This window comes from Phocoena phocoena, chromosome 20 (assembly GCF_963924675.1).
Source record: "Phocoena phocoena chromosome 20, mPhoPho1.1, whole genome shotgun sequence".
NCBI classification, from domain to species: domain Eukaryota; kingdom Metazoa; phylum Chordata; class Mammalia; order Artiodactyla; family Phocoenidae; genus Phocoena; species Phocoena phocoena.
The window spans coordinates 31,328,800-31,397,926 of NC_089238.1; the positions used below are offsets into that span (position 1 = coordinate 31,328,800).

The 69,127-nt window shown below is 43.1% G+C and overlaps 1 protein-coding gene and 1 pseudogene across 1 annotated transcript; one reads left to right on the forward strand and one right to left on the reverse strand.

Moving 5' to 3' along the window:
• Positions 1 to 22,296: 22,296 nt before the first annotated feature.
• Positions 22,297 to 49,624, forward strand: CES5A (carboxylesterase 5A). Its single transcript, XM_065898365.1, is given in 11 exon segments — positions 22,297 to 22,446; positions 23,900 to 24,033; positions 27,451 to 27,604; positions 28,062 to 28,166; positions 29,817 to 29,921; positions 31,265 to 31,405; positions 34,136 to 34,204; positions 37,168 to 37,315; positions 47,169 to 47,318; positions 49,235 to 49,318; positions 49,362 to 49,624. Coding segments are annotated over 10 exon segments (1,350 nt in total). The 5' UTR covers positions 22,297 to 22,446; positions 23,900 to 23,902.
• A 6,902-nt stretch (positions 49,625 to 56,526) lies between these two features.
• On the reverse strand, positions 56,527 to 57,012 carry LOC136141043 (large ribosomal subunit protein eL21-like; annotated as a pseudogene).
• Between the last annotated feature and the right edge of the window lie 12,115 nt (positions 57,013 to 69,127).

The window sequence follows — 69,127 nt, forward strand, 5'->3', positions numbered from 1 at the left end:
TTCCCTCATCCCAGCTCAGCCTTAGGACAGAGCAGGGTTACCCCTACCCATCACTTATTGCCAGATCCTGAGGGGGAGGAGAGCTGGGCTAATAAGCTGGCCAGGGCAAAACCCCAGGGAAGCCCTGCTTGGAGAGGAGAGGAAATAACTTTTATCTGTCAGTCACAGATGTATATATGTTTTCTCATTTAATCTGCAAAATAACCCCTATAAGTAGATACTATTTTTCCCATTGTATAGATGAGAAAACTTAACACTAGTGATATTCAGTGTAGGGTTGCCAGGTATAGCACATAAAATTATAGGAGGCCCAGTTAAAGTTGAACCTCAGATAATACAATACCGGCGACACACTAATCTTAAAAAATAATTATTGTTCATCTGAAATTCATATTTAACTGGGTCCCCTGTATTTTATCTTGCAACCCTAGTGATATGCTTTGGTTGCAGAGCTGGTAAGTAGGCCTCGACCCAAATCTGCCTCGATGTCTGTAGCATGGCATACCCTGTGCCTACCTGCTCAGTGCCAACCTCACCTGCTGGACCACAAGCAACAGGAGGTGGGGACCATGTGTATGGGTCCCCTGCTGTATCTACAGGGCTTGGCACAATATGGCAGTAAGTGCTTAATAAATATTTGTTGAATTAATGAATGCACAAATGCACTTACTACTACTTTCTTTTGTACAAAAGAAAGCTGCAGGTGATGGTGATTAAATGGAAAGGCTGAGCTGGTGAGGGGTGGTGTGACAAACTTGCCAACAGGAATGCAAGAGGAGTTCGAGGGTCCGAGGTCTCATGTCCACACCTGGGAACCCCAGCCCTTGCACCCTGAGCAAGGGCAAAGAGCCAACTCTTCTCATTTCAATCTCTCAGGGCCTCTGCCTTCCCAACTGGGAAATGGGATTGGGTCCCTTGCAGCGCTAAGCTTCTGTGATTCTATGGTTTTTCTTCCTAACTCCACCCTCCTGAGTAGGGAAAGAATATGACCAAATTACAGGGTTTGCTCTCAACTATGGTATCTACCTCCCACACCACTATTTCCTCGTGCTCCTCTTCTTCCTCTCCCTCATCCTCCTCCATGACAATTTTCTAAGCACCCCTGTGGTGCCTGGCCTTGAGTTCCTTTCCTAGAATACTCCCTTCCACACCGTCAGACCAAATCAGAAGCCCAGAGAGACCCAGCACAGCACAGTTCTTTGCAGACAAGGGAAGATGTTGGGAGCACATTGTATCTTTTAAAATAGACCCGTTGTCGTCGGAATGTATTTTTAGCTGTGGGAGAGATTGGCATGCTCTCAGTGCCACCATCTGCCAAAGGCAGTTGCTAGGCAACTGATACTGACGACAGCAAGGGGATGACTTCATGGAGGATCTGGGGACCCTTATGGCCCAATCCCTCTCCACTGTCTAATTCCTGCATGCCGACAGCGAGACCCAAGGGAACCAGCATCCCTCTCCTTCTGGGAGAGGGCAGGGAGCTGGTTTAAGGCCTGTGAGTTGAGCACAGAGGATGCTGTTCATGTAACAAGGGATACTGGGCCATCACTGCCACCTTGATTGGTAAATTTTCTATTTAGAAACTTTAGATACTACTGTGGTTTAAGGCTGGGCTCTGGACTCAGTGAGTCCAAAGGATACACATCCCTCTCCCCAGCAGCCCCATAGGCACTGGTCTGAATCAGAGCAGGAGCTGTTTGGAAGTTGCCAGCCCAGAGCAGACTCTATGGATAAGGCAGCCAGCTGGTAGCCAGGACCCCTTGGTTCTGGCTCAATTCTGCTTTTTGCTCTTTAGGTGATTTGTGGTGAGTCTCTGCCTTTTTCTGGCCCCCAATTTTGTCACCTTCAAAGTAAGGATATGGAACCAAATAAAATGCATTTACAGGGATAAAAAGCAGAATAAACACAGAGGAGAAAAAAGCCAGTCAGACCTGGGTTCAGACCCTGACTTTGCCCCTTACTGCTCCTGTGTGACTTCAGGTAAGATACTGAACTCCTCAATTTCTCAATCTGTAAATGACAGCAGTGACACTCATTGTATTGTACAGATTCAACAAAGCAGCACATGGAAGATAAGCAGAGCACCTTTATTTTGGAGTCCAGTAAATGGTTAGGTATTTTTTCATTTCTGTAGCAGAGACTATATAAGGTGCCCACTGCAACCATTTCTCCTATCCAGAGTAATATTTTAAGCTGGGCACATTTCCAGCCTCCCTTGCAGCTAAGTTGTCACTAAGGACACATGAAAAGAAGGGATGGGTACAACTTCTACCTCACTCACTTGTAGCAAATTGCTTCCCTGGTTGTCCTCTCTTTTCCTTCCTACAAGCCAGGGCATGTATATGCCCGTGACACCTCTTTGACTATGCAGAGCAGGACAACATGCTGGGGTTGGGGAGGGGTGGCAGAACAACAAATTGGAAGGAACCTGGATCCCTGTGTTAAGAATAGGACTGAATGCATGTGGTTTGCTTCGGAGGGCTCAGAGCACTGCAGGTGAGTAGGGAGGTGACAAAGGGAAGAGAAGGCAGCCAATAAAGGCCAACTACCACAGTGGATGACCAGGGCTTAATTCCATGGAGAAGTTCTGAAAAACAGTGTAAAACTCAGCCTTCAGAGCTAGCCAAGCGTAAGGGAACTGGGCAATGTTTATCCCCACACCCATCAGTCTCAGGGTGGTGGAGAGGGGGGGATTAGTTCCCAGGCGCTTCCCAGTCTTCTCTGTGTTGGTGGGTAGAGTGAATGTCAGTAGGCCGAAAGCAGCCCTCTGTGAAAGATGCAGGTGCTGGCATTGGAAGCCAAGCTGGTGGGCATGGGCCCCGTAAGGGGACCCGAGGGAATGTGAGCCCAGCACCAGCAGCATCAGCTATGGTTCTTCAGAAAGAGAAATAAACTCCTGTGTTCTTCAAGTCACTATATATTGAGGATTCTTTTGCAGCATAACTTTCACCCTAATTTAATTTCCGAATGCTATGTATATGGGAAGTTTTGGTTTTATGTAATCTCTCCAAGCTCCTGGACTCCATGTGACACTCATGGAGGTTATGTCATGGTTGAGGAAACAAGGTTCATGCTAAGGAGCAGACATGTCTCGACAGAGCATAATACATCACTTGGTATTTCTGGGGCTCAGGTACTACATGGTGTAGGCCCTCAGAGAAGGGACAGATGAGTGTGGACAGGCATAGTCAGAGAAGCTGAAACTTTACCTGCCAGACGACTTGGAGAGATGAGGTGGAGGGCTTCCTCACTGAGGCATGGGGTAGCTCCTCTGGCAGGTGTGGGGTAAGCAGGTACCTTGGCTCACGTGACTGTAGTGTGTGGTCTTGGGCTGGTAGATGTTGGATTTAGTTGCATTGTGCATTTAGAGGAGTGGGCTGCAGGGTGCCTTTTAGCTGAGAGTGACTTGGTAGAGGGGGCCCAGCTGCAGGGCACATGGCTATTGCTCCCTGTATTCTGAGGTGGGGAAGCTGGTGGCAGGTGCCCCCCATCCCACGCCTGATGCCACTGCTGTCCAGCTGGTGTGTCAGAGCTCACTGAGGCTGTGGCCTGCCCACAGTGAGGGAGCAGAGGTGAGGGTCCTGTAGTGCACTGGGTGACCAGCGGAGGCTGGGCACTAATGTGGGCAGCGTGTCCCACCATCTCAGCACACAGCAAGCCCTCAAACTGTCTTGGAAGGCAGAGCTGGGGGCCCCTTAGAGATCATCTATTCTAGCCTCTCATTTTGAGGATGATGGCGCTGAGCCCAGAGAAGGGAATGAACTTCCAAGACCAGCAGAGTAACCTGAATCCAGATTTCTTGACTTCCCAGGATGGGGGAATGCAGCTGACATAAAGATAGGGGGTGCATGCCTCAAATCTGCTGCCAGCCACCTCTGAGCCATTTGCTCCACCTGTAAGACCCTTTTACTTATTCATGAATCTCAGAACTAGAAGAGAACTCAAGAGATGATCAGATCAGGTCCCTCAGTCTCCAGGCATGTGTGCATCCTCAGCTATAGCAGCTGGCTTGAGGTCACCTTTCTCTGCCCTTCAGACACCAGAGCTCCTCTCTGCCACCTCTGTGTGTTCCACCACAGTGGTCTGCCAGTTCTCCCTGGTGTCTTACTGCAGTCATTCCTGTTTCACATTTGGTTTGATTTATTTTAACCTCTAGATACAGGTTGGCTTTGCTGCATTATGCATTATGACGGTGAGGAGTGGGTTGGAATCAGTGAATTCGCCCTCATTCTCTGTCCTATCTCTATGGGAAAGGGGGTGGAGGGAAGGCTCCAGCCCTCCACCCCCCACCCCCATGGATTGAGGACAAGTACATGATGAGAATGAGGCTGTCCACCCAGGTTCCCCAAGTCCTAGTCAACCCCAAGGCTCTGGAGGGAAGAGTGAATGCAGTGTCCTTCAGAGGGCAGTGAGCTATACAGCCTTGACCCAAACCCAGGCAAATGAAAGTCACCCTTTGCTGCTTTGTTACAAATCCCATCACCTTTCCTCCCTCCTCATATCTATAAATGTGGAACATTTTTTTCCCTGTTCTAGATTCTCTTTGCATTTCATTCGCTTTGAAAATATGAGCATCTTTCTTTGTTCTCTTTGAGCAGTTTGTGTCTGGAATGGAGAGAAGGAGAAGAACGGGTGTAGCCTTCGTCCCTCAAGGGAGAAGGGGAATCTCTCTGTAGCCAGTGCTAAGTGCCTGTGCCCCATGCGGGTGGGGAGGTGGAGAGGCCTCTGTGGGGCACCCTGTCGATTTGGGGAAATCAGACTTCAAGTCAAGGTGCTTATGGCCAATACAAGATATAAGATGGAATAAACGGTGTGTGTGTGTATGGGAGGGCATCCTGAATATACACATAGCAAGAAGGGAAAGATCAGTGTGGACTCTAGTAGTTAGAGAGGGCATTATTGGAACAAGAAGTCTCCAATGGGAGGCTGACAGATAGGATTTGGGCAAGATGAGAAGAGAAGCAGGAACGGGAAGCGCCAGTGTTCAGGGGGAAAGGGGAAGAAAGCAGGGGCCCCGTGCTTGAAGGAGTAGGAACGAGGTTGGAGAGTTAGGGTAATTTCAGGGGTAGATGTACAAGGGCTGTGGGAGGGGGCAAACTGGCAAAGAACCAGGCAGGGCAGGGTGAAGGAGGGACATTTATCCAAAGCCAAGTCCAGACAGGAGGCCAGCTAGTCAGCACCAGACCTCTGATGGCCTGGGAAGGTTTCATGGGACAGTGGAACATCCGTGTCCATTTTCCAAGAGCTGTTCTGGGATGGTGGGTGGGGATGCTCAGTGAGTGGAGCAGAAAGAGGGAGGAGGGGCAGTTCTTGTGGAGTGTGATGTATCTCAAACCCCAGGAGGCCTGGAGATGTCCTCACAAATCCCGCAGACCTTCTACACAGCACATCCATGAAGAACAGGGCTAGATGGCAGGGGCAGGGAGGGAGGCTTGTCGTGTCATCTCTCCCCCTGCCCCCACCCCAGGAATCCATGGGATGAATGAGCCAGCCTTGCCACACTCCGGGGGAGTGTCCTTGTCAAAGCGATGGCAGCCTCACCTGAAAGTAACAATTGTGAAAGCACTTTGTGCAGAAATCGTCTGTCTCCTGCAGTTTCATTCTGAAACAGGAGAATTACCTCTTGCCCACGGGATGAAATTCTCCATTCCTTCCCATAGCATTTGAAGCTCTCAATAACTTGGCCCTGACCTAATATCCTATTCTCATTTCTCATCATTGTTCTGTATCATCATTGTTGTCATCATCACATGAGTAATTAAAATTAACTAGCTTTTATTAAGCATCTATATGTGCCAGGAGTTCTTCTAGGCATTAAAAATGTAATAACATTTCATCTTTTCCACAACCATCTGGGTAGAAACTATTATTCTGTCCATCTCACAGAAGAGGCAGATGAGGCACAAAGAAATGACTTGGCCTAAGGTCTCTCCACCAGCATGTGGCTGGACAGTGGAGGCATCAGACACTGAACTTCTTGTGTTCCATGCTTGCCCATGCCCAGCAGCCTTTCCCCAGGCTGTCCCCCCCCACCCTGTCTGGACTGCCTCCCAACCCCTCAGCTTCTCTGCAACTGATGGACAGCCACACAAGACCTACCTGCAAGACCTAGCTTAAAAGTCACCTCTGTGGAAACTCTTCTCCAGCTCCCTGGGGAGCAACTTTCTCTAGGCCTCCCCAGCACACCCTGATTATGATGTCAATCAAATCATGCTTCTGGTTTTTGTTCATGTGCCTGTTATTTCCCTCAAAGGAAGAGACTACTCTTTTTAAAAATGTTTGCATTTTTAAGGAAACATTTAATTGACATACAGAGGAACTAAAGGAAATACATTTTGTTCAACTTCATGCCTTTCCTCTTCCTCCCCTCCCACCCCGCCAGGTCTGGTATGGAGCAGAGGTGCAATTAATATTCATTAAATGGAGATGTCTTTCTGGCCCCACTCAGCCTTTTTCCGGACCACCCACTTCCCGACTCTTTGCTGTGTGGGAGAATCCAGACATCTTGTACAGCTGCAGCTCGGTGTGTCCCATTTTGGCTGGAATTCAAGGAGCAATTATAGACAAATAAGTATTATTACAACTGCATCAATCAACATCTCTCTCCTCAAATGCTCTCACAAGGAAACAAGAATGATCTCAGTAAGACGCTGTCTTGTTTAAGCCCAAGTGTCTTTTTTGGTGCCTAGGGAGTGTGTGATCCTTGGAGGGACCCCACCATTTACCATCTATAACAGAGTCTGTATAGTCTGAGGCTGCACGCCCCTAGAGGCAGACAGTCCTGAATTCATATCCAGACTGTCACTTCTTCTCTCTGTGAACTTGGACAAGGGTCTTAACTTCACTGAATTTCAATGTTCTCATAGGTCACATGGAATCAATAATACTTCTCGGGGGTGTTGTTGCAATGATTAAATGAAATAGCACATTTAAAGTGTCAAAAGATTTCCCAGGCAGTTAATATATAAAAACTTCCCTTTCCTCTTACTTCTCAATTAATTGTTGTGTTCTCTCCTCTGTGTTGAGGGTATGGTTTGTAATCACAAAGCTTTGTATCAGCAGCTAGATGGTAAATCCCAACCTTACCTACAGTTTGAAGCCTCTTGCAGAGCACAGAGGAACCAGTATAGAGAAGCTTTCCTGGAGAATCGAGGCTTGGTCTGGGCACAGGAGGAAGAATCACATTTAACATCAGATTTTCAGATCTTTTGTGGGGCACTAAGGTATCCTGGAGAAAAGGAAAACTGGGAATTAGAAGACCCCAACTACAAAACTCCCCTTGCTTTATTTATGACACCACCTTGGGAACCATCCATGATTTGTCTGCAGGGGAAGTTGCCTGTGTGATGGAGGCCTGGATGCGGGGCTTGGGGACTGCCATGCATGGGCAGGGCAGAACTTTGCTGCTGTAGTAAGAAGAACTTCTTGTCCAGGGCAACTGGCTCATTTGGCAAACTGTTTAGAAAGAAAGCTTATGAAACTTCAGACTCAAGTGACCAGGTGCCTCCATTTGCGTGGAGCTTAGGTATGATAGAATTTGGCGTTTTTGGCCAGTCCATTCAATTCAGTTTAATAAAATATCCTGATACCCTCTTTAAGTCAGACATAGCGGTAGCAGTGGGGATCCAGGGAAGGACAAGATAAATTGCCACTCTTGCAGTGCTCACTGTTTCTAGAATGATGTATAGGGAGGTATGAACTAGAAACATGGGGTGCTAACTTCTGCTTAGGACCAAAGGGAGGCCTGACTTGAGACTTGAAGGATGAGGGATTTGTTGCTATTATGTTGTGTCAGGTGAGTATTTTCACTTTAACAGCCAAGAAAGTGTCATGTAATGGTTAAGGACAGTCAGAGATACCTGGGTTCAATCCCAACTCTGTCACTTATTAGCTGTGTTACTGTAGGAAAGTCACTGAATTTTTCTGAGCCTCAGTTTCCTTTTCTGTATAATAGGAATAGTGATAAAAACTTCTACTTGAAATGGTTTTTTGTGAAGATTAAGAGAGACAATGCATATAGCACACTTACACAGTGCCTGTGTAATCATCTAGTAGCTGTTGGTGGTGATAGCCTAATTAATTTACTCTAAGAGGCCTGGGAATGGAGGAGTTATCTTAGAGTGAATATACACTTGGTGCTTTAGGATCCTCGTCTCTTGGCCTTCTCACATTTTCTACAAAGCTCATAAATTCCCTCCCCACTCTGCCATCAGGAAAGACTGGTTCTACCAGACTTCAATTCAGTTCTTCACTCATCCTGGTGCCCTTCCTCTTCCAGAACTGGTAGGCAATAGGTTAACAGAGAGAAAAGACAAGCACAGCCACATTTCATTGCTAGCTTGGACTTTGGCTTCAAATTCCGATGAAACCACAGTGAGTTGGATTGGACCCTTCTCATGATCAAGTCAATCCTTCATCTCCATAGAGAAATTAAAGACCGAAACCTCCTATTCTTCAGGGTTTGTTTTGTTTTGTTTTGTTTTTTTAATTCTCCTCAGTCTCAGCCATGAAAGGCCTCACTCTGGGGTGAGTGAGTCTGGGTTCCTTATTTAGCAGGTGCTGTGTTCAAATCATCTCACTATGAGTATAGATTTTTCAATTTCCCCATAGTTTTCTATCAGAAAACTTGTTTCCCCCTGATTTTTCTGTCAGGTTGTACTTTATATATTTTGAAGCTATGTTATTGGGTATGTACAAGTTCATAGTTACATTAACTTCTTGCTGGATTTTTTAATCATAGAGTGTCCATCCTTATCCCTTTCATGTTTTTCAGCATAAATACCATATTTCTCTACACTTTTATTTTCATTCTTTTAAAATTTTGTTTCAGGTATGTCTTTTATAAACTACATATAGCTAGATTTAAGTCCAATCTGATAACCCCCAACTTTTAATAAGTGGGTTTAAGCCATTTCCATTTATTAAGATTACTGTTAAATTGGTTTTATTTCTGCAGTCTTGTTTTATATTTCCTACTTTACATGCTTTTCCTTTTTCCCCCTCTTTTGCTGCCTTTGGTTTGATTGTCAGTGTTTTCTTTGTTCTCCCCTTCTTCCTTCTTCTGTTAATATGTATTCTCAGATTTGTTGAGGTTGTTGGCTACCTTTCTGTGATGCTGTTTGTGTGTGTGTGAGTTTTTGGTTTTTTTCTCTCTGTGCTCATCACTCTTTAGTTGGCGTGTGTCTGTGTATGTGCGTATGTGCTGCTTTTATTCAGCTCCCTGGGCCCCCAGTTCATATCCAGACCTTATGTTTGTCTGTGTCTGTGTGAAGTTTCATTCTGTATGGATATTGCAAATTTAAGTGACTGAGTTAGCAGATCACAAGTCCTGGTTGCCAGAGTGTCCTGTGCCTGTCCAGACCCATCTCAGATAAGCAGTTCAGGATGGGCCACAGCCCCAGACAGGAGAACAGTTTTCCTTAGCTCCGATTCAGGTCTGGGAGCCTGACTTTGGTCTCCTACCTGCATGAGGAGTTCACTGACCCTCCTAGGCTTCAGGAGTTGAACTTGGTTCTTGCTTCAGGTCTGAAAGTACGGTAGGTCTGCAACTTCTCTGTGTACGTTTAAAACAGGTCCTGGTCTAGGGCTCTGTGTCCTAAGGGGTCTCAGTTCAGACTGATGACTAGATAGATGTAAAATGACCCTTCCCCAGGCTGACCCTGTCATAATTGTGAAAGAGGCAGAGTTAGTCTTTGTTGCATTCTCTTCCTTATCTTTCTTTCATCGCTCCTCTCCCATCTTTCCCTCTCCTCCCGCTACTTCCATCTTGACCTGGATTCTTCTGGTCTGAAAAACCTGTCTCCTCATCTGAGGGTCTTGAGCTTTACCACCCCTTACCCTCTCTGGCACATTTGTGTTGTAGAGAAGGAATCACCAAGGGTGGCATTTCAGGAACAGGTAAAGATGGAGTTTTGGATGATGCCCTCTATGTTTTCCTGTAAATCAGAGGGTGTGAGGTTGTATCTGGCAAGGACCACACTTTTTTATCCTGAGTTCCCTTCAAACCCCACTGAGTCCAAGCCTCTGACATCTGTGGATGGTGCCTCTGATAACCCCGCTCCATTGTGAATATCTTCTCAGGAAGGTTTAAATTAACAATGATTTCATAGGATGTTAGTCAGAACTAAGAGGTAAAACCAAAGTGATCTCTTCTTTCATTTGCCTTCATGTGTCCTATGGAAAGGTCCTCAGGAGGTCAGTTCTGATGGCCAGTGAAGTTGTGCCATCACTTCCCACCTGAGGGTGGAAGACAGCCCTCCTGGGGACTTGGCCAAACTGGACAGAAGGCAGCATGTAAGAAAATTTTCTACTGCCCATTCCATGTCCCGTTGATCCTCACCTCCCAAAGTGTCCAGTCACCATTGTAGAGCTCACATTTCTCATTCCCTGCCACTGGTGCCCTGGCCTGCCAGGTGATGAAGCTTCTGTTTCATTCTAAATAGAGCAGAGGGTGTTGAAAATCTTCCATGGCTTCTGGCAGGTGAAGGATCAAAGTGGTGCTTGGCAGCCATAGGCACAATCAAAAAGGTTAAGATCAAAGGGGATGGACTCCATTTGAAAGTGAACTTTCCTGTTCCTCATTACAGTCCTCACCAAGGCTCCTATCGTCCTCTGCTGCAAGGAACAAGGATGAGGAATTTGGGCTGCGGCTGGCTGCTGAAGCCACGTGCTGACAGACAATCCCGGAACAGCTGCAATGTCATTGTAAGCCTTGAAATTAAAATAAAATCCATTGATTTATAAGAGGAAAACAGGGTCAACACTAGTGGGGTCAGAAGAACCAATTCCGAAAGCCCTTGGGTTGGCCTAAATCCTACATATAAAATGGGTGGTGGAAGTGTTTGCCATGGAAACCATCAGAGGGAAGCGGAGGGAATCCAGGTCTTGGCAGGTGATTGCAGCCGTTGTTGCTGGCACACAGCACACCGGGGGAAATAACTGAGGCCTCAGTAAATAGGAAATCTGGAGAGGCCAGAGCCTAGGCTCAATGTATTTTGTAAGGGGAAGGCTTCCTCACTGAGGATGGGGAATCTGCTTTCCAAACTGTATGGTCAGCAACTTTGTGTATTTTGTGTCTGTAGGAGTTTATTTTAGCTCTGTGGTGAAGCTTTTTTTTTTTTTTTTTTTAACAAAACTTTGAATAGGGTGCCCACAAGGTATTTGCTTGCTGGCTTTATTTCCCTCCCTGCCTGGGTATGGAGAGGTGAGCAGCACTTCCCCTGACTCAAGCAAACCCCTTCCTCTCTTGGTGCCTCAATTTCCCCATCACACAATGAGGATGCGAGATTAAATGAGCACTTCCCAGATGCACTTTTTAGAGAAGTGTTTGAACAAAACTTGGTGAGGTATTGGGCGGATGAGATTTAAGTGTCCTAGTACTAAGATGACTGTGTGCAGGTTAAATTCAAGTTGGCGTGCAAACTGCCTCGGCTTTTGGCTGCAGAGTGAGGGCAAGCTTGACTCCTGGTCCTCACCCCAAATCTGTACAACTTGGCTTGCTTCTTCCCCCCTGGATGATCTCCAAGGTTCTTCCCAGCTCTGACAAGGAGAGCGCTGCTGTAGGCTATGTGTCCTCAACCCTCAGAGGTAGCTGTGGCATTGCAATTTCATTTTTCCTGGAGGACAAGTTCCCCTGGACTATTGCAGACCGCTGCACAGGCTTTATTATGGAATGGCGCTGGGCTCCTTCTTTCAGAGTGAAAGCCTCCTTGTCCATCTGAGGCAACGTTCTTATTCCTTGAGAGCAAAGCCTTGTCCCTCCCAATGTGCTTCGTATCCGCCTTTTCTCTCTTGATCAATGTGAGTGAGTATTAATCTCACTTAATTCCCTGCAGCTGGCCTTACTTTGCATGGCTGTTTGGGAATAAGGCTCTTTTTTTTTATTTTTTAAATAGATCTTTATTGGAGTATAATTGCTTCACAATACTGTGTTTCTGTTGTGCACCAAAGCGAATCAGCCATGTGCATACATGTGTCCCCATATCCCCTCCCTCTTGCGCCTCCCTCCCACCCTCCCTATCCCACCCCTCTAGGTGGTCACAAAGCACCGAGCTGATCTCCCTGTGCTATGCTGCTGCTTCCCACTAGCTATTTTACTTTCGGTAGTGTATATATGTTGATGCTATTCTCACTTCTCCCCAGCTTCCCCCTCCCACCCTGTGTCCTCAAGTCCATTCTCTATGTCTGCATCTTTATTCCTGCCCTGCAACTAGGTGCATCAGTACCTTTTTTTTTTTTTTTTTAGATTCCATATATATGCGTTAGCATACGGTATTTGTTTTTCTCTTTCTGACCTACTTCACTCTGTATGACAGACTCTAGGTCCATCCACCTCACTACAGATAACTCAATATCGTTTCTTGTTATGGCCGAGTAGTATTCCACTGTATATATGTGCCACATCTTCTTTATCCATTCATCTGTCAATGGACATTTAGGTTGGTAATAAGGTTATTTTTTTCCCCCTTTTCTTTCTTTTTAAGCAAACAGATTTTCTTTTGAGTTCTGGATGAATGTCATTCCAAGTTTTCGGTGGGAAGCAGCTCTCTCTAAAACATTCTCCTGGAGCAGGGCATTAGAGCAGTAAATAGGAAAGAAGCCATTTCCTGTGGTTGGAGAAATGAGTCTGGTTGGAGGCTTCTGTGTTGACAGGAAAGGTTATAGGGACGCAGGGGGTCTGTGTTTCAGGTCTGGATCCATGCTTACTTGCTGTGTGACCTTGGAAAATCCCCTTATCCTCTCTGGGCCACATTCTTGCCATCTGTGCAATCAGGAGTTTGGATTTGATTAATGATTTGCAATACTTAAGAATACTTTGGAATTCTCTCTTAAATTTAAATCTATAGAAACCCAATATGAATCATGTGAAATCGCTATAGGCTATATCATGTGGTTTGGTTCAGGCTTTCTCAACCTCCACACTATTGACCTTGGGGGAGGATAATTGTGTGAGGCTGTCTTGCAGGTTGGATAGCAGCATCCCTGGCCTCTACTCACCGGATGCCGGTAGCACTCCTCAAGTTGTGACCACCAAAAACCTCTTCAGATATTTTCACATGTCCCCTGGGGAGAGGGGCAGAATTGCCCCTGGTTGAGACCCACTGCTTTAATCTAATAAAACAATTAAAAAGTGAGAGTCTCTGTTGAAGGGGAATGGGAGGGAGTGTGACATAGATCCATTCTCTGTGGCCCCAGAGGCTCTTCTGACACACCAGTGTTTCAGGAAACACAGTTTAAAAACTTACAGACTCAGAGTCCTGATTGTCTCTTAGCTCAAAACCACTATGTGAGTCCAGGGTCCCCTTTCCAAGTTAGATTTTTAATTGGAAAGGCAGAGGAGGGGGCTAGTCAGCAACTTTCTCAGTGCTCCCAGCTCCCGTTTCATAAGGATGTGTAGCAGTACAAGCTGCTTTTTCTAGGCATCCTCATTTGGACACCTTCTCCAGGAAACCTTCCATCATAATGCCAACGAAAGAACATACTCTCAACTCCTGTATCTGTTCTGAAAAGGACCTGTCTATTCTGTTCCGCCTAACTGAGCTGTCTTTTCCCTACAACAGGCTCAGGCGCTCAGGCTCTTTGAGATGCTGGCGTCTGGACCTAGGGCGGGTACTTGAGTATGAGGATCTTCAGAATGGCAGGCCAAGCCTGTTCTGTGCTTGACCAGCCTTGGGGCTTGGCAGGAAGTAAATCTGGTGTATTTGGATCCACACTGAGTCATATGAGGTGCCTCCAAGGCCCTCACCACAGAACCTCCGTCTCAGCCTTCAGCTGGTTCTGTCACACCGGTTATGGGACCTTGGTCAAACCTCTACTTCCTCATTTACAAAATGCAGCCATTAAGATGTCCTTATAGGATGGCTGAGAAGAGGAAATTAGATTACCTACTTAAGTACCTACACAGCGCCAGGTGCACAGTGTTCTCTTAGAACGTGGTTATGAGTGTGATGATTTCAATGTTGGCACCCCGCCCCCAGTCTCCTTGCTCAGACCCTCTTCCCAGGAAGCCCCCAGCCTCTCCCATGGTGGTGGAGACCTGGCTAGACTGGGGCAGGGGCTCCTGGGCCCTGGGTACCCCCCAAGGACATATCTCATTATAAGGGTAAAACCTTTCCTCCATAATTAGAGATGAGGCTTCAGAGAACTTCTCACTGAATTTCAATTTGCTGGTCTATTGAAACAACCTCCTGGGGTTATACATTCATTCCACTGATTTTTTTTTTTTTTGAGTGTTTACCATGAGCCATTATACTTTATTTGGAGGCTTCTTCCTTTATTCTCAAGTGTTATTTGCCATTATTTTGCTTCAATTATGTCTTTCCCCAAATAAAAATAACCATTTTTTTCTGATTATAAAAATACTACCTGCTCATTACAAATAAAGTTTCAAACAATACAGAAAAGTATGAATAAAAACTACTCCAATTCCTGTTTTGAAGATCTACCCACTTTCAACATCTTGTGGCCCACCTTTCAGAGTTCCTGGATGTATCTACACATGATTTTACATGCATGTACTCAGGAAATATCCACTATTTGCTTTTACATTTTTATTGAAGTATAACCTATAACATGTATGTGGAAAAGTGCACAAATCCTAAGTATACAAATCAAACTTTGACAAGTTTTTGCTCATGCAACCACATCACACAGATCAAAATATAGAGCATCCCTAGCACCACAGAAGCCTTGCAGTCATTGCCCATCTCACCAAGGCAACCACTATTCTGACTTCTGCCACCATAGATTGATTAGCTTGACTGTATTTGAACTTTACATCATGGGACTACTGCAGTGTGTAATCTTTTGTGTCTGACTTTTTAAGTTTGACATTGGGAGAGATTTATTTTGTGGCATATAGTAGCAGTTCACTCTTTTTATTGCTGTATGGTATTCCATTGTATGGCTAGACCACATTTATTTATCCTACTAATACATTTATTTATTCTACTGATGTCAGAATTTTGAGTTGATTTCAGCTTTTTACTTTTCCAAATAATGCTGCTATGCGTAGTAAATTAACTTTCTAAAGCCTAATGGTAAAGACACATTATCATCTGTAAGTACCTCTTAAACCAAAAGGAAACATGGAGGTAACTACCCCATGCTGGGTCTTGATTCCCCTGTTGTACATTGAGAGGCTCAGAGGAAATGCTCTGTTAGGATCCTTCCATCAGGGAAATGAGAGGATTCTGGGAGCGCATCACTACATCCAAGACCTGCCTGGTCCCTCTTCAGTTTAAGGCAGATGTATTAGTCACGGTTCTCCAAAGAAACAGAAACAATAGGATAGATATAGAGAGATATATAAGAGGAGAGTAATTGTAAGAATTGGTTCACATGGTTATGGAGGACAAGAAGTCCCACGATCTGCTGTCTGCTGGTGGTGTAATTCAGTCTGGGTCTGAAGGTCTGAGAACCAGGGGAGCTGATGGCATAAGTCCCAGTTCCAGTCCAAAGGCCAGAAGCTCAGATGTCTGAGGGCAAGAGAAAATGGATGTCTTAGCTCATACAAAAAGTAAATTTGACCTTTCTCCACTTCTAAGATGCCCACCCACACTGGTGAGGGTGATCATCTCTACTGAGTCTACCGATGCATATGCTAATCTCTTCCAGAAACACCCTCACAGACACACCCAGAAATAATGTCTTACCAGCTTATCTGGGTATCCGTTAGCCCAGTCAAGCTGACACGTAAAATTAATCATCACAGCTGGCTTCCATAGGACACATCCCTTCAGTTTGAGTGTTGATGGACATCTCCTAAGAAAGACAAAGCAAACCTTCATCTTGGACCCCCTCTAAGACCCTGAGTCACCTAAAGGGTCCCAGGACCATTTCTTCCCCTTCCCTGAAAACTCCTGCCCCACCCCAGCCTTGGAGGTGTCTTGGCCTTTGGTCAGAATAAAGAAGAGATCACTTCCCCTGTGTCCCACTTCCTGCTGGTTCTCCCCTCCCCTGCTTCCAAGCAAAGTGCTTTGTTTCCCACAGAGGACAGCAGGGAGTAGTCTGTGGTAGGTAGATGCTCTCGGCATGGGCCTCAGACAAGCAGAACACTTAGCAGTCCCCTGGAGACACAAGCTGGAGAAGAGCAGAATGAGAGCTCTTTGCACATGAGTGAGCAGACCGGGCCTTACACAGGGATGTGGGAATGCTCCCGTGACCCCAACCCACAGAAGATTCACCTCTGTGAATTCATCCCTTGGGATGGGTACCAGGCACCCTGGGCAGGCAGATTAGGAATTGAAACACAAGCTTTCTAATAGAGTTTTACTTTCAAATGCTGACTCTGCCATTCAGCATCCAGGACCTTGGGCAAGATAATAACTTTTTGAAACCACAGTTTTGTCAGATTTAAAATGAAGATAAACCCTATCTTCCAGGGTTGTCATGAGTATTAAATGAGACAATGTATGCCACCCTTTTGGTCCACAGTGCTTGCATATTGTAAGGTTGGCACCCTGGATCTGCATGGAGAACAGTGGTCAGCAGTCAGGAACCTGGGTTCTGGTCTCAGCCTACCCCCTATAATCCTGTGTGGCCCCATTGCTCTGTTGAGAAGGTTGGCTTTGGTCATCTCTAGATCCCTTCTAGTTGTAATTCTCTTGGAATCTGTGCAGCCATAGTCATTGCCTCCAAAACCAAATTGCAATGTAGAATCGGGGGTGAAACCCAGGCTTAGAAGTCAGGGAACTAAATACTTAGCTCCCCTAAGCCTTAATTCTCTCCTGTATAAAATGGAAGTAATAATACCCATTGCATATAATTGTAGGAAGATTAAATAAAGCAATGTATGTAAAACACTTTACACAGTGAAAGCCATGATAACAAAACCAGTAAATATTACATAATGATTGTATAATATTAATATGATCACTGATAAATAATTTGAATAATTAATTTCCTCCAGTGGCAAGAAGCTGAACTTCTAAAGCTTGACTTCCACAGCAGTCATTGAGAGTAAAAGAGAATGTTGCTATGTAACTACCTCACACTTAGTACAAAAATATAATGTTCTTTATTGTTTATAATGCTAAGTTAGCATGCAGAGACCTCACTCTACACAAATGGTGAGAGAATTTAGCCTGAACTGTTTCTCGGTTCCCTAACCCCCTACCCAGTTCTGGAGATTGGGTGATAATCCCTGGAATTCAGTGCCAAGGAATGGGTTGCAGTAAGAGGCTTGCAGGGCCATCTACTTCTCAATCATTGGTTCACATAGGGTTCAACATCCATCATCCAGTGGCCCTACAGGCCCAGAAGATCCATGCCCTCTGTGGGTTATATTTGGGGCATGGGATTCGGTTTGTGGGGTCTTGTGCCTGGGTGCATATTACCATTCCACCTTGGGGCCCAGGTCACTGCCCTCCAGCTGGGAAACACAATGCAGACCCCCTCTGTTTAGGACTCATAGATTTCTCCTCTCCACTCTTCTCCACTCTTCTCTGCTCCCTCTGAGGCCTGGCCTTCTGGAAACAATAGTCTGGAACTGAAATGCTTGGCAGGAATCGATTCTTTTTCTGCCTTGCCACACACTTTCTTTATCTTATCATAAGCAATAAGAGCATGCTAATGACACAACATTCTGTCTCATGAATTTTAGGTTTTGGTTATGGTAGCCTCCAACTTCTACATAAAAACTTATGTCTCAGTTATATATTTTTGTGTGACAAACCATCCCAGAACATAGTGGCTTAAAAAAATAACCATTTTTTCAGCTCGTGTTTCTGTGGGTCAGCAATTTGGGCTGGGATTACTGAGGCAGTTCTGCTGGTTTTAGCTAGACTTAACTCATGCATCTGTGGTCAACTGCCAGTCATCTAGGAGACTCTGACTGTGTGGGTTGGGTGGCTGTCAGTTGGAGCAATGGGGACTCTGGGCCTGTGAGGCTTATTGTCCAGCAGGCTAGCCCGACTGTTTCACACATGGGGATGGCAGGGTCTCAAAGGGCAGCAAGAAAAGGAAAATCCCAATATATAAACGCTTTTCAAATCTCTGCTTGTGTTATATTTGCCGTTGTTTCGTTGCACAAAGCAAATCACATGGCCAAGCTCCGAGTCACTGTAGAAGAAGAGTTAATGCCAAAGTTGTGGATATAGGTAGGTATGGACAAAATCTACCAAGGGCTCTTTCCTGATCCTTACCCCCTCCTTCTGATAGGGGCTGAAACACTTATTCTCCCTTGACATGGCCCTGCAACTTCCTGGGGTTAGATGTCATGGTTTGAAGCTCAAAGTGGGAGCATAGGATGGAAAGTACCCACGCTCAAGGCTAGGGGAAAATCAGACTAGGGGCTGCGAGCTCCCTGCTCCCTTCCCTGTTGAAGCCATTGGTCCAACAACTATGAGTACAATCATTTAACTTTATCAGAAACTGCCATGCAGTTTTACAAAATGGTTTTTACCATTTTAACTCCTCCCAGCAATGTATACTTGGCATTCTTGCCGATACTTGGTATAGTTAGATTTTTTATTTTTAACCTTTGTGGTGGTAAGTAATGATACTGTGGTTTTAATCACATTACTCTGATGGCTAATGATACTGAGTGCCCTTTCATGTGCTTATTAACTATTTGGATAGATTCTTTCATGAAATGAAAGAAGAAGACTGTTGAAGTCTTTTGTCCATTTTTAATTAAGTAATCTTTCTTTTTATCATTGAGGTGTGGGAATTTTTATACATTCCAGATATTATTTCTTTGTCAGATATATATATTGTGAATGTTTTCTCCCAGTCTGTGGGTTGTCTTCTCACTTTCTTAATGGTATCTCTTGATGAGCAGAAGTTTTAAATTTTGATGAAGTCCAATTTGTCCACTTTTTTCTTTTCTGATTTGTACCTTTTCGTATCCTCTCTCAGGAACGTTTTGCCTCTTCTAAGACCATAAGACTATTCTCCTACATTTTCTTCTAGAAGCTTTATAGTTTAGTTTTCACATTTACGCTTTGATCTGTCCTAAATTAATTTTTGTGTGTGATGAGGTAGGGACCAAGTTAACTTTATAGTAAGTCTTGATTTCTTGTAGTGTAAGTCCTCCAACATTTTTAAAGGTCCTTTGGTTTTACATATAAGTTTTAGAATTAGCTTTTCAATTTACACCAAAAAAAAAAAAAAAAAGACTGCTGGAGTTTTCACTTAGATTGAATTCACTCTATAGATCAATTGGGGGAGAAATGACATCTTAATAATATTGAATCCTTGAATTCATGAATATGATTTACCTCTCCATTTCTTTAGATCTTTAATTCCTCTTAGCAATGTTTTGTAGTTTTAAGTCAGATGTCTTTCAAATCTTCCATTAAATATATTCTTGAGTATTTGATTTTTTTGATGCTATTATAATTAGCATTTGAAGTTTTCATTTTCTGATTTTCATTAGTAGAAAAAGATTGATTTTTCATATTGAAAATGAACATGTTCTAACAGACTTACTAACAGACTGATTTTTGTGTAGCTATGGTAACAAGTCACCACCAGAACTGGTTTTAAACTTGTTCAATTGATCAATGACAACTTGCTTCAGGGAATGTGCTTTTGCAAATCAATAAATTGTTGTTAGCTCCTAGCTTCTGAAAATCAGCCCATCAGGGGCAAACTTACTTTAATAAACACACTTCTGAGTGCCAACCAATCAACAACAGTCTCACTCAAGTAAGCATGCTCCTATAGATTATGTCCATACACTTATGTTATCTAAAACCCACCAACCCCTGAGCTCCATTGTCTAGTTGGTCCTTATGATTTTTTCTTTTGACCCATGGGTAATTTGGAAGTGTATTGCTTGATTTCCAAGTGTTTGGGAATTTTCTAATTATATTTTTGTTATTGATTTCTGCATTATGGTCAGGGAATATATTCTGTATTATTTTAATACTTTGCAATTTATTAAGACTTGCTTTAGGGCCCAGCATTTGGTCTATGTTGGTAAATGTTCCATGTGCACCTGAAAATAATAATCTGTGGTTGTCCATCTAATATATGTCAATTAGGTCAAATTGCTTAATACTATTGTTCAAATCTATATCTTTACTGATTTTTTCTGATTATTTTATTAATTATATAGATAGAGCTGTGTTAAAACTTCTAATTATGATTGTAACATTTTCCACTTCTTTCTTTAGTTCAATTTTTTCTTTATGTATCTTGAGCCTCTGTTGTTAGGTACATACACAATTAGGATTTTTATATCTTTCTGATCACTGTATTTTTTTTTCATCCACTATAAAAAATGGTATTCTTTATCTCTGGTGATATTTCTCATCTTGAAATCTACTGTACTGAATGTACTGAAAATCAGTCTTAAATTGCAGTGCTTAGTCTGTCTTCATTAAACATGTTTACTAATATGGGTAGGCTAAAGTCTATCATCTGACTATTGGTTTTGGTTTTTTTTTTTCCCATCAGTTCTTTTGCTATTTTTGTGGTTTCCCCTTTCCTATTTTCTTTTAGATTAATTGAGTATTTTCTATGATTCTTATTTATTTATTTATTTATTTATTTGGTCTCTGCTCTTGAGTTTTTGTTTTTTTTTTACGGTATGCGGGCCTCTCACTGTTGTGGCCTCTCCCGTTGCGGAGCACAGGCTCAGGACGCGCAGGATCAGCGGCCATGGCTCACGGGCCCAGCCGCTCCGCGGCATGTGGGATCTTCCCGGACCGGGGCACGAACCCGCGTCCCCTGCATCGGCAGGCAGACTCTCAACCACTGCGCCACCAGGGAAGCCCTGCTCTTGAGTTTTTTAACTACACTGTATAAGAAACTTAATGTAACATAATTATCTTTACCTCCCCCATTTGTGCTATTTTGTCACATCTTTTACTTTTGTACATCTTAGAACTCCATAATACATTTGTATTATATTTGATTTATCATTTTATTTCAGCCTGAATAATATACTGTAAGGTTGGTAGTAATGTTTCCACTTTCATTACCAATTTTAGTATTTTGAGTCTTTTCTCTTTTTGTCTTGATTAATCTAGGAAAAGGTTTTTCTTGTTTGTTTTGTTTATTATTTTTCAATTTGCTTGGTCTTTTCAAACAACTAGCTTTTGGTTTCATGGATTCTCTTTATTGCTTTTCTATTCTCTATTTTGTTTATCTCCACCCTAATATTTGTTACTTTCTTCCTTCTGCTTTAGATTTAGTTTGCTCTTCTTTTTCTAGTCCCTTAAAGTGGAATATTAAATGATCTATTTTGGATCTTTCTTCTTTTTCGATGTAGGCATTTATAGGTATAAATTTCCCTCTGAAAACTGCTTTCACTGCACCCCACACCCCATAAGTTGTGGTATGTTGTACTTTGGTTTCATTCATCTCAAAGTATTTTTTAATTCCCTTGTGATTTCTTCTTTGACCTATTGGTTGTTTAAGAGTGTCTTGTTTAGATTTCACATATTTGTGAATTTTCTGAATTTCCTTTTGTTATTGATTTCTACGTTCATTCCATCGTGGTAGGAGAAGATACTTTGTATGACTTCAAACCTTTTTATTTTATTGAGACTTGTTTTATGGCCTAACAAATGGTATACCTTGGAGAATGTGCCATGGGCACTTGAGAAGAATGTGCATTCTTCTGTGTTACATAGAATTTGCTATATATGTTTTTTGTTGAGGGATGGGCCCTTGGAATTCCCTAGTCCGTTTTCTCTGATGTCACTCCATATCTCCTGAAGAACATTCTTTAGTCCTTCCTGCAGTGTGGGTCTGCCAGTAGCGTATTCTCTCCTGAATATGTACTTATTTCTTCTTCATTCTTGAAGGATATTTTCCCTATGTAAAGAATTTTACAGTGACAATACTTTTTTTTTTCATCATTTTGTTATCTTTTGCCTTCCATTCTTTCTAATGAAACTAGCCATCATTCTTATTGTTTTCCTCTGGAATCCAATATGTATTTTATTCTTTGGCTGCTGGCAAGATTTTTTTAAGCTTTGGTTTTTAGCAATTGATTGTGATGTGCTAAGGTGTAATTTTTGTGCATGTGTTTATCCTGTTTTGGATATGTTGGGATTCTTAGATAAGTGGGTTGATGTTTTTCATCAGTTTTTCAACCAATATCACTTCAAATATTTCTTCTGGGTTTGGATTATTCCAGGCCACATTTGAGTAAAACTCCCCTTTAACTATCAAATTAGATAGAAAAGCACATTCATAATTTTAAACTTAACATTTATTAAAGACTTGCTCTGTCAGGCTCTAAGCTGGTCATTGATGGTAAAAGGTAAATCTGATGTGTGTCACAAGAACTGGTCCCTCCCAGGGAAGTTTGCTGACAGCAACTCTGGGGGTTTCTCCTTCCCTTTTTCAAGGTGCCTCCAGAACTCAGAGTGGCTGTTCTCAGATCAACACATTCTCAAGGTGCATTATCCCAAACTCAGCGTGTCGGAAGACTGCCTGTACCTTAACATCTATGCACCGGCCCATGCGGACTCTGGCTCCAAGTTCCCCGTAAGGAGGCCTGCCTTGCTGGGGGCTCCAGTTGGCAGGTTCTGGGCCTGGGACCCAGGCGGAGTGGCAGGATGTCTGGAATCAGATCTAGGCCCCCACTGGGTAAAAGGGAAATGCAATCACTTGACATGTCAATAACTTTCTTAAAAAATCATTCTAATGACAGATTTACTTTATCTCCTTTTCTGATTGCTTCCTTATTGGCAGTGACTTGATCTTTGATTTTGATTTTGTTTTGTTTTTCCCCTCTGTTGGGTATTTAATGGTCTGTAAACATGTAGAAAAGACTCTGTTTCAGAGGACTCTGATTTTTCAGCTTGGGAAATCCTCTTTTAAAGAGGAGAAATGCCTTTTTCAAATTTTCTGTTTTCAATGAAGAAAGTCAGGTAAGAATGTGAAATGTTTCACTTAAGAATGTGAAAGATCACTGTACAAGTGAGTGGAGAAGGTAATTCTACCATCTAATTTTGAACCACAACCTCTATCACCCTCTCTCCCCTTGCCACTGCAATGGAGACTCGCTCTGTTATATCGTAACAGCAACACCTATTGAGGGCTGACTATGTGCCAGGCACCGTTCATTATCTCATCTAACCCCCACAATAACCCAGTGGGTGAGGATTATTGGACCTATTCTACAGATGAAGAAGCTGAGGCACAGGAAGGGCATAAGTGACTTGGTCCATGTTATATACACAGTAAGTGGCAGATCCGGGTGTCAAAGCCAATGCTTTGTCCAGCTCTCCTTTTTCCTCCGTGGCTTTCTTCTCTTTTCCTGCCCCAAGAGTTGTAGTCACTAATATGACCTTAAAAAATAGAAGGGGAGGGATTTATTATTAAGTATATAAATTGTGATAATACCATTTGAATGTTTGATGTTTCCTGGTCCCAGTTTTTCTAATCAGTATAGTAAAGCTTCCATACTTCTCTTCCCATTTTTCCCTCCTCTCTTCTCTATTCTCTGTAAGTAGGGAAAAGTCTTAGAAAAGCAGCTTTTCCTCTCATATATGGCTTACAGTGATTTCCATCCTCCTGTGGGTCAACAAGTTCAAAGACATTTAGTTAATATTTTCTGAGCACTTGAAATATACCAACATTGTTCTATGGCCTTTGGATGAAGAATTTTATTTAAACCTAATGATAACCTCACAAACGAGATACTTTCATTCTTCACATCTTACAGATGAGAAAAACAAACCTCAGAGAGGTTAAGGAAGCTGCTCAAAGTCACACAGCTAGTCAGTGGCAGAGCTGGGAATCAAACCCAGGCACTCGTATGCCAGAAGCCACATGCTTAATCCTGGGCCTTCTTCAAAAGACAAAAACCTCTGATGCTGTTTGGAAAAGAAAGTGAGACATTCATATTTCCCTAAAGAAAAAATGTCCCAACATGCATGGCGAGGGGATATGGGTGCCTGGTGGGCTGACTGGAGAGTTCCTCTCCCCTCCTTAGGTCATGGTGTGGCTCCCTGGGGGTGCCTTCGAGACTGGCTCAGCATCCATCTTCGATGGGTCTGCCCTGGCTTCCTACGAGGACATGCTTGTTGTGGCTATCCAGTACCGGCTAGGAATATTCGGCTTCTTCAAGTGAGTCTCCCCAAGTGATTGACACCCCTGATCCCCAAGGGGCAGCTGGATAGCAGCCACAGGGGGTTCAGTGCCCAGCAACCTAAGGAGAAATGAGCCTTTAATGACACTGAACAAATTTGGCCCAAATTAGTTAGGTAATTTTAGCGGCTATAACATGTAAACCCCCAAGTCTTAGTGGCTTAAAACAATAAAAATCTCCTTCTTACTCAACTAAAATCCAATCAAATGTTTCTGACTGACAGATGTTCTTCTGTGTGGTCAATCAGGGACCCAGGCTCCTTCCATCTTGTGGCTCTGCCCTCCTCAAGGGCCCCAGATCCTCTTGGATCTACTGTACTTGGACAGCAGATGGAGAAAGAGCATGAAGAGGATGGTCTTTCTGGGCCAGCCTGGAGGTGGCGATTATCACTGTGTTCACATACAACTGGTAGAACTCAGTCATAATAGCCACACCCAACTGCAAGGGGGATGTGTGCCCTAGAAGGTGAGGAAACAGAGTGTGTGAGCAGTTCGTAGTCTCTGCCATAGGGCCCACATCAAGGCTCCTCAGGCACTCACCTGAGAGTAATCACACCATTGCATGGCTTCCTTTCCCCCAGTAACATCGAACATGTTTCAGGTGCTCACCATGAGCCAGGCATGGTGTTGTGCACTTGCTATGCATCCATTATAGCTCACACTCAGAATAATTCTATGAGAAACATACTGTTGTTATTCCCATTTTACAGTTGAAAAATAGAGGCACAGAGAGGTGAAGCAACTTCCCAGAGGTCACAGAATAGAGCTGGGGCTCTTGGCCACTTTCATTATCCTACTTAGAACATGGCAGAACCTAAGCCCTGGCCAGGATGCAGTGTGAGCCAAAGGAGTAGTGAGAGGCCATGGTCAGAAACTACAGGGAAGGTGGCAAGGAGTCCAGCGTGAATCCTACCCTCGAGAGGCTCTGTGTCATGGGGGAGATAACACAGGGACACAAATACCCTACCAGACAGGACATGAGTAATGCTCTGAGGGTGAGAGGTGACGGAGCTGTAGGAACAGAGGGAGCTGCCAGAAACCAGCAAGGCTTCCTGAGAGAGGTGGAATTTGAATTGCACCTTAAAGATGAGGTTGGGTTTGGGGAGGAGGGGTTGGGAGAAAGCACACTTGGCAAAAGGAGCTGTCTGAGCAAAGGCTGGGAAGTTGGAAAGAAATGTAGCAGCATCTGGGCCTGGAGCAATATTTGCAAACTGGGCTTTGCACACATAGCATGGGGAGGTGGTTATGGGGCTGCGGTGGAGGCAAGAAGGCCTGAGAGGGGTGCCCTGATTACACTTTTAGCAGGCCTGTACATTGGGATTCTGCCTAAGATTCCTTCGACAGAAAGTTTTCCAAAAATTCCTTATAATGTCTGGGTTCTAGTAGACAGGTAGGTGAGGATATAACCGGAGATGGATGTGAAAAGGTAGGGACAGGTCTGATTGGGAAAGACCTTGAATATTAGGCTGTGCACGGCGACTGGTTTTTATTGGATAAAGAAGGAGGGACAAGCGACTTCCCTGGTGGCACAGTGGTTAAGAATCCGCCTGCCAGTGCAGGGGAGATGGGTTCGAGCCCTGGTCCGGGAAGATCCCACATGCCGCGGAGCAACTAAGCCCGTGGGCCACAACTGCTGAGCCCATGTGCCGCAACTACTGAAGCCTACATGCTTAGAGCCCGTGCTCTGCAACTAGAGAAGCCACCGCAATGAGAAGCCCATGCACCACAGCGAAGAGTAGCCCCCACTCGCTGCAACTAGAGAAAGCCCGTGTGCAGCAATGAAGACCCAACACAGCCAAAAATTAATTAATTAATTAATTAAAAAAAAATATTTTTAAAGAAGGAGGGACCCAGGAGTGCCCTGCAGAGCAGTATAATAGGAAGGTCACTCCAGAGCAGAGCGCAGGCTGGGCTAGGGGTGCCTGGCCTTCAGATGGGGAGTCCGGTAGGGAGGCTGCTGTACAGCATAGGTGCAGGTCATGGGGTGAAGCAGGCCGGAGGGATTGCTAACATGTACATGGCACTTGCTGTGTGCCTGCACCGTCAATCTTCACAACAACCATGTGAAGCAGGCACCGTTATTAGCCCCATTCAGACATGAGAACATTGAGGCAAAGCAAGTTAAGTGACTTGCTCAAGGTCACCCAGATCATAAGTGACCAGATTATGAATCAGGATAAACAGAAATGGAGGAATGGGGACCAATGTGGGGCCTATGATGGAATGGAGGTAAAATTGGCAGGGCATACGTGGCTCCTGACCAGATGCGGAGGCTGTGGGAGAGAGAAGACGGAGTTAGGGCCAGCCCAGGGGTCATGGACAGAGGAAGAGAACCAAGGGGAGGAGTGGTGTGGGGGACTGGAGGACAGAGGAGGAGTAGACTATGATCCCGGGGTTACTCTCATACATGGTGGGTACCACACGAATGTTTTGGTCTAGGCGTTTCTTTGATTCTGTGTTTTTCCCCTTGTTTCCCCATTAATTGTCCACTCATCCTGGGAAACAGGCTATTCTGCAGGGGCAGCAGCATGGAACATGGTTAGGAGCATAGATCCAAATCTGCAACTTTCTAGCTCCTGGGCAAGGGATTTAACCTCTCTGTGCCTCACTTCCTGTCTGTGAGAAGGAAACGATGAATCCATCAGTATCCTTAGAACATGCTTGCGGATATCATTGATGGGCGTGGGGGTGACGTGAGCTGTGGCTGCAGAGAAATGCAGCCACTGCCCAAACCACTTCCCAGCAGAGGGTGGTGGGGCATGGGGTGCCAGAATAAACTTCCCAGTCCCTCAGTATCCCACCCTGAACCCCCGCTGGTGTCTCCCACTGGCCACAGTTCAAAAAGGTCAGTCTTTTGAGAACAGCGTGGAGAAGGGTGAAGAGAGGACCCAGAGGGATAAAGGAGAAAGACCAGCACCACCTACCTCACAGTGTGGGAGGATTATAGGAGCATCAGCTATAAAGCCCTTGGGACAGCATTGTGCACGATGCTGCAGCAGCTGCTGTCATTATCATTATTATTCATTTAGTCATTCATTGGAACCCCTGTGCCCAGGGAGGTCTTGCTTCCTGGTGCAGACCAACTCTCAGGAGCAGGACTTTTCTGGAATCTATGGATCCAGGGGAGCCTATGACTACCCTGAATTGCACATATAAGATCGTCTGTGCATTTTTCTGGGGTGTGGAGCTATCATCAGATTCTCAAACCCAAATCCCAGCAGAGGGTGAGAATTAAGCCTGGTTTTCCCAGCTGCCCCAGGCCTCTGATTCTCAGCTCCTTTCCAGCTGAGGTGGCGATGCCCTGACACCAGCCCACGGCCTCTGCAACCCACTCCCTGGGCTGTGAGAAGCAGACAGCAGCCAACTGAGCATTCTCACCCTGCCTCTTGTCCACAGCACAGGGGACAAGCACGCACTGGGGAACTGGGCCTTCATGGACCAGGTGGCTGCCCTGACCTGGGTCCAGGAGAACATCGAGTTCTTTGGTGGGGACCCACACTGCGTGACCACGTTCGACGAGTCAGCAGGAGCTATAAGTGTTTCCAGCCTTGTGAGTTCTTCTCTTTGGGACTTGAAGGAACCTCGGTGTCACCTCATTTTTGAGGTGACAAAAATGAGGACAATGAGTCATACACGTCTAATGGCTGCTTTCATGTTGAACAAACACTTATAAACACATTGCCTCCCTCGAGCCTCACAAATACATCGTGAGTTAGGGGCTCAGTCTCATTTCAAGGACGGGGGCGTGAAGGAGCTAGCACTCCCATGGCAGAATGCTTGACCTCCAAGTTCATGAGGAACCTGGGGCTCGGAGAGGTTAGAAAACTTGCCCAAACCTTCGCAGCTAGTCCTTGAAACCCCCAAACCAGGACTTTTTCCCCTCTAAGTTTAGAGCTCTTAAGAAGGCTTCCTGGGAAGTTTTCTTTAAAGAAGGGCTGGGTTTTGTGTGTGATAGGTGGGGAGCCCCCTGGATAACTTTTCCTGGGTCTCCTGTGTTCTCTCTCCAGATTCTGTCCCCCATGGCCAAAGGCTTATTCCACAGAGCCATCATGGAGAGTGGGGTGGCCATCATCCCTTACCTGAAGGCCCCTGATTACGAGAGGAATGATGATGTAGGTATATTGTTAACTCTTCTCCAGCTTCCTCTCCTTGGTCAGGAGAGAAATGTGCTCAGGTGTCCATAGACCATGTGCTTGGCTATCCTTACTGACCATGACCAAAGGATCTGATGTTGGCCCAAGGTGACCCCTGTTGCTCCATGGAAGGGCTGGTTCAATAGGAAATGGGTCCAGGTACGCAATTCACTACTGCTGGTGTGCATGAGTGTGTATGTGTGTGTGCATGTGTGTGTGTGTATAAGCATATGTGTAATAGTTCTTACATCTTATCCATTACTCTTTGCTTATGATATATAATTCAGTCCTCTGTATTATGTACGGCTTTTCTCCTGTACTAAATCTACTCCACCTAGAGTACTATGTTAAGAAAGATTCTGAGGTTGTTTCCAGCTCAGTGTGAAATAATGCTGTGACTGATAAATGCTGTCTGGCATGAGATTGTGGGGGGAAGTGAGGCATATGCCCTAGATATTTGTCATCTATCATCTTGTCTTAGTGCTGTACCAGATAAGAGGACCTAGAGACCAAGGTCTCTATATCTTTCATGTCCCAGCATAATGTCTGGTGTATATTAGGTGATTATAAATGTTTGCTGAATGAATGAGTTCGCGAATGAGCTGATTCATTCAATGAATATTAATTAAGCCCTGGACTGTGGAGCCATCTCCTGGGTATTATTCACTTTAGTGGTGCATTTTCTTAAACACCTTGTAGAAAATAACAACTTACACCAAGAGTGGGAACATGGAGTTATAATATGGTAAAAAAAAAATACCCTCAATACACAGGGAATATTGATTTTGGTAACATGATATATCAAGCTTTTTTTAGTCTGTGCATTCGCCACACACATATTGAGTGCTCATTGTTTTCCCTGCTCTATTTTAAGACCCATGGGTTTATAAGTGGAGAAGACATATACTAACTTGAGAAGACTATAATCTTTTTATGGCAAGGATTTTTAACCTGGAATCCATGGAGAGTTTGAGAGGTGGTCCTAGAACTCCTACAGTTGTATGGAGACTCTATGTTTGTGCATTTTCCAGAGAGAGAAGGTCTATAGCTTCCATTGGATTCTCAGAGCATCCATGACTCCCAGAAGAGTAAGGACCACCACTCTCAAGGGACAAGTTCTACACATGTGGGAAGTCCAATGACAGGGCAAGAAGGAGTTTAGCAAAGAGCTGGGTAGAGGAGGTGAGGACACTTGGAGTAACAGGAGATTAGAAGAGGAAGGGGCTCATGGGGGCTGCAATGGTCTAAAAGAATATCCTGGAAAAGATGGGACTTGGGCCTCAAAGAATGAATGGAATTGGTGTAGAGATAGAAAAAGGATGCTCAGGTCATGTTCAGATGCTCCAGGCTGGGGTGGGGCTGGAGCAGAGTTGATAAACTGAGATCGATCCAGCTCTGGTGATTGCTAAAGATGACAAGGAGCGTCAGGCAAGAGTGTAAGGATGATGCAGTGCCAACCTGTCCTCAATGTGTGCATTCCATTATGGGCACATGGGGGTGGGGAGAGGCAGCAGGCTGGATTTCATATATAAAGCACCAGCCTGGGGCTGGATTGAGGACATTTTCCAACTTTCATTTTCCTGGAGGCTTTCAGCCCTGTGCGCTGACCTGTTCCTTCTCTGGAAATAGTTGCAGATGGTTGCAGATATTTGTGCTTGCAACGTGTCAGACTCCGTGGCCCTGCTACAGTGCCTGTGGGCAAAATCCTCCAAGGAGTTGCTGAGCATCAACCAGGTGAAGAGGGAGGGGAGAGTTTGGGGACAGTGTTACCCTTTGAATGGAGTGGTAGACAAATCCTACCACTCTCTTATTTATTTTGATTTGGGACTTGGACAGATGGGGTTTGGGGATTCATAATAACGGCTGTAAAAAAGCAATGTGGCGTATAGAACGCTTATAGGTAATTTAAGGACATTGACAAGCCAGGGTGCTGCTTAGCTTGGATAAGACCCAACAAAATACAAAGGTTGTCCCTATATCATTGAAGGCATCTCACTGGGAAGAGAGACCACAGTTGCTCCACAGGCCACTAGAAACTAAAGTCCAGATCAAGAGCTGGAAGCTGGGAAGCCATTTTGGCTTGAGATGACCAAGAACTTTCTAAAAACTCAGCTGTCTGAAAAAGGACCGGCTCCTTTAGAAGGCAGTGAGATACCCACTTCTGTAGGTATGCAAGCAGGGTCTCCATGACTGCTGACAAATTTCAATCACTGGATGATTCGTTGGACTGGATGATCTTTTATGTCTAACCTTCCAATCTTGAGACCCTCTGGTAGTCCTTGAGAGAATGAGGTCCTTACCTGTTTGATTCTAACATTTGTTAGATAGTTATTTGGCATGGATTGAGAATCTGCTGTGAGTTTTACTAGGGTCCAGGAAATGGGTAATAAGTTCTTGACCCAGTGTAGTGTGAAAGCTCTGTTGTGTGCTCCCTTCTACCCCCAGTCCCAGAACAGAGACCTAAAAAGAAATCATGAATAGAGCCAGGTGTTGCTTCCTAAGACCCAAGAAATATCCATCCAGATCCAAGGCCCAGTGCTGAGGAAGACGCCTCAGGAAGATGCTCACACCAACCCACACTACCCTGGCCATCCCCTCCCCTCACCACTCTGCCCATTGCATTTGGCCGGTGGTTCCACACTTGAGCATGCATCAGACTCACCTGGAGGGCTGTTTGCTGGGCTGCACCCCCCAGAGTTTTGTATTCAGCAGGTCTGGGATGGGACATGAGAATTTGCATTTCTAACAAGTTCCCAGGCGATGCTGACGCTGCTGGTCCAGGAGCCATGCTCTGAGAACCGTTGTGCAGGGGTATTATATTTCTTAGGTTATTACTATTATTATCCCTATTTAGCAGAATAGGAAATTAAGGCCCAGAAAAGGTGAGCCCCTTTGCCTAAATGAATGGCAGAGCTGGCCAGGCAGCACTGATGTGTTGGGATGGGCCAAGAGTGGCTTATTTTTCCCTTCTTAATGCCCTTTGCTATAGTGGGTTGGCTCAGCTAGGCTAGGGTTTGGGGACAGCAGATTTCGTGAAGAGAAACGGCTGCCGATTTTTCTCTTCTTCCTTATTTCAGAAAACCAAGTCTTTCACTCGAGTGGTTGATGGCTTTTTCCTTCCTCATGACCCTTTAGACCTATTGGCTCAAAAATCATTTAAGCCAGTTCCTTCTATCATCGGAGTCAATAACCCCGAGTGTGGCTTCCTGCTGCCCATGGTAAGAATTCCTGCTGTGCCTCCTTCTGCTCCCTCAGCAGTGAGGCAGCTGTTTGCTTCACACTGGGTACTCCCAGAGATTTCACCCAGCGTTATGAGGGCTGGAGCCCATCACCCAAGTACGCAGCTTGGGTGTACTTCTCATCTTTCCTCTCTCTGAAGGAAGAGAAATGTGGATTGGGGGCAGCCGTAGCAAGTGTCCACCCTGCTCCTCGTATAGGTTTAAAGAAACAACTCTACAAAAAAATAAGAGAGGATTGGACCCATTTGAACTTTGTTCAAAACATTACGAATGATTGTTTCAAATAAGCACTGCTACTACCTCAAAGGTGAAACTCATACAGGTTTAGAAAACTTCAGTCCTTTACACTCTCATGTCCAGCCTTGGTTCTGGTATTTGATTTCCAAGAACGCTCTCTAAGGCAGTGCAAGTTGCAAAATTATTGAATTGTTTCATTCATTCAACAAGTATGAACCAAGCATTTACTGTGTGCCCTGCACTCATAAAAAACCAGCATTCGGCAGTGAGCAAGTCACATGGTTCCTGCTTTTTTCCAGCTTACATTCTCAAGGGGAGAGACGGGTGACATGTAAGATTGAAAGGATGGTTTCAGAGAGTCTAAGTGCTAGGAAGGACATAGACTGGGAAGAGGAGGCTTCTTTAGGGAGGGAAGCAGGGGTCAGGAAAGGCTTCTCTGAGGAGGGATCATTTGAGCTGAGGCCTGAATGCTGAGTAGGAGCCATGATTTCTTGACCCTGTAGTTTGAGAAGACCCTCCCCATTCAAAATAAGCTTTTCGTCTGTCCTCAGAAGAGCAGAGTGCTCAATTCTTAGTATATCAAAGCTCATTTCTGCAGACCAACCTCTACCTTGCAAGCTGGGGGAAGTGCGGTTATGAAATACAGAAGTTTGTCAAGTTATAAGGCTAGTTGGTGACACTCTAGAATCAGAATCAGAGCCCTGAGTTCACTGAGCTGTCAAAGGCATGTTCTGGTAATTATTAATTTGACACATAGAGCAATGTTTCGGGGTAAGTAGGGTTGGGGATTTTTCCCCTCGTTGTAAATGAGGCAACTGAGTCACAGGCTGTGGCTTAAGTTAGGTCTTTTAATGCTTTCTGGGTCTGTGCTAGAAAAAGGAAGGCAGCTGCTACTGATAATAGCCATGCCACCATAACCACTGTGACTGAGTGCCTTCCATAAGCCAAGTGCATGTTGTCTGTGCAACTTGCCAACAGGCATTATTATCCCCATTTTGCAGCTAAAGAAACTGAGACTAATGTGACTCTTAGCTAGAGAGGAGACAGCAGTGTATAGATTTTGTGTATTTAGGCTCTGCCTGTAAATGCTGAGTTCTCTGTTTATCTGCTGTATGACCTTTAGGAAGCTCCCTAACCTCTCTGAACCTCTGTTCCCTCATCTATGAAATAGGCTAATGTTATTACCCACCTCACAGGTACACATCAGGTAGCCTGGCATATAGTCTAAGTGCTCAGTGAATGTTAGATATTGGAATTATTCAAGTGGGAGACCAGAACTTGGTGCCCAGGTCTGCATGCACAAGAGGCTGCATGGGTGCTGTCATTCCGTGTGACCATTGCTGGTTGTTTGAGACCCTAGGAAATCTCCAAAAACCAATCCTAGCTCCTGAACGTACATAGAGGGTTCTTGTAGTTAAAATGTACTTGTGGATTATTTCAATGACTCTGGGAGAAGACAGATATGTTTAAATATCTGTCATGACTCGTTACCCCAAGATTTTCAGCAGAAAATATACCAGAGAAATTCATTTGACAAGTGAATACTACTTCTACCCCCTCATGTTTTTAAGCTGTGATATTGACTAGGGAAGGGTCATTTTAAAAACAATTGCTCGTAGCTCTTACTCTGTACCAAGCAGCCCCTGTGGTTTTAACCATCCTCTCTGCAGCCTCACTAAGCTGCCTGCCCCTGACAACTGCTGGCTTCTGAGACTCTAATGACAGAGGTCTTTAGACAGAGAGCAATAAATAAACCACTAGTTTTGAGATTTTCAACCTCTCTTTTAACTTGCTGTTGAAGCCAAGTGGTGGCCTGTACTAGTTTCCTAGGGCTGCCATAACAAAATAACACAGACTAGTGGCTTAAACGACAGAAATTTATTTTCTCAATGTTCTAGAGGCTAGAAGTCCAAGATCAAGGTGCTAGCAGGTTTGGTTTCCTCTGAGGCCGCCCTCCTTGGCTTGCGGGTGGCCGCCTTCTTGCTGTGTCCTCACAAGGTCTTTCCTATGCGTGCGCACCCCTGGAGTCTCTGCACGTCCAAATTTCCTCTTCTTATAAGGACATCAGTCGGACTGGATTAGGGCCTACCCTACCGTCCTCATTTTAGCTTAAAGACCTCTTTAAAGACCCTCTCTCCATATACAGTCACATTCTGGGTGTTCAACATAGGAATTTGGTAGGGGATGCACTGAGTCCATAACATGGCCTTCCACAGGGCAGCCACTCAGCTCCCACAAGACTGCAGGTATGACAGGGAATGGCTGCCTCTTATCAAATGTGAGGAGAAGAAACTTCGTTGCTCAACCAACCCACTGAGGCTGCTCCTTACACATGGACCCCTGGGGGCTGAAAGGGTTCCTGCTCTTGCCAGCCTCCCCTCTGAAAGGCAGGTGTCTGGGCCCTCAGGGAGACCAGTTTCCCTTCTGATGACCTGCTGTGCTCACAGAGGGGGCACCTGCTTCTTTCCACAGAAGGAGTTTCCTGAGATCCTCGGGGGCTCCAACAAGTCCCTCGCCCTGCAGTTGATACACTCAATCCTGGTAAGTGAGCCTGACTCTCCAAGATCCATTCATTTCACAAACCTCCTTGGGTCACACACAGGGGTAGCTCTGGGGGTACAGATCTTCCTCATTCGTTCATTTAGTAGATCTTTACTAATCAGAGTTCTGCAATCCCTTATCCACAATCTCAACATCCAAATCGCGCTGACAACCCAAAGGTTTCTTGTAACTCACATGGCAGCCAAAATTGACCTAGACCGATACGTAGCCATTGGTCTTTATTGTTGCTATACGTTCATTCACTTTATCCCACCATATGTTTCTCTGTGGGCATATTAATGGGGGGGCTGGGGTGCTGCCTCGCCCCCCACCCCTGAACATATCACATAATATGCAGCATATGTACTGAATTATCTGTCTACGAACGGAAAAGCTCTGAATTCTGAAAACCACCTGGGACTAGGGACTCATATTCACTACATACCTGCATATCAGCCAGGCACTGTACTAGGTTCTAGCAATACTGAGGACCATTACTCACTCACTCCCTGCACTAGGGATATAGAGATATATTTATCCTAGACACTAGGATATAGAGATGGATTTCTTTCCTTCCTTCCTTTCTTCTTTGCATAAACATTTATTCAGTGTGTATTTTGTGGCAGATTCATTTCATTCATTTTTTATTGAACAAATGTTTCTTATGCATCCACATGCCCCAGAACTTCCCGAGGCACTGGGTGCAGTGATAAGCAGGCACTCCCCCTGCACTTGAGGGACTTAGAGACTGTCGTGGTGGATGGACATGACCGGGCACTTTGGTACGGTGCTGTACACACCAGAGCAGAGATGTGTTCGAGGCCCTGTGGTGCCCGCAGGAGGGAGCAGGTGGCTTCCTCGGGGAGGAAGGCTTTGGAGGATGAATTAAGTGTGTCTGGTTAATGGAGGAGCAGGACTGAGGGGAGCCAGAGGAGCTGATAGGACCAGTTAGGAGCAGAGAAGTGTAAGGAGATCAGTGGAAGAGGCTGGCTGCAGCAGGGGAGGATGCTGGCAGCTGTTTCATGCTATGGAAGGAATAGAAAGTTTATTCTGGGGGCTGGGAACAGAAAAAGAGAAGCATGCTTTGACTTCCACTTTAGAAATAGCCCTATGGCTGCAGAGTGGCCCAGACTGAAGGCAAGGGATCCATCAGATCCTAAGGCTTAGAGGGGATGTTTGGTGAGTCTTGGTTGTCTGGTGATGAGAGTTGAGATGAAGGTTTCAGATATTTAAAATATGTTAGACAGAGGAATTTCTCAGGCTGGATTGGAGATGGCCTCATGGAGGAGGAGGCCATTGATCTGGGCCTTAGCGAAGGGGAACATTTGAGCAGGAGGGCATTTCAAGAGGAGAAGGTATCTTGAGCTAGGTCCCAGCAGGTGGGAAGTGGGGTGTGTGGGAAGCTGCAAGAGGACTAGAAGGGCACGCAGTCTCTCTTCCTCCCAGTAGCAAGGCAGGAAGTACTTTCCAAATGGTAAGTAGTTTTCTCATGCAGAAGCCATAGTTTTGCTCCAGAACCCTAGGGGTCTGCACTGTGACTGCCCAGCTGGGGCTCGCCAGAGGCTCCACATGGCATATGTACCCCCCTTGGATACCTCAAGCACCAATGTGTCTGCTGGTCCTATGGGCCACGCAGGGGAACTTGCACCAGAACCTGGACCTGCTGCAGAGCCCTCACTTGCTCTGGGCCTGATTAAAAGCAGTTGGCCTTCAGAGGACCCAGTGAATGCGTCCCAGCAGCATTCCCTGGCGTGGTATACGCTGCCTCCAAATCCCAAAGAAACCTACGAAGGGCTGTGCCTTTGTCTTAGTGTTAGGGGGTTGAGGTGCAGTAACTTTTCCCAGTGTTCCCCAGAGCACCAGACTCCCAAGAACATCACCAATGTGGCAGACCTTGAACCTTTATGATGTTTCCCTTCCATCCTCTGGCATTTGTGCTGGGGCCACACTGAAGGACTGAAGACTGGGAGGCAGCCTGGTGTCAGGTCAAAAAAGCATGAGATGGGGCTTCCCTGGTGACGCAGTGGTTGAGAGTCCACCTGCCGATGCAGGGGACATGGGTTCGTGCCCCGGTCCAGGAAGATCCCACATGCCGCGGAGCGGCTGGGCCCGTGAGCCATGGCCGCTGAGCCTGCACGTCCGGAGCCTGTGCTCTGCAATGGGAGAGGCCACGACGGTGAGAAGCCCACGTACCGCAAAAAAAAAAAAAAAGCATGGGATGCTCTGTTAAAGGACTTGGCAATGGGTTTCAGAGGGAACTGACAGAACTGAAGGCCTGCTCTGTGCCAGGCAGCATGCTTTTCTTTTTGTATCTTGTGTGATCCTCTGAACAACAATTGTTGTTGAACAACAACAACAATAAATAAACAACAATTTTTTTTTTTTCATAGAAGAGGTAACTCCAAGAGACCAACTCGCTTAGATCAAAGAGTAAAGGTCTGGAGACAGTGCTGGTACCAGGAGCAGGGCCAGCCTCAGGAGTGTGCAACCTGTGTAGTTCAAAGGGCCTCATGCTTAGAAGAGTCCTATACTTGGTTGAATGTTCTGTTGTCACGACCTTGAAATTCTTATAGTTTTTGAACAAGGACCTCACATTTTTCACTTTGCACTGGGCCGCACAAACAATTTAGCCAGATCTGCCCAGGGGTGGCTGTTTCTGAAATATTTCAGAGAGGCGTGCATACTGTGATTAGAGAATGAGATTTGGATGCAGATAGACTTGTGAAGGAATCATGGTTCCACCACTTTGGACAAACCACTTAGCCTCTCTAAACCTCAGTTCCCTCACCTGTCAAATGGGGCTGATTTTGATACTTGCATCATAGGGTCACTGCGTGGATTAAATGAGACAATGCATGTAAAGCACTTAGAATTTTGCCTGCAAAGGCAAATGTTTGACTGTTGTTGCTGTGTGTTGGCTATTGCTGTTGACCTAGATCTCTTGCAACCATGATGTTTTACAGCACATCCCTGTCCAGTATTTATACCTTGTGGCTAATGAATATTTCTGCAACAAACACTCTGTGATTGATATACGAAATCGCTTTCTGGATTTGCTTGGAGATGTGTTCTTTGTGATCCCTGAGCTGGTCACAGCTCAGTATCACAGAGGTGAGTCTCCTAGCACCGCTCCTCCTGCAAGGCTGGTGGCTGCAGGGATCCCTGTTGCCTGCTGACTGTCTACCTGCCTTGCCCTTCTGTTCCTTTGATGAGAGGGAGTTCCCAAGGCTGTCTGGGATATAGCCCTGCATGCTGACCTTTGCGGTTCCCCTGCCTTTCAGAGTTCAGGAATGTTGATCATCTCCTTGTTGTTTATATTCCTTCCCCTTCTTCAGGACCATGTAGAAAAGTTCTACCCCTCCATATTTTCTGGGGCCTGGACCCCACTTTCCTTCCTCTTCGGAAGTATCTTCCCAAATGTCTTAACTCTAAGCAGTAGTGGAGCAATCAGAAAGAGAAGGTTACTCGTGGGGAAGCAAACCTGCCCTTCTTTCTTTTTAAACAATTTTTATTTTTATTTATTTTTTAAATTGAAGTGTAGTTGATTTACAAAGTTGTGCAAATTTCTGCTGTACAGCAAAGTGATTCAGATATATATATATGTGTATATATATATTCTTTTTAATATTCTCTTCCATTATGGTTTATCACAGGATATTGAATATATTTCCCTGTGCTATACAGTAGGACCTTGTTGTTTGTCTATTCTATATATAATAGTTTACATCTGCTAACCCCAAACTCCCACTCCATCCCTCCCCACCCCCCTCCTGCTTGGCAACCACATGTCTATTCTCTATGTCTGAGTCTGTTTGTTTCATAGATAAGTTCATTTGTTGTCATATTTTAGATACCACATATAAGTGGACTCTCATATGGTATTTGTCTTTCTCTTTCTGACTTTCTTCACTTAGTTTGATAATATCTAGGTCCATTCATGTTGCTGAAAATGGCATTATTTCATTCTTTTTATGGCTGAGTAATATATATATATATATATATATATATATATATATATATATACACCCTACATCTTGTTTATCCATTCATCTGTCGATGGACATTTAGGTTGTTTCCATGTTTTGGCTATTGTGAATAGTGCTGCTATGAACATAGGGGTGCATGTATCTTTTTGAATTATAGTTTTGTCCAGATATAAGCCCAGGTGTGGGATTGCTGGATCATATGCCAACTTTATTTTTAGGTTTTGTTTTGTTTTGTTTTGTTTTTTTGCGGTATACGTGCCTCTCACTGTTGTGGCCTCTCCCGTTGTGGAGCACAGGCTCCGGACGCGCAGGCTCAGTGGCCATGGTTCACGGGCCCAGCCGCTTCGTGGCATGTGGGATCCTCCAGGACCGGGACACGAACCCGCGTTCCCTGCATTGGCAGGCAGACTCTCAACCACTGCGCCACCAGGGAAGACCTATTTTTAGTTTTTTGAGGAAATTCCATACTGTTTTCCATAGTGGCTGCACCAACTTATATTCTCACCAACAGTGTAGGAGGGTTCCCTTTTCTCCACACCCTTTCCAGCATTCGTTATTTGTAGACTTTTTAATGATGGCCATTCTGACCGGTGTGAAATGGTATCCCATTGTAGTTTTGATTTGCATTTCTCTAATAATTAGTGATGCTGAGCATCTTTTCATGTGCCTGTTGGCCATGAGTATGTCTTTTTGGAGAAATGTCTATTTAGGTCTTCTGCCCATTTTTTGATTGGGCTGTTTGTTTTTTTTGTTGTTGTTGTTGAGTTATATTAACTGTTTGTTTATTTTGGAAATTAAGCCCTTGTCAGTCGCATCATTTGCAAACATTTTATCCAAGTCCATAGCTTGTCTTCTTGTTTTGTTTATGGTTTTCTTTGCTGTACAAAAGCTTGTAAGTTTGATTAGGTCCCATTCGTTTATTTTTGCTTTTATTTCCATTCCCTTGGGAGACTGACCTAAGAAAACATTGTTTCAATTTATGTCAGAGAATGTTTTGCCTATGTTGTCTTCTAGAAGTTTTATGGTGTCATGTCTTATGTTTAAATCTTTAAGCCATTTTGAGCTTTATTTTTTTGTATGGTGTGAGGGTGTGTTCTAACTTCTTTGATTTACGTGTGGCTGTCCAGCTTTCTCAATGCCACTTGCTGAAGAGACTGTCTTTAAGATCTCAGAATGTAGGGATTGCAGAACGAATGGATTAAAAAAAAGTAATCCAACTATGTGCTTTCTACAAGACACTCACTTTAGAATCAAAGATACAAATAGGTTGGAAGTGAAAGGATGGCAAAAGGTACATTCCATGCAAACAGTCACCAAAAGAGAGCTGTAGTGGCAATACTTAAATCACACAAAATAGACTTTAAGGCTAAATAGTTACAGAGAAATTGTTACAGACTAAAAGAGACAGAGAAGCACATTATATAAGGATAAAATAGTGAATCCATCAAGAAGATATAGCAATTAAAAACCCAGACGTACCTTACAACAGAGCCCCAAAATATATGAAGCAAAAAATGACAGAATCAAAGGGAGAAACAGACAGTTTTACATTAATAGTTGGAGACTTCAACCCCACTTTCAATACTAGAACAACTATACAAAAGATAGACAAGGAAATAGAAAACTTGAACAATACTATAAACCAACTACATCAAACAGAAACATAAAGAACACTTCACCTAACAACAGCAGATTGCATATTCTTCTCAAACATCCTCAGCTATAGACCATATACTGGACCACAAAACAAATCTCAGTAACTTTTAAAAAGATGTAAATCATACAGAGTATCTTTTCCAACCACAGTGGAATGAAGTTAGAAATCAATAACGAAAGGAAATCTGGAAAATTCACAAATGTTTATAAATTAAACGGCACTTTTTTATAGTTTAGAAAATTGTGGCAAAATATGCATAACAAAAATTTTTACCATTTTAATAATTTTTAAGTGTACAGTTCAGTGGAATTAAAGTTCATTCACATTATTGTGCAACCATACCACTGTCCATCCATCTCCAGAACATTTTCATCATCCCAAATTGAAACTCTGTACCCATTAAAAAATAACTCCCCACTCCTTCTGTCTCTATGAATTTGACTATTCTAGGCACTTCATATAAGTTGAATCATATAATATTTGTCCTTCTGTATCTGGCTTAATTCACTTGGCGTAATGCCTTTAAAGTTCATCCATGTTGTATCATGTATCAGAATATCATTCTTTTCTAAGACTGAATAATATTCTATTGTATGTATATAACACATTTTGTTTATCCATTCGGCCATCAATGGACATTTGGGCTGTTTCCACCTTTGGTTGTTGTGAATAATGCTTCCATGAACATTGGTATACAAATATCTGTTCAAGTTGTGGCTTTCACTTCTTGGGGTGCATACCCAGAGGTGTAATTGCTGGATCATATGGTTATTCTATGTTTAATTTTTTGAGGAACTGTCCTATTGTTTTCCACAGTGGCTGCACCATTTTACATTGTGCATTTATAATGCACAGGGTTCCAAGTTTTCCACATTTTTACCAACACTTGTTATTATCATTTTTAAGTAATAGCCATTGTAATAGGTGTGAAATGGTATCTTATTGTGGTTATGATTTGCATTTCCCTAAGAATTAGTGATGTTGATATTGAATATCTTTTCATGTGCTTATTACCCATTTGTATATATTCTTTGGAGAAATGTTTATTCAAGTTCTTTGCCTATTTTTGAATTTAGCTGGTTTTTGTGTTGTTGTTACTGAGTTTTAGGAGTTCTTTACGTACTCTAGATATATTAATCTTTTATCAGATAAATGATTTGCAAACATTTTCTCCCATTCTGTGGATTGCCTTATTATTTTGTTGATAGTGTGCTTTGCTACAAAATAGTTTTTAAACAACAAACTCTTAAATAATCAATAGGTCAAAGAAGAAATCACAGGGAAAATCAGAACATACTTTGAGATGAATGAAAACAAAACCACAAGATTCTGAAACTTATGTGGCATGGTGAAAGCAGTGCTTAGAGAGAAATTTATAGCTGTAAGTGCATACATTAAAAAGCAAAAAAGGGCTTCCCTGGTGGCACAGTGGTTGAGAATATGCCTGCTAATGCAGGGGACACGGGTTCGAGCCCTGGTCTGGGAGGATCCCACATGCCACGGAGCAACTGGGCCCATGAGCCACAACTACTGAGCCTGCGTGTCTGGATCCTGTGCTCCCCAACAAGAGAGGCCACGATAGTGAGAGGCCCACGCACCACGATGAAGAGTGGCCCCCGCTTGCCACAACTAGAGATAGCCCTTACACAGAAACGAAGACCCAACACTGCAAAAATAAAAATAAATAAATAATAAACTCCTACCCCAACATCTTAAAAAAAAAAAAAAAAAAAGCAAAAACGATCTCAAATCAATAACCCAACCTTCCACCTTAAGTAACTAGAAAAGTAAGAGCAAAGTAAATCCAACCAGAAGGAAGAATATAATAAAGATTAGAGCAGAGATAAATGAAACAGAGTATAAAATCAATAGAGAGAATGGATGAATATAAAATTCGGTTCTTTGAAAAACAACAGAGACTTCCCTGGTGGCGCAGTGGTTAAGAATCTGCCTGCCAATGCAGGGGACACAGGTTTGATCCCTGGTCTAGGAAGATCCCACGTGCTGTGGAGCAGCTAAGCCCGTGTGCCACAACTACTGAAGCCTGCACACCTAGAGCCCATGCTCTGCAATGAGAAGCCCACGCACCACAACGAAGAGTAGCCCTTGCTCGCTGCCACAACTAGAGAAAGCCTGAGCGCAGCAATAAAGAGCCAATGCAGCCAAAGATAAAAGTAAATTAATTAATTTAAAAAATAAAAATAAAAGTGTTTATTGAAAAAAAAAGAAAAACAACGAAATTGACAAACTTTTAATCAGACTGACCAAGAAAGAAAGAAGACTCAAATTAGAAATGAAAGTGAGTGCATTACTACAGACATTACAGAAATAAAAAGGATTATTATGAATAGGTATATGGCAACAAATTAGGTAGATGAAATTGAGAAATTCCTAGAAACACAAAAACTACAAAAACCAATTCAAGAAGAAATAGAAAGTCTGAATATACCTATGACAAAAGAAATTATTGAATCAGTAAGCAAAACCCTACCAACAAAGGAAATCCCAGGACCAGTTGTCTTCACTGGTGAATTCTAGCAAACATTTAAAGAAGAATTAAAACCGATCCTTCTCAACCCTTTCAAAAAAGTGAAAGAGGAGGGAATACTTCGTAACTCATCCTATGAGACCAGTAGTACCCTGATAGTAAAGCCAGACAAAGACATCACAAGAAAAGAAAACTATATACCAATATCCCGTATGAGCCTAGTTGCAAAAATCCTCAACAAAATCCTAGCTACTGAATCTAGCATATTAAAAGGATTGTATACCATAATCAATTGGGATTTATCCCAGGAATATAAGCATGGTTCAATATATGAAAATCAATCAATATAATATACCTTATTAATAGAATACATGAAAAAACACACAATTATCTTATTAGATGCAGAAAAAGCATTTGACAAAATTCAACACACATTCATGATGAAGACACTCAACAAACTAAGAATACATAGGACCTTGTTCAAACTGATAAAGGACTTATGTGAAAAACCCACAGCTGATATCTTACTTAATGGTGAAAGACTGAAATCTTTCCCTAAGATCAGGAACGAGATAAAGATGTTTCCTCCCACCATTTCTATTCAAGTTCTAGCGAGGACAAATTAAAAGGAATCTAAATTGGAAAGAAAGAAGCAAAACTGTCTCTATTCACAGATGGCATGATATTATGTGTAGAAAATTCTAAAGAATCCACAAAAAAACATGAGAGTTAATAAATTCAAAGTTTCAGGATACAAGATCAGCATACAAAAGTCAGTTTTATTTCTACACACTAGCAGTGAACAATCAAAAAATGAAATTAAGAGAACAAATTCATTTAGAATAGCATTAGCATCAAAAAGAATAAATTACTTAGAAATTAATATAACCAAGGAGGTACAAGATATGTGCACTGAAAATTATAAAACATTACTGAAAGAAATGAAAGAATAAATGGTTTGGAAGATTTAGATTTAAGATGGCAATACTCCCAAATTTAATGCAATTCCCATCAAAATTCTGACTTCCTTTTTTGCAGAAATGGACAAGCTGATCCTAAAATTCATATGGAATTTCAGGGGACCCAGAATAGCCAAAATAATCTTGAAAAAGAACAAAGCTGGAAGACTCATATTTACCGATTTTAAAGCTCACTTACTACAAGGCAATAGTAATCAAGGTGGTGTGCTACTGGCATAAGAATAGACAAACAGATCAATGTCCAGAAATAAACCTATATATATCTATGGTCAATTGATTTACACAAGGCTGCCAAGACTATTCAATGGGGAAAAAATAGTCTTTTCAACAAATTGTGCTGGGACAACTGAATAACACGTGCAAAAGAAGGAAATTGAACCCTACCCTCACACCATAATCAAAAATTAACTCAAAATGGTTATTTGTAGAGAGGTGGATGGACCTAGAGACTGTCATACAGAGTGAAGTTGAGTCAGAAAGAGAAAAACAAATACTGTATGCTAAAACATATATATGGAATCTAAAAAAAATGGTTCTGAAGAACCTAGGGGCAGGACAGGAATAAAGACACAGACATAGAGAATGGACTTGAGGACATGGGGAGGGGGAAAGGTAAGCTGGGACGAAGTGGGAGTATGGCATGGACTTATATATACTACCAAATGTAAAATAGATAGCTAGTGGGAAGCAGCAGCATAGCACAGGGAGATCAGCTCGGTGCTTTGTGACCACCTAGAGGGGTGGGATAGGGAGGGTGGGAGGGAGATGCAAGAGGAAGGAGATATGGGGATATATGTGTATGTATAGCTGATTCACTTTGTTATAAAGCAGAAACTAACACACCATTGTAAAGCAATTATACTCCAATAAAGATGTTAAAAAAAAATAATTAACTCAAAATGGATCAGAGACCTAAAGGTAAGAGGTGAAACTGTAAACCTCTTAGAAGAAAACGGGGTACATTTCTATGACCTCAGATTTGGCAATGGATTCTTAGATATAACACCAAAAATATAAACAAAAAAGAAAAAACTTGGACTTTATCAAAATTAAAAATTATTGTGCGTTAAAGGACAATATAAAGAAAGTGAAAAGACAACCCACAGAATGGGAGAAAATATTTGCAAATCATATATCTGATAAGGGTCTATTATTCAGAATATATAAAGAACTCTTACAAGTAAACAAACAAACAAACAAAAAGCCCAAACAACTCAAATAAAAAATGGGCAAAGGATTGAATGGACATTTTTCCAAAGAAGATATACAAATGGCTAATAAGCACATGAAAAGATGATCAACATCATTTGTTATTAAGGAAATGAAAATCATAACTACGAGATACCACTTCACATCCACTAGAGTAGCTACAATAAGCAAACAAACAAAAAACAACAACAACAAATCCAGAAAATAACATGTTGTTGAGAATGTGGAGAAATTGGAACACTCATATACTGCTGATGGGAATGTAAAATGGTGCACCCGTTGTAGAAAACAGTTCGGCTGTTCCTCAAAAAGTTAAACGTAGAAGTATCAACAACCCAGCAAATACACTCCTAAGCAACTATACTCCAATAAAATTTTTAAAAAATAGGTGGTCAAACAAAACTCTTGCATGAGTGTTCATAGCAGCCTTATTGTAACCAAAAAGAAGTAACAACCCAAATGTCCATCAATTGGTGAATAGATAAACAAAAGGTGGTGTATATCTATACAATGGATTATAATTTAGCCATGAAATATTGATACGTGCTACAATACGGATGAACCCTGGAAAAACTGCTAAGTGGAAGAAGCCCATAAAAGGCGATATGTTGTGTGATTCTATTTATGTGAAATGTCCAGAGTAGGCAAATCTATAGCACCATAAAATTCCCAAGGGCTAAGGGGAGGGGTGAGTGAGGGAATGACTGCTTGATGGGTCTGGGTTTCTGTCTGAGGTGACGAAAATGTTCTGGACCTAGATAGTGGTGATGCTTGCACACATTCTGCACGTACTAACAGCCACTGAATTATACACTTTGAAATTGTTAAAATGCTGACTTTTATGTTGGTGGATTTAAAAAAATTACTGTGAAGAAAATGCAAAAGCGGGCTTCCCTGGTGGCGCAGCGGTAGAGAGTCCGCCTGCCGATGCAGGGGACATGGGTTTGTGCCCCGGTCCGGGAAGATCCCACGTGCCGCGGAGTGGCTGCGCCCGTGAGCCATGGCCGCTGAGCCTGCGCGTCCGGAGCCTGTTGCTCCGCAGCGGGAGAGGCCACAACAGTGAGAGGCCCGCGTACCAAAAAAAAAAAAAAAAAAAAATGCAAAAGCAAGCCACAGACTGGAAGAAAATATTCACAATACAAATCTGACAAAAAATTCAAATCCAGAATAGAAGAACTCTTACAGTTCAGTAGTGAAAAGACAAATAACCCAATTACAAATGGGTAAAAGGCTTGAAAAGACATTTCACTAAAGAGGATGAATGAAAGCAAAATGCACATGAAAAGGTGCTCGACATCGCCATCAGGGAAATGCAAAGTGAAACCAAAATGAGGCAACCATTTACACCGCTAAAATGGCTAATATTAAAAACTCAAACCATATACCGAAAAATATTGCCAAGGATGTGAAATGTTCAGAACTTCTGGTGGGAATGTGAAATGGTTACAATCACCCTGGAAAACTGTAAGTTTCTTATAGACATACACCTACCCTGTTACTCAACCACAGAAAAGACTTGTATATGGATCTCCACAGCAGCTTTAATCATAATAGCCCAAAATTGGAAAGAGCCCAAAATGTCTATCATCAGATGAATGGATAAGTAATTTATGGTATATTCATGCAGTAGCTTACTACTTGGTGATTAGGAGTCAATTATTGATACAGGCAAAGCATGGATGAAGCTCAAAAGCATTATGCTGAGCAAAAGAAGCAGGATACAAAAGAGTATATTTTGTGTTATTCCATACAGAGTTCAAGAACAAGCAAAATTAATCAATTGTGATAGGAATAAAAACTTTGGTTTTCTCTTGGTAGAGTGACTAGAAGGAGATACAAGGGAACTTCTGGGGTGATGGAAATGCTGTGTATCCTGCTTGGGGTGGTGTTTACATGAACGTGCATGCATTTGTAAAACCTCATCAAAATGTACACTTAAAATCTGTGCTTTTTATTGTCCATACATGATACTTCTATTAAAAGAGAAATTGAGAGGAAAGGAAGCAGAGATAATAAGGCAACTTCACTGTAAGGCTTGCTAGAAGGAATTTAGAGAAATAAGCCAGTAACTGGAGGGGAAGTTGAGACCAAGAGTATGTATTGATATGTTTGTGTGTGCTTCTGTGTGTGTGTGCCCATGTGTGTGCATATGTGTGTGCACACGTGTGTGTGCTTTAATGAGAGACTTTGTAAGCATGTTTGCTACTGATGGTGATGATCCAATAGAGAAAAACTGATGATGCAGAGAAAGAGGGGAAATTACAGAGCAAAGACCTTTAGAAGAGAGGTGAAGAAACATAGGATGCAGCATCTTGGTAGCAGGAAATAATTTTGTTCTGTTTTCCCCAGACAGTTGAACCAGGGTCAAACAAAGGAAGTCACAAGGAGGTAGATCTCGGATCAGCATAAAGGGTTTTTTTTTGAGAAGTAGTACTGTTGCCCTCTCAGGCCACCCTGAGGGGTAGTGAGTTCTGTCTCCAGGGGCACGAGGGCCACTGTAGCAGGAAACACTAGCCTCACATTGTCTCTGGGCTGTTCCACCCACGAGCCTGTGGATCCCAGACTAGGTGGACGGAAATGCAGGGCCAGCCCCTACTGCCCGCCGCATGCATGCCTGCCACAAACCCTTCCTACCTTTCTGCAGATGCCGGTGTGCCTGTCTACTTCTATGAGTTTCAGCATCGGCCCCAGTGCTTAAAGGATAAGAAGCCACCTTTTGTCAAAGCTGATCATACTGATGAAATCCGCGTTGTCTTTGGAGGTGCCTTCCTGAAGGGCGACATTGTCATGTTTGGTTAAGAAACTGGCTTCAGGGGCTCCTGCTCTTGCAGGAACACGAGCTTGGGATGAGTTGGGGAGAAGATGAGAATCTCCATTGTTAGCGCGAAGCCTCACCAACCGCAACACTATGCAGGGGCTGGGAGGACTGGCAGGGTGGTTTACAGACACAACCTTTCCCTGGAGAATGTCTCCACTCGTAGTTTTAGAAAAAAGGGCCATGAAAAAGAGGGGCCAACATTTGCTTGATGAGTGTTTTTCTCTGGACTAAAGCCTATAGGGGTGGGCACTTGGGGGCACTCATGCAATCTGATTTTTTTGGAAAAAAAAACAACAACCCACTTACTTCCTTCTCTTTGACACCTGGTCTCACCCTCCCTGCCCTTCCCAGAGCTCCCGTGAGGCTACCACTCAGGGCTTTCAAAGGCAACAACCACATTTTTCATAATTGCAGCTGAAAGTTGTCTGGATCCAGGTGATCTAATGTAAATGCTTGTGAACTATTTCTGGTGAGGTTAGCTCATTTATTCCTGAATTTATGACCTGTTCAGTGCCTAAAATAATAAGCCAATCAGATGAGGTTATCAAAATTTAAAAAACCATAGGAACTACACATGGGAGTTATGACTAAACTATTTAGTTAAAAACTTGCACAGTGTAGGCTCTTAACCAGTTCATGCTAGCCGCTCCATGAAAAGGACAGAACCTCTCCTCTAGAGTGTGTCTGTGCAGTGCGGTTTGTTTATCGTTTTATTTATTCTTTCTTATCTTATAATGCCAATACTAACAGAACTACCTCCTAGGTTGTCATAAGGATTAAATGAAACAATTCTCATAAATCATATGGTGAGTGCTTAAGAAATATTACTATTATTATTACTCAGTAACCATCAGTGAACCTGTACTATGTGATGGGCACATGGACTCTCAAAAATGGAAAAAATGAACAACATATGTATGTATCAAAGGGTTAAATTCCTTGATATCTAAAGAGCTCATAAAATCAATGAGAAAAACACAACCCAGTCAAAAACTGGGTAACAGATATAAATAGTTTATGGAAAGGGAAACATGTGGCTTTTAAACATAAAAATCCATTCAACCTCGCTCATAGCAAAGAGGATTAAAAACTAACCTTGACCAAGGACTCATTTTTCATAGATCAAGGTTGGCAAGAACATTTTACATAATGTATTTGAGCAGGTGGGGGAAAATTGATAACCTCATATGTCAATGGAAAACTCTATCAAAATTTAAAATGTGTGTAGTTTTTAGCCCAGCAATTCAACTTCTGGAATTTTTTATGCAATTATACTTCCACATGTGCAAAAATATACACACACAAACACACACTAAAACATTGCTTTTACGAGCAAAAGATTGAAAAAAATGTCAAGACCCATCAATACAGTACTGGATACATGAATTATATATTTACATATATATATTTATGTATTGTATATTTATAGAGCAATAAATGGAGCAGTAAATGGAAGGTTTATAGGCAGCAATATGGAACTAACTCCTGGATACAATTTTAGTGAAAGAGAAAGATGTATAATGTGTGTCCACTGTAGCATCAAGTATGTTAAATGTGTCTGCTTAAACCCTCATGCACGTCTAGACTCCTTCAGAAGTTCACTCAAGAATGTGGTAACAATGGTTGCCTCTGAGGCTGGTAACTCGGTGACTAGAGGGAAGAGACGGAGAAACTTACTTTCATTAGATATACTTCCTGCATTTTGAACTTTGTGCTTTAAGCAGTGTTACATTTTCAAATAAAGAAGTACAATAATTGATTGATCGAGAGAGAGAGGTGTCTCTGTCCCCAAGGAACTTGCAGTCCCGTGGAAAGGGCAGGAAGAGCATTGGATGGTCAGGGAAGATGTGTGTTCAGCCTCCACCATTTGGAACCATGATTCTTCAGGCAAGTCAGTATCTGCAAATACGCGATGAGTGCAGTGAAACGGCTAAGCAGGAACATGTTGCGATATTGGGCTAACTTTGCTCGGACTGGTTAAGTGAACCTCCCAGCTTCCTCCGTAACCAGGTATTTGAGGCTGAAAATCTCTCACTTCCAGGAATCCTAATGGGGAAGGCCTGCCCCTGTGGCTGGCCTACGATCAGACCGAGGAATACTTACAGCTGGACTTGAACATGAGTGTGGGACAGAGACTGAAAGAGCTGGAGCTGGAGTTTTGGACGGACACCCTCCCCCTGATGATGTCCTCTTCCAGAATCCTCCTTGCTTCTCTTTCTTTCTTAACCTTCCTTTCTCTGCTCCTGCCTTTCATTTTCTCTTTTGCTCCTATCTTTGTGTGATTCTGGTTTTCCTTTTCCTTCTGTGGTTTCTCCCACAATCATTAGCTTCATCTGTGTTTAGCTACTTTATGGAGTCAACTGCTTTAGCTGATGTTTTGGGAACTTGGGGATGATCGTTAAAGAATTATTTTCAACGTCAAAAAACGCAATTTGGGGCTTCCCTGGTGGCGCAGTGGTTGAGAGTCTGCCTGCCGATGCAGGGGACGTGGGTTCATGCCCCGGTCCGGGAAGATCCCACATGCCACGGAGTGGCTGGGCCCGTGAGCCATGGCCGCTGAGCCTGCGCATGCGGAGCCTGTGCTCCGCAATGGGAGAGGCCACAACACTAAGAGGCCCGCGTACCGCAAAAAAAAACAAAAACAAAAACGCAATTTGCCTTGGAAAGCTACCAGATTTCTTCAATAAATCTGCAGGAGGGCTGGCCTATTAGTTGGCATCATAATGATCTTGTTACTCATATAAAATAAAATAAGAATGCAAAATATGTACAGGGAGCAGAATTTAATTATGGGCTGAAAACTCTCCCCCTCTACCCCAGCATCCAAGATGAAGTGAACTTTCTAACATGTCTTGGTGTGTGTTACCTGAATTATGTGTCCTCCAACCCCCATCTAGGTGGGTTTTAGCCACGAACCAAGCATGGATGTCCTGAACATCACTGCCTTGAACTGGCTCTCTTCTCTGGCTCAGGAGTTATGTCGGGGAGAGGGACACACCAGAGACCCTGCTCAGAAATGGAAAACAGACATCCTCCAAGTTCTGGAATGCAGAAGTCAAACACCAGGCAGCAAGTTCAGTCAGAGATTTCCAAGAAGAAAGGATGTTTTACTGATGGGGTGGAGACTAATCCATCATTCAATAAATCTACATTGGGTACCTGATATGTACCAGCAATAGCCCCACTGAGGTTACAACGGTTAACGAAGACATACTCTCCATCAAATGGTGAGCAAACAGACAGTAAGCAAACATTCACACAAGTAACTATCTTAAGATATATAGTTGAAGAGTTCACTTAGTAAAGAAGGTGTTTTAAGAAAGTGTAAGAGGGGAACCTAATTGAGGTGAAAGTCTTAGGAAGTCTCTCTGGAGAAATAACATTTGTAATAAGAAAGGATGAATTAAAGTTAACCAGATGATAAGTAGGGAGAATGTTATACATACCATCATTCAAAGGATGCACTTTTACTTTTTATATAATTCCTGTTACATCCATATAATTTACCCAGGTAATTACTATTTATTTCTGATTCCTTCAAAGTTACACGAAGTACATAGAATAGGAGGGTCTCTGAAATGTCAGTAACTTACAGTTCTTCTGGGTCAGAGATCTTCAACTTATAGCCTGAATCTGACCTCCAGAAGAGTTTTGGTTAGCTCACACAATGTCAAATATGTTTTGGAATTAGTTTCCACCTAATTTTAAATTAGGGACATTTCACATTAAAAGCCATACTTCCAGCTTCTCAAAAACAACAACAACAGATCCGGCAACATTAGAACTGTATTCCCACATGGTAACTAGGGCTTCTGAAAGCCCATATAACACCTTCGTGCAAATTAGAAGGTATCCTTTTCTCAAAACCCTCTACAGAAAATATCTACATCTATGATGTGAATGACATGTCCTCTGAAATAGTGTCTTTGTGCAGTGCACAACCTTCATAACTGTTCTCAGCGACCCTGATAAAACAATCTGCAGGAGCTGAGGAGTGACTATCCCTTTACAAAGGCATGAACTCTCAACTTTCCCCAGTCCTCACTATTCTCCATTGTCTTGGTCCTGGCCCATTTCAAAACTCACTGATATTACCTGCCCCCTGAAGGTGTTTAAGTTTGGACCCCTTACCTCTCATTTTACAGTAATCTGCAAGGGGGAAGAGACTCACCCAAGATGACTTGTGAGTTAGCAGCAAGTCAACACCAGGCCTTGAGTCTCTTGTCACTCCAGTGCAAGACTCTTCCTGCCATGCTGCCTGCCTCCCTCAGCAGATGGTCCAAAGCTGTTGGATTATCTCTAGTTTAGGTGATTTTGAGAGTTGTGGGTGAGTGATGTTCGGGCCATTTTATGGTTGTTAAAAGAGGGACTGAGATGCATACAAACAAGCTGGAAATTCAGTTGCCTCTGCAGCTGCAGAAGGCTAATTTCTACATTGGTATTTGGTAAAACTAACAGCTAGAAAAATATCACTCAACTCATATTTTTAAATATTACTATATTAAATGAAATTACACATTATATACTGCTTGCAGTCCTAGTGTCATCAAATATGGTTCTTATTTTGGTTGGTACCTTGCAGGAGGAAGCATATATCCACTTCATCCAGATACAGGGCCCTCTTCCCTCCTTGTTCCTGTCCACATGCAATCAAATATTTTATCAAATTAAAGTTGAAATATAAATGACAGTTGGAGGGCTTCCCTGGTGGCACAGTGGTTGAGAGTCTGCCTGCCGATGCAGGGGACACGGGTTCGTGTCCCGGTCCAGGAAGATCCCACATGCCACGGAGCGGCCAGGCCCGTGAGCCGTGGTCGCTGAGCCTGCACGTCCAGAGCCTGTGCTCCGCAACGGGAGAGGCTCAACAGTGAGAGGACCGTGTACCACAAAAAAAAAAAAAAAAAAAAAAAAATGACAGTTGACATCCAGGTTTTTATCATTTAATTTAGAATTTTATATGGGGTGTAAGTAGAAGATACACTTGGAGGGTTTTTCCAAAATCCAGTGCCCTTCCACACCCAGTCCAACTTAGGCATAATCTTCTTGGGTAGGACTTGGGAATCTATATTTTCAGTTTTTACGTGTTCAGTGTACACGCTGAATAAGAACTGCTGAGCATTAAGCATGTGTCATATGTATTTTCCAAGTTGCCAGAGGGTCTTTAAAAAATCAGCTTTTATGGGGCATGGCCAAGATGGCAGAGTAGGAAGATCCCAATTTCACCTATTTTCATGGGCACATCTAAATTACACCTATCTACAGACCAACTATCAATGAGAATGACCTGAAGACTAGCAGAAAAGATCTTGTATAATTAAAGATATTAATTTTAAAAGGAACTACAATGAGATGGGTAGGAGGCACAGAGATGTCATATAGTCAAGATCCATACCCCTGCATAGGCAACCCACAAACAGGATTATAATTACAATTGCAGAGGTTCCCCTCAAGAGTGAGGGGTCAAAGCCCCACACTGGGCTCCCCAGTCCAGGGGTCCTGCACTGGGAAGATGAGCCCCCAGAACATTTGGCTTTGAAGACCAGTGGGTCTAACTTTCATGAGAGACAGAGGGCTGTAGAAAATAGAGACTCCATTCTTAAGGGCACACACAAAATTTCACATGCTTGGAGATCCAGAGCAGAAGCAGGAATTTGAAATGACCTGGGTCAGACTCATTACAGAAGGCGAACATCACCTTGATACTGAAACCAGGCAAAGATATCACAAAAAATAAAATTGCAGGTCAATATCACTAATGAACGTAGATGCAAATTCCTTAACAAAATATTAGCAAATTGAATTCAACAATGCATTAAAAGGAACATATACCATGATCAAGCAGAATTTATGCCAGACATGCAAGGATAGTTCAATATCTGCAAATTGATCACTGTGAAACACCACATCAACAAATTGAAGAATAAAAATCATATGATAATCTCAATAGATATAGAAAAATCTTTTGACAAATTTTGACATCCATTTATGATAAAAACTCTCAAAAAAGTGGATGTAGAGGGAACAAATCTCAACATAATATAGGCCATATATGACAAACCCACAGGTAACATCATACTCGATAGTGAAAAGCTGAAAGCATTTCCTCTAAGGTCAGGAACAAGATAAGGATGCCCACTTTCACCACTTTTATTCAACTTAGTACTGGAAGTCTTAGCCACAGAACTCTGAAAAGAAAAAGAAATAAAAGGAATCCAGATTGGAAGAAAGAAGTAAAACTGTTACTGTTTGCAGATGACATGATACTATATATAGAATATCCTAAAGACACCACTGAAAAAAAATTAGAACTCATCAATGAATTCAGTAAAATTGCAGGATACAAAATTAATATACAGAAATGTGTTGTGTTTCTATACACTAACAATGAGCTACCAGAAAGAGAAATTTAGAAAACTATTCCATTCACAATCACATCAAAAAGAATAAAATACCTAGAAATAAATCTAACTAAGGTGATAAAAGACCTGTACTCAGAAAACTGTAAGACACTGATGAAAAAATTGAACATGACACAAACAAATGGAAAGATATACCATGCTCATGGATTGGAAAAATTGACATTGTTAAAATGACCCTACTACCCAAGGCAATCTACAGATTCAACACAATTCCTATCAATATACCTATGGAAATTTTCACAGAACTAGAACTAGTATTTCCAAAATTTGTATGGAATACAATACAATAGCCAAATACAATAGCCAAAACAATATTGAGAAAGAAGAACAAAACTGGAGGTATCATGTTTTTTGATTTCAAACTCTGGTACAAAGCTACAGTAATTGAAACAGTATGATACTGGCATACACACACACACACACACAAACACACACACACACAAAGACACATAGATCAGTGGAACAGAAGAGAGAGTCCAGAAGTGAATTCACACTTATATGGCCAATTAATGTAGGACAAAGTTAGCAAGAGTATACAATGGGGTAAAGACAGCCTCTTCAATAAATGGTGCTGGGAAAACTGGACAGCAACATGCAAAAGAATCAAATGACTGCTTTCTCACACCATATACAAAAATATATTCAAAATGGATTAAAGACTTGAATGTAGGACCCGAAACCATAAAATTTGTAGAAGAAAACATAGCCAGTACATTATTTGACATCAGTCTTAGCAATATTTTTTTTTGGATCTGTCTCCCCAGGTAAGGGAAACAAAAGCCAAAACAAACAAATGGAGCTACATCAAACTGAAAAGGTTTTACACAGCAAAGGAAGATGTCAACAAAACAAAAAGGCCATCTATTGAATGGGCGAAGATATTTGCAAATGATATATATGATAAGGGGTTAATGTCCAAAATATACAAAGAACTCAGAACTCAACATCGATAAAACAAACAACCTGATTTTAAAATGGTCAGAGGACCTGAACAGACATTTTTCCAAAGAAGATATACAAAGGCCAACAGGCACATGAAAAGATGTTCAGCATCACTAATCATCAGGGAAATGAAAATCAAAACCACAATGAGATATCACTCACACCTGTTAGAATGACTGTCATCAAAAAGATAACAAATAGCAAGTGTTGGGGAGGATGTGGAGGAAAGGGAACCCTTGGCATTGTTGGTGGGAATGTAAATTTGGTGCAGTTACTATGCAAAACAGTACGGAGAATTCTCAAAAAAATGAAAATAGAACTGCCATATGATCCAGCAGTTTTACTCCTGGGTATTTTTCCAAAGGAGACATAAACACTAATTTGAAAAGGTATATGTATCCCTATGTTCATTGCAGAATTATTTATAATAGGTAAGATATGGAAGCAACCTAAGTGCCCATCAATAGGTGGACATAGAAGATGTGGTGTGTGTGTGTGTGTGTGTGTGTGTGTATGGCTGAGTGTATATATATATATATATATATATATATATGTATATATATATATATATATATACACTCAGCCATAAAAAAAGAATGAAATCTTGCCATTTTTGACAATATGGATGGACCTAGAGGTTGTTACGTTAAGCAAAATAAGTCAGACAAAGAAAGACAAATATCATGATTTCACTTATATGTGGAATCTAAAACACAAAACAAATGAACAAACATAACGAAACAGAAACATAGTCATAGATGCAGAGAACAAACAGGTGGTTGTCAGAGGAGTGGGGGTTGGGGAGAAGAGAAGAACAGGGGAGGGAGATTAAGAAATACAAACTTCCAGCTGTAAAAAAATGAGTCATGACGTGAAATACCCAGTGTGTGGAATGTAGTCAATAATTATGTGTTATTGTATGGTGAGAGATGGTAACTAGACTTATCATGGTGCTTTTTTTGAAATATATAGAAATAACAGATCACTATGTTGTGTAACAGGAACTAACAGTGTTGTAGGGCAATTACACTTCAAAAACAAACAAACGAGCGAACAGAAACTAGCAAACTTATATAAAAAGAGATTGTATTTGTGGTTACTAGAGGCAGGGGTGAGGGAGGGGAAATTGTATGAATGTTGTCAAAAGGTACAAACTTCCAGTTATCAGATAAATAAGTACTAGAGATATAATGTACAGCATAATAAATATAATTAACACTGCCATATGTTATAAAGAAAGTTGTTAAGAGAGTAAATTCTAAGAGTTTTCATCACAAGGAGAAAAAGGTTTTCTGTTTCTTTAATTTTGTATCTGTATGAGATGATGGCTGTTCACTAAACCTACTGTGGTCATCATTTCATGATACATATAAGTCAAATCATTATGCTGTACACCTTCAACTTACACAGTGCTATATGTCAATTGTATCTCAACAAAACTAGAAGAAAAAATCAGCTTTCATATCTGACTGATGTGGATATATCACAATCTCTTTAGCCAATAGTATGTTCCTGGATATTTATGGGCATAATTTGCGGTATGCGGGCCTCTCACTGTTGTGGCCTCTCCCATTGCGGAGCACAGGCTCCGGACACGCAGGCTCAGTGGCCATGGCTCACGGGCCCAGCCGCTCCGCGGCATGTGGGATCCTCCCGGACCGGGGCACGAACCCGTGTCCCCTGCATTGGCAGGCGGGCTCTCAACCACTGCGCCACCAGGGAAGCCCCTATGGGCATAATTTGATGAGTAACTTTGGGAATGAGTACTTTTACTTTTTTACTTTTTTTTTAAAAGTCCAGGTCTTTTATTTTCTTTACACCCATCATGCCATGAATTCATAGGGAATGGACTCCAACAGTTCAGGCTCCCTTCCGTTGGTTCTCATGAAGTGTGCTTCTCTGGATGGAGCAGGCTGGCGCTTCAGTTGAACCCAAGTACCTTTCTCTTTGGCTTCCTTCTTTTTCTGACCATTTTCCTTCACCAGTTTCAGGAAGCTATCTCAGCTCTTAGAGTGTTTAATATTCTCGATAGGCACATTAATTCTCTTGGCAAGAATCTTGCCCTTAACTTGTTTGTTTATAATGATGCCAACAGCATGCTGGGTAACATTGTAGACTCTCCCAGTTTTACCATGGTAACATTTGTGGGGCATTCCTTTTTGAACAGTGCCCATTCCCTTGATATCTACAGTATCACCTTTCTTGTAGATTCGCATGTATGTGGCCAAAGGAACAACTCCATGTTTTCTAAAAGGCCTAGAGAACATGTAGCGGGTGTTCCTCTTCTTTCCCTTTGTGTTGGTCATTTTGGAGAATTACTGGAAGATGGCAGTTCCGGCCAAAAGGTGAGTACTTTTACTTTTTAAAATTACTTCTGGCTTCTGGATTTGCAGAAGATCAACTGGATCAAAGGCCCTTTGATTTTATTTTATAATTTTTTGTAAATTTATTTATTTTATTTATTTTGGGCTGCGTTGAGTCTTCGTTGCTGTGCCTGGTCTTTCTCTAGTTGCGGAGAGCGGGGGCTGCTCTTCATTGCGGTGGGTGGGCTTTTCACTACGGTGGCTTCTCTTGTTGCAGAGGATGGACTCTAGGCACGTGGGCTTCAGTAGTTGTGGATCACAGGCTCCAGAGTGCAGGCTGAGTAGTTGTGGCACACGGGTTTAGTTGCTCCGTGGCATGTGGGATCTTCCCGGACCAGGTCTCGAACCTGTGTCCCCTGCATTGGCAGGCGGATTCTTAACCACTGCGCCACCAGGGACACCCCAAGGGCCCTTTTAAAATTACTCTCCTTACATTCTACAAATTCAGTTCCATAGGGTCCCATCACTTCACACTCATCAACAATACAGGTACATGTATTTCACAATCACTTCTGCTTTTTCATCATTGTAAAAACAAAATATTTAACACTTTCTTGTTGTAAATTTTAAAAATTATTTATTTACAGAAAAATCCTTTATTTTTTTCAAACAATCTTGAACTTGAATTACTAAATCAAACCCAAACAAAACTTTAGAGACAAATCAGCCTTCGCCTGTGAATTTCCTGTCATCCAGCAGAGGTCAGCAATGTAAAAGGGGGAAAAAAATTCCCTTCCCTCAGGGATCCTGGGATGCAGGTGATATGATACCCTAGAACTTAGAAGGAAAAGAAAACCATACAAAATAGTTAAGTTACAAACCTATACCATTAATCATTGTCCCTTTTCCCTGTAAGATTTGGAAAGCGGAAAAGTACAGTTCATTACCTCAAAAGACTGAAATGACTTGCAGGCGGAACAGAGTTTGGGGCCAGCAGTTTTTTTCTTTCCTGTTTTTTCTACTTTCCCATCAAGTCCCTAGGAGCCTGCCTCAGATGGGCAGAAAGTAGTTCCTTCCCCTGTGTGTACCTGTTCTTTCTACTCTTGCCTCAGTGGCCCTTTGGGCTCTGGACCTTTCTGTGTGACCCCCAAAGCCCGATTCTTCTCCCTTTCAGCCTCTGGTCTTGGCTGAAAGTCAGGGGTTTTCCCTCCTGGCAGAGGTGGAACAAGGTGCAAGGTGGGCTCAGGACCTGTACCTGGGAAGCTGCCGTGCCTGGCACTGCCCCAGGTAACAAATCTACAAGATGAACCCCCTTCCCACAGCTGAGACTGACCCAGCCTGCCATAGCCCTTCTGCTCTGCTAAAAGTTTGTAAGTGTGCACCTCATTTTATTCCCTGGGAAGGGAGGAGTGGGGAGAGAAAAACCTGTCACTTGATTATGTCCAAATACAAAGGAATTCCTGGGCAAAGAAGTTGCTATGCTCCATGGATGGGTTGGTTCTCAAATTGGGACCTAAAGAATGGATGGGGGGATAAAGGCCAGCAAAGGTGTGTGGAAGCTTGACCATAAATTTGCAGGGCGGACATATATACACTACCAAATGTAAAATAGATAGCTAGTGGGAAGCAGCCGCATAGCACAGGGAGATCAGCTCGGTGCTTTGTGACCACCTAGAGGGGTGGGATAGGGAGGGTGGGAGGGAGGGAGACGTAAGAGGGAAGAGATATGGGAACATATGTATATGTATAACTGATTCACTTTGTTATAAAGCAGAAACTAACACACCATTGTAAAGCAATTATACTCCAATAAAGATGTAAAAAAAAAAAAAATGTGCAGGGCGGGGAGAGGGCCAGCCCAGTCGGCAGCATGGCTGGTATTGTCACAGTTGCTAGAGCACAACTTTGAGGCTTAGGGAACAGCTTTTATACCTTGACCTGTAGGAAACAGATTTCTTTGTTTAGAGTGGGATGATTGATAAGAGGTGAATTTATCTACCCATCCATCCATTCAACCACTATCTATCATCTATATCTATCTATCTATCTATCTATCTATCTGGGCTCCTTTATAGGCATACCTCATTTTATTTCACTTGACTTTATTATGCTTTACAGATATTGCATTTTTTACAAATTAAAAGTCTGTGGCAACCCTGTGTGGAGCAAATCTATCGGTGCTATTTTGTCCAAAAGAACTTGCTCACTTTGTGTCTCTATGTCACATTTTGGTAATTCTCACAATATTTCAAACATTCTTCATTATTATATGTGATGAGTGATCTTTGATCTATTGTAATTGTTTTGCGGCACCAGGAATCATGCTCATATAAGATGGCAAACTTAATAAATGTTTTGTGTGTTCTGACTACTCCATCGATGGACCATTCCCCTCTGACTCTCCCTCTCCTCAGGCCTCCCTATTCCCCAAGACAAAACTATATTGAAATTTGGCCAGTTAAAAACCCTACAATGGCCTCTCAATATTCGAGAGAAAGAAAGAGTTGCACGTCCCTTATTTCAAATCAAAAGCTAGAAATGAGTAAGCTTACTAAGGAAGGCATGTTGAAAGCTGAGATAGACTGAAAGCTAGGCCTCTTGTGCCAAACTGTTAGCCTCATTGTGAGTGCAAAAGGAAAGTTCTTAAAGGAAATTAAAAGTGCTGCTCCAGCGAACACACTAATGATAAGAAAGCAAAACAGCCTTATTGCTGATATGGAGAAAGTTTTAGTGGTAAAATAGAAGATCAAACCAGTCACAACATTCTCTTAAGCCAAAATCTAGTCTAGGGCTTCCCTGGTGGTGCAGTGGTTGAGAGTCCGCCTGCCGATGCAGGGGACACAGGTTCATGCCCCGGTCCGGGAAGATCCCACATGCCACGGAGTAGCTAGGCCCGTGAGCCATGGTCGCTGAGCCTGCACGTCTGGAGCCTGTACTCTGCAATGGGAGAGGCCACAACAGTGAGAGGCCCACGTACTGCAAAAAAAAAAAATCTAATCTAGAGCAAGGCCCTGACTTCCTTTAATTCTGTGACAGCTGAGAGAGGTGAGGAAGCTGCAGAAGAAAAGTTTGAAGCTAGCTGAGCTTGGTTCATGAGGTTTAAGGAAAGAAGGTGTCACCATAACATAGAAGTACAAGGTGATACAGCAAGTGCCAAAGTAGAAACTGCATCAAATCATCCAGATTATCTAGCTAAAATCATTAGTGAAGGTGGCTACACTAAACAACAGATTTTCAATGTAGATTAAACAGCCTTATATTGGAAGAAGATTCCATTCTAGAATTTTCATAGCTAGAGAGGAGAAGTCAATGTCTGGCTTCAAAGCTTCAAAGGACAGGCTGACTCTCTTATTAGGGGCTAAAGCAGCTGGTGACTTTCAGCTGAAGTCAATGCTCATTTACCATTCTGAAAATCCTAGGGCCCTTAAGGATTATTCTAAATCTACTCTGTGCTCTATAAATGGAACAACAAAGCCTGGATGACAACACATTTGTTTGCAACATGGTTTGCTGAATATTTTAAGCCCATTGTTCAGACCTATTGCTCAGGAAAAAAAGATTCCTTTCAAAACATTACTGCTCATTGACAGTGCACCTGGTCACCCAAGAGCTCTGATGGAGATGTACAAGATTGTTATTGTTTTCATGCTGCTAACACAACATCCGTTCTGCAGCCCATGGATCAAGGACTAATTTCAACTTTCAGGTCTTGTTATTTAAGAAATACATTTCATAAGGCTATAGCTGCCACAGATAGTGATTCCTCTGATGGATCTGGGCAAAGCACATTGAAAACCTTCTGGAAAGGATTCATCATTCTAGATGCCATTAAGAACATTCATGATTCATGGGAAGAGGTCAAAATATCAACACTAACAAGAGTTTAGAAGTTGATTCCAGCCCTCATGGATGACTTTGAAGGGCTCAAGACTTCACTGGAGGAAGTAACTGCAGATGTGATGGAAACAGCAAGAAGCTAGAATTAGAAGTGAAGACTCAAGATGTGACTGAATTGCTGCCATCTCGTGATAGAACTTTAACGGATGAGGAGTTGCTTCTTATGGATGAGCAAAAGAGTGACTTCTTGAGATGGACTCTACTCCTGGTAAAGATGTTGTGAAGATTGTTAAAATGACAACAAGGATTTATGATACTATTGTACATAAATTTAATTGGTAAAGCAGCAGCAGGGTTTGGGAGAATAGACTCCAATTTTGAAAGAACTCAAACTGTGGGTAAAATGCCATCAAACAGAATTGCATGCTACAGAGAAATCATTCATACTACAGAAAAATCATTCAATCAGTCAGTGCACAGACTGCGTTGTTGTCTTATCTTTAAAAATTGCTGTAGTCAATCCAGCGTTCAGCAGCCACCACCCTGATCAGTCCAGCAGCCATCAGCATCGAGGCAAGACGCTCCACCAGCAAAAAGGTTATGACTTGCTGAAGGCTCAGATGATTGTTAGTGTATTTTTAGCAATAACGCATTTTTAAATTAAGGTATGTACATTGGTTTTCTAGACATAATGCTATTGAAGACTTAATAGACTGTTGTAAGATGTAAATATAACTTTTTTTAAACATCTTTGAGTATAATTGCTTTACAATGGTGTGTTAGTTTCTGCTTTATAACAAAGTGAATCAGTTATACATACACATATGTCCCCGTATCTCTTCCCTCTTGCATCTCCCTCCCTCCCACTCTCCCTATCCCACCCCTCCAGGCGGTCACAAAGCACCGAGCTGATCTCCATGTGGTGGGAAACCAAAAAATATGGAGATTGCCCATCTCCTCACTTTCAGTCTGTGTGCATCTTTAGATGTGAAGTGAGTCTCTTTTTCTCTTCACCCCTATAATGTGAATGTTATTCTGCATGCTGTTGTCCTATAGGTCCCTTAAGTTATCTTCACTTTTTTTTATTTTTTAATTTTTTTATGGTACACGAGCCTCTCACTGTTGTGGCCTCTCCCGTTGCGGAGCACAGGCTCCAGACGCACAGGCCCAGTGGCCATGGCTCACGGGCCCAGCTGCTCTGCAGCATGTGGGATCTTCCCAGACTGGGGCACAAACCTGTGTCCCCCGCATCGGCAGGTAGACTCTCAACTCAAGCCACCAGGGAAGCCCCTATCTTCACTTTTTAAAGTTCTTTTTTTCTCTTTGCTGCTCTGTTTTGTTGAGTTCCACTGCCCTGTCTTCCAGATCACTGATTCTTTTCAGTGCTTCTTCTATTCTGCTGTTGAACCCCTCCAGTGTATTTTTCAGTTCAGTTATTGTATTCTGCAGCTCTGTGATTTGTGTGGTACTTTCTCATATTTACTCTTTGTTGAAGTTCTGCTGTGTTCATCCATCCTCTCCCAAGTTTCATGAGCATCTTCATGACCATTACTTTTACATTTTTATCAGGTAAATTACACATCTCTCTTTCATTAAGGTATTTTCTGGGGTTTTATCTTGTTCTTTCATTTGGAAAATATTCTTCTGTCTCCTCACTTTGCTTGGCTCTCTGTGTTTGTTTCTATGTATTAGGCAAAACGGTCTTGAAGGAGCAGACTTGAGTAGGAGATCAAGACTTATCATTAACCTTGACCTAGCTCTTGGTCTTCTCTTAATCATTTGTGATTGTCTAAGCAGTCTGATTTTTTCTAGCTAGGTCCCAGTTTTTGAGGGTGTCAAGAACTTTCTGATTTTTTTCGGATCCCTGGGACCCAGAAATATAATACCCCTTGCCACCAGAGTGAACCACTCAGTGGGTATCCCCATTATGGGCTGCATGTGTGTGCTGGCTTTGGTGGGGCCACAGGAGTAATGCAGGGGCAGTGTATTTGCCCGGTCAGGTTTGGTGAGACCATGGGAACAGCACAGGTGCAGGGCACTCACCCAACTGGCTTTGGTGGGGCTGTAGAAGTGGTAGGGCTGAGGTACTTCCTTGGCCAACTTTGATTGGGGCCAAGGGAGAGTCTTAGATGCCAGACATGCCCCCTGGTGCTAACAGGTCAGAGGGAGAGTGCAAAAAATGTGTCTGCCAAGCCGATGCTAGCAAGGTAGAAGGAGAAGCAGAAGGGGTGCCCACCAGTGCCGGTGTCCCCAGAGAGTGTCCTAATAGGTTCCTGGCCCTCCAGCAGATGCTTTAGGATTAACAAATAAATCTTCTTCACATATGGTCTAGGCATTTTTCAAACTGCTGCTTTTGTGCTTGGTCCCAGGGCAAATGAGTCTGTGTACAAGCTCTTAAAGAAAGAAATCTCCATTCCCTATAGGCCTGTGGTTCTCCTGAACATAAGCCCTGTTGGTTTTCAAAACCAGGCATCCTGGGAGCTGTCTCTCCAGTGCAGGTCCCAAGAGTTAGCATGCCTGATGTGGGGCACAAACCCCTCACTCCTCAGGGATAAGCAGTGCATTTGTGAGATCCCTCCTGCTTGTGGGTCACCATACTGGGGATGGGGTTTGGGGAAGACTGCAACTCTGCCTCTCCTACCCATCTCGATGTGATCCTTTGTTGTGGAGGAGCTGATCTACTACTGTGAGTATATATTTACCTTTAGCAGTGAGATTTTTTCTTTTGTAATTTTCATATCTCTAGCTGTGGTCTTTTCATTTCTTCTTAGAGAAGTCCCTTTATTTATTTATTTATTGTAAAGCCAGTTTTCTGGTGCTGAACTCTTTTAGCTTTTGCTTATCTATAAAACTCTTTGTCTTGCCTTCAAACCTGAATGATAGCCTTGCCAGGTAGAGTATTCTTGACTGTAGGTTCTTCCTTTCATGACGTTAAATATATCATGCCACTCCCTTCTGGCATGCAGAGTTTCTGCTGAAAAGTCAGCTGATAGACTTATGGGAATTTCCTTGTACATAACTAGTTGCTTTATCCTTGGTGCTTTTAATAGTCTCTATCATTAACTTTTGCAATTTTAATTACAGTGTGTCTTGGTGTGGACCACTTTGATTTGATCTTGTTTGGGACACTCTGTACTTCCTAGACCCGGATGTCTGTTTCCTTTCCCATGTTAGGAAAGTTTTCAGCTATCATTTCTTCAAATAAGTTTTCTGCCCCTTTCTCTCTCTCTTCTCCTTCTGGGACCCCTGTATTGCAAATGTTAGTATACTTGATGCTGTCCCAGAGGTCTTTTAAACTATTGTACTTTTTTTTAATTCTTTTTTTTTCCTGTTGTGCTTCAGTGAGCCCCACTACTCTGTCCTGCGGTTCACTGATGTGTTCCTCTGTATCACCTATTTTACTGCTGATTGCTTCTAGCGTATTTTTAGCTTCAGTTTTTATATTCTTCAGTTCTACTTCTCTGTATATTTTCTAACTCTCTGTTATACTTCTCACTGTGTTCATCCATGCCTCTCCTGAGTTTGTTGAGCATCTTTAGATTCATTACCTTGAACTCTTTATTGAGTAGATTGCTTATTTCCACTTGGCTTAGTTCTTCTTCCAGGGTTTTATCTTGTTCCTTCATTGTGACATATTTTTCCTTTGCCTAACTCAGTTTTTATTTTTGTGTATTAGATAGGTCAGTTACATTTCCCAATCTTGGAGAAGTGGCCTCATGTAGGGGTTGTCCTATGGGGCCCAGCAGCACACTCCCCTCTGATCACCAAAATTATAGGCTCTAGTGGTGCCACCTGTGGTGGGTGCATGGGTCCTTCTATTTTGGCAGGGCCAACTACTGTGAGTCCACGGGTAGGTGGGGCTGGTCCCTGGCCCCGGTGGCTGCCAGTGGGTCCTGGGGGCAGAGCTGTCCCAGGGCTGGTCCCAGCCCATTAGTGGCCCCAGCCCATTGGTGGCAGGGCCATGTGCCAGTGTGGCTGGCTGCTGAGGCTGGGTGGTTTCATGGCTGGTGCTGTCCTGTTGGTGGGTGAGGCTGGGTCCTCGGCCTGCTGATGGTCAGGGCTATGTCCCAGAGTGGCTGGCTGCTCAACCTAGGGGGTCCTGGGACTTGTGCCAGCTAGCTAGGGGCCAGTTAAGATTCAGTGCTACTAGACTAGAGGAAGTGCTCCAAAATGGCACTTGCCAGCACCCGTGTACTTGTGGTAGAACAAGCTCCCATAAATGGCTTACGCTGTCATCTTTTTCTGTAGGGGGAATCCCTGTTGCCTCCTGCCTCTTCAGGAGGCTCTCCAAGATTAGCTAGTGGGTCAGATCCAGGCTCCTTTCAAGTTACTGCCTCTGTGCTGGGTCTAGGAGTATGTGATAGTTTATGTGCACCCTTTCCCACAGCCCTCCAGCTCTCCTGTATGCTGGCCTTCAAAGCCAGAGATTCTGGGGGCTGGTCTTCCTCGTGCAGATTCCCCGGGTTGGGGGGCCTGATACGGGGCTCAGACTCCTCACTCCGTGGGGAGAACCTCTTCAACTATGATTATCCTCCCATTTATGGGTCACCTACACAGGGGGTGTGGGTCTTCTCTGTCTGTCCTCTCATATTGTGTTTCCTTCTCTGTATCTTAGCTGTGGAAGACCTTTTCTGCTAGTCTGCAGGTCATTCTCACTGATAGTCACTCTATTTGGTGTGCCTGTTGGAGGAGGTGAGCTCAGGGTCTTCCTACTCCGCCATCTTGGCCGCTCCCTTACAAAATGGTTTTCCTGAAAATAAGTTACTCAGTGGGAAAAGCTGACCACTGATGGTCAGCTAGTAACATAAGGGTGGGACAACCTTGTCCACCGTCATGACCACTAGGTAGGTGACCAGGCGTTGTCTTCATCACTGTTACTACAGCCACTTCCTTGAACTTCAGGAAAATTTTCCTTTTGACACTCAAATCTCTGGACAGAAATCACATTGTGTTGATGGTGCCACAGGCCTTCTGGTGTTCTGTTGTGATCAGGTGATTGGATTCCCCAGATTCAATCCAGTTCTGGGACTGGCAGAAGCAGAGCACAAGTGGGGAACTTTAGCCGGGGTGGATCTTGGAGGGGAGAGCTGCACTCTTTTTTTTTTTTTTTTTTTGCAGTACGCGGGCCTCTCACCACTGTGGCCTCTCCCGTTGCGGAGCACAGGCTCCGGACGCGCAGGCCTAGCGGCCATGGCTCACAGGCCCAGCCACTCCGCGGCATGTGGGATCCTCCCGGACCGGGGCACGAACCCGTATCCCCTGCATCGGCAGGCGGACTCCCAACCACTGTGCCACCAGGGAAGCCCGAGAGCTGCACTCTTGATGTGCATAAGTTGGGGGTATCTGCATCCCCCACTTTCACAGCTACCTGGCACCTCTAATCCAGAGTGTTGTCTACTGTGTCCATTCTGCATCCATCTTTCGGGGCCTCCGTCCTCTCCATGCATCAACTTTCACTCTCTCTGCCCTAAAAGCAGTGGTCATTGTTCTGTCATCTTTCAGCTTCCAGAGTGCTGTTGCCATCGTCTCCTCTTCCACTTTGGACACGTGGGCTTGTGCCTTTACAGACTTTATTTAACTGTCCTTTTAGAAAAACTGGGGGAGGGAGTGAAAATTCAGGTTTTTATCCTCCTTCTTTAATAGCAAGTGCCAAACTGCTTTTTTTTTTTTTTTTTTTTTGCGGTGCGCGGGCCTCTCACCGCCGTGGCCTCTCCCGTTGCGGAGCAACAGGCTCCGGACTCGCAGGCTCAGCGGCCATGGCTCACGGGCACAGCCGCTCCGTGGCATGTGGGATCCCTCCCGGACCAGGGCACGAACCCGCGTCCCCTGCATCAGCAGGCGGACTCTCAACCACTGTGCCGCCAGGGAAGCCCCCAAACTGCTTTTTTTAATGAACACTTAAAAACAATATTATGTATGTTTCTACACTTTTGACTGCTACCTAGCATCCCATAGTAGAAATACTTAATAAATTATTTAACCATTTACTATCATTGGTCATAGGTTATTTCATACTTTTTACTGCTATCAGTATCATTGAGGTGAACAATCAGTCTGATACAGACCTCTTAGGGCTCATTCAGAATTATTCCTCAATAGAAAATAGCTAGGGCAATGAAGATACCCTTCTTAAGTATTTGGATAGATTTTGCCAAAGTGCCCCCAAGAAAGGCTGTACTAATTTTTTTTTTTTTTTTTTTTTTTTTTTTTTTTTTTTTTAGGCTGTACTAATTTATTTCCCACATCAGTGGTGAAAGTTCCTGTTTTTCTACACTCTTGTCAATACTGGCATAACCATTAAAATGATTCCTTGCCAACTTGACAGGTACAGTTTGAGTATCTGGTTTTAATTTGCACGTCTTGATGTTCATGCTTATTGTATATTGAAATGACATTTTATATGTGTGTAGCTTGAAGGGTACTTGAAACCTGGGTGATGGGTTGGGGGAACCGTGGACTGACTCAGCCTCCCACATACACACTTGTGCCCACCCCTCAATGTGCTCCCAACCTGCTACCATAGAAGGACAAGTAGGCACAGAACAGACAATGGTTCAGGGGATCTCAGGCGGTTACAACTTCCCCACGGCTCCTGTGACCTTTCAGAGTGAGAACTGAGAGCTCACATCAATAGATCCTGGGATTTGGCAAAACTTTTTGCCATCTAGCATTTTGGAAATGCTTATGTCATTATTCTTGCTGAGGCCTGTGGGAGCCCCAAAGGCCAAACTTTCACCTGCAGAGAACTTATCTGTCTTTGGAAAGGAGAGCTCACCCTTCACCCTCCCAGTGAGTGTTTGGGAGGTTCCTTTTCAGAGTAACCCTCTTGGCCTCTCCAGTGGCTTACCTGCTTCTGCCAGATTCTACTTTTGGAAACACCCTTGTTATCTTGTCATTACCATTGCAATGGTTCCCATTGTCTGTCCAGGGTGAAACCCAGTTCTCCTTAGCTTGGCATTCGTGCCCTCTGTCCTTTATTCACCTTTCAGCCCCTGCTGACCTCCCCAGGAAGCCTTCAAATCCACCTTGCACTGCTGCTAATGTCCTTTCTTCTCTGTCCTCCAAATTCTGTTCACCTCTTAATGCCCAGTATGATCAGAAGTCATGGAAAGTTTTGAGCATTTATATATATGTATATATTTTGACAATTCCAGGATAAAAAAAAAACACAAAAAACACTTCTGTAGTTGGAGGTCACTGTATTTGCCCAGATGTCTATAAAAAATCTATAATAATAATTTGAACTTTTTCCAGAATATAATTCAATCTTAACTTTTCTAGGTCTAAACTTTTACATGTCTTTCTGATTCACCCTTTTTCCTTTTTGACTCTTAAAAGGCTGAAGGAAAGCTTTATAGAGTAGTCCTAGCAAGTAGGGACTGGATTTACAATCAGGCTACTGTAATTTAAATCAAAGAAACAAAAACTCAGTGTTTACCAAAGTGTAGTACTTATTCCCAGTTACGCAAGGTCATTTTAGATGGTGTACAAACAAACTTTAAAGGGTTTATATTATGGTTACATGTTTATTTTTCTGTGAATTAGGAAAAATATCTCTAATATCAAATCTATGATTTAATGGCTATTAATTGTGGCAGGAATTTCTAGCTGTCCATTAAAATCCATCCTGCTTTGTTTGGTGCACAACCAGACCACGTTTCCCAGCCTTCCTTGCAATTAGACTGACCATGTGCCTAAGTTCTTTCCAGTAGAGCCTGAGTGGAAGTGAGGACTGTCACATCCAGGCCTGGCCCAATTTTCCCTAATATTCACTCCTTCCTGCTCCTCCCCACTCCAGCTGGACTAGATTTAACATCAACTACAACATTAGAAGCCATGAATTAAAGATGGCAAAGCCACCATTGTCTAGATCAGGGGTCAGCAAGCTATGGCCCATGGGCCAAATCTGGTCCACCACCTGTTTTTTTTTGTTTTTTGTTTTTTTAACATCTTTATTGGAGCATAACCGCTTTACAGTGGTGTGTTAGTTTCTGCTATATAACAAAGTGAATCAGTTATACATATACGTATATCCCCATATCCTCTCCCTCTTGTGTCTCCCTTCCACCCTCCCTATCCCACCCATCTAGGTGGTCACAAAGCACCGAGCTGATCTCCCTGTGCTATGCAGCTGCTTCCCACTAGCTATCTATTTTACATTTGGTAATATATACAAGTCCATGCCACTCTCTCACTTCATCCCAGCTTACCCTTCCCCCTCCCCGTGTCCTCAAGTCCATTCGCAATGTCTGTGACTTTATTTCTGTCCTGCCCACCACCTGTT